At 51.6% G+C, this 70531-nt stretch overlaps 1 protein-coding gene across 1 annotated transcript; it reads left to right on the top strand.

Moving 5' to 3' along the window:
• Window positions 1-24685: 24685 nt before the first annotated feature.
• On the top strand, window positions 24686-66713 carry Ptgis (prostaglandin I2 synthase). Its single transcript, XM_028868565.2, has 10 exons — window positions 24686-24950; window positions 40598-40721; window positions 42950-43128; window positions 44352-44495; window positions 47041-47192; window positions 53863-54044; window positions 60710-60878; window positions 62059-62240; window positions 62515-62666; window positions 66176-66713. Exons 1-10 carry the CDS (start codon window positions 24874-24876, stop codon window positions 66318-66320), a joined length of 1506 nt encoding a protein of 501 aa, XP_028724398.1. The 5' UTR covers window positions 24686-24873; the 3' UTR covers window positions 66321-66713.
• The last annotated feature ends 3818 nt before the right edge of the window (window positions 66714-70531 follow it).

Raw genomic sequence — 70531 nt, 5'->3', positions numbered from 1 at the left:
CCCCAAGTAGATGAAGATGGTGGGTGCTTCAGAATCCCTTGAGAGGATGCAGTGCAAACAGCAGGTCCCAGAAATGTGTGCTATGAGCCCTGCTGTGGTTCCTGATGCTGGTGGTGTGTGGTTCAGACTTGGACACAGACTCCAGGGGCCCCGTTGATCTCTCTGAAGCCCCCCTCCCCAACGAGCCGGAGCCTGGATATAGCACCTCTCTCTAGTATGCAGAGGGCCAGGTTTCTATCGCCCCGGGTTTGCACTCCGCACTCTTGTGTGTAACGCCCTTGGGCCTTCCCCAATGTGCTCCTTGGGCCTGTAGGCGCCCGGCTGGGGCCTAGCATCGGGGTGTGGCTTTGGCTAGCAGAGCATGGCATAACCTTGCTCCACTCTCCTCTGGGCCTCTGTTTCTCCTGGGTTTTTTGTTTGTTTGATTGTTTGTTTGTTTGTTTGGTTGGTTGGTTGGTTGGTTTTGAGTCCTGGTTGGACTGGGCCTCCCTGTGTAGCCCAGGCTGGCCTCATGTCACAGGAATCTGTCTGGTTCTGCCTCCCAAGTGTGGGAATTAAAGATTCATGCCACCCACACCCCACTTCCTCATTTTGTTTTTAAACCAAGAACTTAATCTTTTTATTTATTTTGCATTTGATTTATGTTAGTGTGGGCGGATGAGCACCTGTGTGTAAGAGGTCAGAGGTGCATGGAGCAGTCAGAGGACAACTTGAGGAAGTCAGTTCTCTCCTTTCATCATGTGGGTCCCGGGACGAAACTCAGACCATCATGCTGTCCCCACAGGCATAGCTCAGCCTTGGCCTTGAATGTGGGTTCTTCGGGATATCAGGGTGTTATGTGCCACCACAGCCCACTATTTCCTTCCTGGTCCATGAGAATTTGACTAGCCCCAGGCTCCCGGAGCAGGGCTGGCCACTGCAGCTGGTGCTGACTGAGTCAGGTGTCTGGGCCACTCCCCTTGAAACTGGGTCACTAGCTTGGCTTTAGGTCAGCGACTGCATCCCCGGCAGGCACTGAAATCTAACCATCCTGCTGAGAAGTTCCCGGCAAGTGAGTGTCTTAGTCGGGAACTTCTCAGCCTTCCCCATGCACCTTATCTCCAGCTTTCCCCACGCACCTTATCTGGACCCAGCTCCCTCCTAATAGTCAGACATCCAGCCCCCGCCTGGGAAGTGTCATGACTCAGAGCACTTCAGTGATGCTCTGAGCCCTGAGCTCTCACCCCACCCTTCTGGAGAGAGGAGAGAGAGGTCCCACCAGCACCTCTTCCTGGAGGAGACAGAAATGCCAAAGAAGAATAGCACTCACCATCACCATCGAGATTCTGAGTTCCTACCATGTGCGGGTCCCACAGCAGGGGCCAGGAGGCAGGGGAAAGGGCTCTGGGCGAAGTGTTTGTAAGGAAAACGTGAGGATGGAGATTCGGTCCCCAGCCAACACGATGGTCCTCCTTCTAGGTGAGGGTTCATGACCTCGGGCCGGGCTGGACAGAGCTGCAGCAGCGCCTTCTGTGAAATTTCCTCTAGACCAGGCTGTGGTCTATCTGCTCCTACCCCACTCCCTCCAGGCCCAGAGAGGTCGGGTCACTGACACGAGCCTGCAGTTAGTGCCAGAGCCGAGATGTGAACCCAGGTCCTCGGGCTCCGACCAGTTCCTGTGCTAGTTTCTGCAGGGGATCTTTGGTGGCGGGACTGAACTTGGGGACTCTGCTACCCAAGCCCGCCCCCCCCCCCTCAGCAAAACTGTGTAAAGAGGGCCTTCATTTTTGTGTGCAGAAAGAAACATTCCAGGGCTTATGAACCAGCAATGCCTGGGCCGCCTCCAGGTCTGGGCATATTTAGTTTGGTTAGCACTGTGTGTACGTGTTGAAAAAATGCACTTTGGAATACAGGCATTGCCCCTGGCCACAGTTTCTTTAGAAAACTGTAGGGCTGGGCTGAGGGCTTTAAGGGAGTCAGTTTACCACTGGGGCCCCAGCTGGGATGAGGCCACTCTGAGGCAGTTTCCTGTGCCCTGCCCGGAGGCCTCTTCTGGGCAGACAGGATCCTGCGGGGAGGATGAAGTGTCTTATTCCACCATTGTCTGTGAAGGACGACCAGGCCTCTGCTCACACCACAGATCTCACATCCCAGCTCTCTGGCCACCTTGTCAAGGCCTGTGCTTCTCTGGGCTCCATGTTCCTCATCTGTGAAATGGGCATGCACCCTGCTGATCCTCTTCCTTGTTTTTGGCAGTCCATCAGGGTTAATGGGTGTGTCATACAATCCAAGATCAGTTAACCAGATTCTCTTGGGAGACTTAGTCCTCCAGGAGAGCTGATGGGAACAAAGCAAACAGTTGAGCTAGAAGAGTTTGGGGAGCAGGGTGGGAGTCGGGGGTGGGTGTCTTGCTCTGTTCCTCCCTGCCCTGGAGTGGCAGTTCCTGCGTTTTCTAAGTCCTCTGGTTGGCTTTTCCTTCCAGTGAGTCAGTGTTGGTGTCTGCTGCTTGTCCAAGCCCGTGTGCCATCTTGCCACCAGGGTGACAGTCTGGTTAAAGCTGGTGTGAGTGTCAAATGGCCTGGGCTGTGTAGACGGTGACGATGTTGGGGTCACCCAGGCACTGGCCCAGTTTGCTCAGCTGGAAGGTGGAGTGACGGCTGGGCTCAGGACTGGTGGTGGGGTTTGGGAGGCTCCTTTCCAAGGTTGTGAGGAAGGCCTCCCTCCTGTTAGGACGGCCTGCTGTGTTGTTTTGATTTTTGTGAAGCAGGTTCTGATGTAGCCCCACCTCAAACCTGCTACCAGCTGAAGTTGACCTTGAACTCCTGGCCTCCTGCCTCTGCCTCCTGGGTCCTGTGGTGACTGGTGCATGCCATTGTACATGGCTCTGGAAGGCTTTTTTTTTTTTTTTTTTTTTTTTTTTCCAGAGCTGAGGACCAAACCCAGGGCCTTGCGCTTGCTAGGCAAACTTACTCTACCACTGAGCTAAATCCCCAACCCCGAAGGCTTTTTTTTCTTTTTTCTTTTCTTTTTTTTTTTTTTTAAGTGCATTGGTGTTTTGCCATGGGTGTTGGGTCCCTGGAACTGGAACTACACAGACAGCTGTGAGCTGCCATGTGAGTGCTGGGAATTGAACCCAGGTCCTCTGGAAGCAGTCAGTGCTCTTAATCACTGAACCATCTCTCCAGCCCTAGGGAGGCTTTTGTTATTATTTGCTATTGTTTATTGTTTTGTTTCTTTGAGACAGATTTTTATTATGTAGCCCTGGCTGTCCTAGAACTCTCTATGTAGACCAGGCTGGATCTAAACCCACAGAGATCCACCTGCCTCTGCCTCCCAAGTGCTGGGATTAAAGGTGTCTGCCACCATGCCTGGCACTTTTCTTTTTATTCTGACATTAATCTAGTCTAATATAATCCAATTTAATTTATTTATTGAGATAAGGTCTTGTTATGTAGTCCAGGCTAGCTTCAAGGTAAGTAGCAATCTACCTGCCTCAACTTCATAAAGGCTGTGCTCATAGGCATGGCCACACCCCAGCTGCCCTAGTTCCCATCTACCTAGTCCCTGACAGTAGTCCCTAAATCTCACCATCCTGGAAACTAACCAGGGTTTCTCTGTGTACCCCTGGCTGATCTGGAACTGACTCTGTAAATCAGGCTAGCCTTGAACTCAGAGATGTGCCAGCCTCTGCCTCCCGAGTGCTGGGATTAAAGGCGTGTGCCACCACCGCCGGCTTTACGCCATTCTTTCAGTCTCCTCATTGGAGAAACTTGCTTACCCAGAGGCCCTGCCGCCTTCCCAGATCAGCCGGCCCTCCCCACGCTTTACCACTCTCCTTCGTTCAGACTCGATCACAACAGTTGTGAAGGACTGTGGGTTGAACCCCAGCCAAAGGGGAAAAGACGTCGCCACCCATGCTAGAACAGAAGCCAAGTGACCGTCCTGCCCCAGCCTGCCTGCTGGCTGGTTTGGGTCATGGAGCTGTACCTTTTTTGCAAAAAAGAAATTGCCTTACTGGGTTATTTCTGCTTTGTTCCTGTGTGTCTTCGTGGGACTCCGAGAATGTGTGTTTCCAACACAAGTGTGAAACATGCGCAATTGTTTTACACAGTCTCTCAGCTGCCCAACACCACTTACAGAATAGCACATCTTTTCACCGGGGGTTTCGATGTTAACTGTTCTATTACATCACCTGCACATACCTACCCCCCCAACATATACATGTAATTAAAATAAAGTAAATCTTAGAAACACAGACACAATCATTGTAAAAAAAAAACACATTGATTTTTTTTACTGTATACTAATTTCTGAATGGATTTGGTTTTATTCCTAGGATATTCACCTCCTTCACTGACCTGTTAATACACCAATGTAAAAACATCAAATGATCAACTTTACAATTCCTGACGGAGCCCATGGAGTTCACTGGGACTCTTGTTCTCCTCCTTCTGGGGAATTTTCTGGATATTTCTGCTCATGAATTTTTCATTATTACTTTAAAATTACATTTGAAGGACTGTTGGTACTGTTAGCAACGTGACCTTCTGAATCACCCTGGGGGTGATAGACATTGCGTAGCTATGAGCCTTCCTGTCCATGATCATGGTATACCCCTCCATTTCTTCAAGTGTCCCTCAGGGGTCAGGTCAAATCCTCTCTAGGCAAGTCTGTTACATCTCTTGTTCCTGGAGAATTATTCTAAATTTTTTTTTGGGGGGGGCAGTTGTGTTGCATCTTGTGATACACCTGCCTCCCAAAGCCCAACTTGAACCAATGAGCTTATTGGGCTTACTTCCAGGAGTGTGGGTGAGGGGTTACTGTTACGGGGACAATTCAAAGGCCACTGCATCGCCAAAAAACCCATCTCAACACAGGTGATAGTTCACAGAAATTACAGCCCTGGCCTCAAACAGCTCCATAGGGAGCATCTCCTTCAGGGCTTCATCCATGCCTGGGAGAGGGGCTGTGAGCCAGGCAAGCCTCCCTCCAAGATGGAATGTTCCAACTCAGCTATACAGGGAGCTGCCCCGAGACTTGATGTCCATGGCAGGTGACTTCTGTCCCTCCGTCCTTCTGTCCCTCCGTCCCTCCATCCCTCCTCTCTCTCTCTCTCTCTCTCTCTCTCTCTCTCTCTCTCTCTCTCTCTCTCTCTGCCTTCCTTTCTTTTTTGAGAGAGGTCTCTCTGTGCAGCCCTGGCTGTCCTGGAACTCACTATATAGCTCTGACTGGACTCAAACTCACAGGGATCCCCCTGTATTAAAGGCGTGAGCCACCACACCCAGCCAGGTGCCTTCCTAATCTCTCACTGAGTCTGAGTGCTAACTGAACCCCTGGGATAGGCCTGTCTCTGCTCCGAGGGTGTGGGGGGAGAGGGGGGAGGGTCTACTGGAACAGACCCCCACAGCTGGCTTTTTACACCGAAGCCGGGAACTGAACGTAGATCTTCATGTTTGCTCAGCAGACCTTGTACCCACTAGCTCTCTCCCAACCCCTGATCTTTTTGTTTGTTTGTTTGGTTGGTTTTTTGAGTCTGGGTTTCTCTGTGTAGCCCCGGCTACTGGAACTTCCTTTGTAGACCAGGCTGGCCTGGAACTCACAGAGATCCACCTGCCCCTGCGCCCTGCCCCCCGCTGGGAGAAAGGCATGCGCCCCACTGCCCAGCTTGATCGTCTCTTCATCTTATTTAGACAGAGTGCTGGGACGGCGTGTGTGCTCACTGCGTGCCCTGAACATTTGCTCTCTCTCCAGCTGTGCATCTGTTGCCTCATCCTGCCCCGTTCCGTTCCGGTGCTTGCCATTCTCCTGGTCTGGCTAATGCTCTCTTACCTCTAACTACTTACTTTCTTTTCCCATTCCCATGTCTGTTTCCATCACTGTGTTTCCTGTGGTGCCAATTGATGCTCCTTCCAAGTTTGTCTTTTGTTTGTTTGAGACAAGGTCTCACTCTATAGCCCAGGTTGGTCGGGAACTCATCGTGTACCTCAGGTTAGCCTCAAACTCACAGCAATCCTCCTGCATCAACTCCTGAATGCTGTGGTTGCAGCATGAGCCACCACACTCCGATTTGTCTTAATTCCTCTCAGGTTCCCTCCCCTGTCCTTTCCAGTGTGTGATTGTATCCAGGGCCCTCACTGCCTGTCAACTCAGAGGCCGATGCATCGTAGCGGCATGGATTGAGTCTTCAAGCTGTTCTGACTCACAGAGCCAGCACTCGGAGAAGGCAGCAGGTCAACACCCTAAAAACCACCCCGTCTCATCTCCAGCCAGCTGGCTTTATGGAGAAAGGAAGGACAGAGGCGGTCAGCCATTCCTGTGCTCAGGTCACGTGGCCAGCCTCGTGGCTGAGACTTGTGACGTCTGTCTGTGCCTCTCTCGACCATCTCTTGCACTCTGCCCCGTTCTCTGGATGTCTGGATTCAGACTTTTTTTTTTTAAATAATATCGGGCCACACTCGGGATGCAGAGGCAGTTGGATCTCTGAGTTTGAGGCCAGCCTGGTCTACAGAGTGACCAGGACAACCAGAGATACTTGGAGAAATCCTGTCTCAAAATACAACAACAAAAGATAATAACTATTTTGTGTGTGTGTGTGTGCCTGTGTGTGTGTGCCTGTGTGTGTGTGTGTGTGTGTGTGTGTGTGTGTGTGTGTGTGTGCCTGTGTGTGTGTCTATGTACCACATGCATGCAGATGCCTGCAGAGGCCAGAAAAGGGCATCAGATGCCTTGGAGCTGGGGTTCCAGGTAGTTGTGAGCCACCCTATGTGGGTCCTGGGAAGGGACCCTGGGTCTTCTGCAGGAGCAGTCCAGGCTCTTAACCTCTGAGCCATCTCTCCAGCCCCTCAGGCACTTCCTAAACACTGAGTCTGGTTAGTTTCTGCCATAGCAACCCCTCCGGGGCCGTCAGGCCAGTGAGCACACGCTGAGCTGCAGTTACAACCCATGCTGTCTCCTTTCCTCAATTTGGAGTGTGTCTCTGAAATGCGGGACCCACGAGTGCATCCTCCGTCCCTCCCGTCCTAGCGTGCCCGCCTCGTGGCCATTTGACCTTTCCATTATCAAGTTCCTTCCTGTCCCCTCGGGAACTTCTGCTTCACAGTGTTCCTTCACAGACACAGCTGCCCTTTGATTCTTCTTCAATGTTTTTAAACCTTCAAATTTTGTTTTCTGGCTAGGCATGGTGGTTCCAGTACTGGGGAGACTGAGGCAGGAGGATCCCCACCCCCCCACTTCTCCAAAGTTGAGGCCAACCTAGAATACATAGACATATCCTGTTTCCATACGACAACAACACACATTTCACAGCAATGTGATTGGGAAACTGTTCCGTTTTGTTTGTTTGAGACACCGTCTTGCTTGCCATGTAACACAGGTTGACCTTAAACTCACAATCTTCCTTCCTCAGCCTCCCCAGTACTGGAATGATAGGCACTCACCACTATCCTGACTCCCCTCCATCTGTAGCAGGAGGGAATGCAACTTCCCAGGAAGTGTTTTATTTTGTTTTGAGACAGGCTCTCACTATGGAGACCAGGCTGGCCTGGAACTTGCTGTGTAGACCCGGCTGAGCTCAGATTCTCAGAGATCCAGCTGCCTCTGCCTCCTGAGTGCTGGGAATAAAGGTGTGCATCTGCCCCTAGCAAATGTTTTGCTAAAGCTTCCCAGGGTGTCACCACTGACTCCCCACTCCCCATGTGACTCCTCCTCTCTCAGCTGCTTTGGGGAAATGTCACCCCCACACTGAGGTCCATGGACCCCCTTCTCTGCTGGTTTTGTTTGCTTGCTTCTCTGTTCTTCAAGATGCGTTGGTACAGAAGAAGGGAAAGTGTTGCTGGGCAGCCCAGTCCCTGTACCCCACCATTTTATTTGGTCCCTCTAGCAATTCTAGACACAGGCAGAACAGCCATGATTGGTCCCCATTTTCCACAGAGAAAGGCAGGTTCCCAGGCTGGGGCTGGGGAGGCCTTCAAAGTGGCAGGAGAGTGAGCCAGCTCTGGGGTGTGTGGGGAACAGAGTGATGGAGCAATAGCACCTCTTCTCTGTCCTCCCTGCCAGGCTGGCCCTTGGCCATCACAGCAGGAGTGAAGGAGGCTGAGGGCTGACTGCTTTAAGTTTCTACTCCAGACAGCTGAGGTGGTTGGTCAGGAGCCACGCAGCTGCCTGTCCCCCAGTCCTGGGCACTCCGAGGTGGAAGACAACCTGTGTGAGAGGTGACATAGTGAATGCCAGCTCCCAGCCCCAGCCGGGGCCCAGGTGGAATTAGCCTGGCAAAGAACAGAGGCCACCAGCCAGCCCTGTGTTCATCTAGGCTGCCCTGGGCCCCAGAATCTGTTCTGACTACATTCTCCACCTATTCCCGGCTCTCCCTGGGGAGTCTGCAGCAGCTGGGAACGGAAAGGCCTGGCCTTTGGGGGAGAGCCATTTTTTGCTTTGGCTCCTGAACCAGACACACTTCATCTACTGCACAGAAACTTGAAGTGAGGTGGCTTCGACTTTTCTCCTTTAAAACTCCCAACAGAGAGGCTGGCACGGTGCTAGAGACTTAAGTACCTGACATGGGTACTTATGAATTATTATTATACTTTGTCCTTTCTATTTATTTGGAGTGTGTGTGTGTGTGTGTGTGTGTGTGTGTGTGTGTGTGTGTTGCTTGCGCATCCCCCACATGGTCACGTGGGGGTCAGAAGACAACTTTGGGAGTCAGTTTTCTCCTTCGGCCATGAGATCCAGGGCTTGAACTCAGGCCGCCAGGCTTGTACACACAGGCTTAACCTGCCGAGCCACCTGACCGGCAAGCAGAAGCTTGACTAAATCCTGGGGTCATTGCCACCCGAGTCCTGACCTCTGTGACTGAGCCCGAGTGACCCTTGCTTTTTGTGGTTTCTCAGCAAATTGCAAGGAAAAGCCAGGGAGGGAGAGAGAGAGCGCGCCACCTTGATCACCAGGTCACTTGGTTGCTGTTGCTAAGTGTCCCTAACTGAGGTCCCGTGGGTCTCACCTTGCCTTCCTGGGTCTGTCTGCCTCTCTCTTTGGCCTTACAGAACCGTGGGGCTGGTTCTCACACAGACAACTACAGATTGTTTCAAAGCACAGGCCCTTGGCACGGCTAGCCTCCGGGGATCAAATGAGGAGACAGATATATGTTGTTGGCTGTCCTGTGTTTTGAAATAATTTGAACTTCTATTTCTGGCTCAGGAGACCTGGCCGTGAGGGCCTGTCTCTCTACCCAGCTGTACTGGCTGGAACTGAGAGGCTGGGTCATTTGGGATGGGACATCACCATCCAGTTTTCCATGGTCCCCACCCTCCCCTGTGGCATGCAGACTTGCACATTCATTAGTGACATTTGCTGGGAGACAGCTGCCCCTTTCTCTTCAGGAGTAGAAACGGCAGAGATCTGTAGTCGGGGGTCTCCGTTTTTTTTCTTCATTGTTTAACCTTGTGAGTGGGGGGTGCCACCTTTGCGCGGAGGAGATAAGAGGGGCACTGGGCGCAGCTCCCAAGGGCTTCTCAGGGCTCCCTAGTTGGGGCCTTATGCACAGAGACATGGCTCCTCTCCGCCATGTTTCCGGGTGCTCAGTGAGGGAGGTGGGAGTCCTCGGGCTTCCTGGAACCCCCTGCAGCCCCCCACCCTTCTCCTCCTTCCTTCTGCCCTCCCCTCCCCTCCCTTCCTTCCTTCCCTCTTTCTCCACTCTCTCCCCCTTCTCCCAGTCTCCTCTGGCTTCCTCTCAAGTGCATTCCATCCTAGTTTGGAGGTGAAGTGTGCCACAAAGGCTTCTGCCCTGAAGGCGTGGTCCCCCACGCGGGGCTCGGAGGTGGGCTTTGGGAAGGTAGCCGGGTCCCGGAGCTCATCGATGGAGTCATCCACTGATGGACTCGTCAGTCAGTGGACCCCTTGGAAGTGGTGGGAGCTGGGAAGTGGGGTCTGGTTGGAGGAGGTGGGCCTCTGTGATCCCCAGCCTCCCACCCCTGTGCTTCTCGGGTGCTGTGAGCAGACCCCTTCCGTCATAAGCCCCCATCACAGTGTTCCGCTCGCCACAGACGCGTTGTCACAAAAGCTAACTCTGAGGCAGCAAGAACCCTTCCTGCCAGTCTCTCAAGGGTTTGGTCGCAGCTGTGAGAAGCTGGAAGCACACTGTCTTAATATGTCCTCGGGGCACGGCACCCTCTTCCTGTTCTGACTGATGGAGACTGATCCAACACCTGCCCCACAGCTGGTGTATATTACCCACAAAAAATGGAAGAGAAGGCATCCAGGTGGCCAACAGCACAAACCAGGGATGCAGGTCGGAGGCCTCTGTGTTCTTAGCAAAGCCAAGGGCATGTACACTCCAAGAGGACAACACACTTCCATACTCCAGCCTAGCACAGGAAAGTGCTGTGTGGCCTTGGGCAAGTTGCTGACCCTCTCTGAAGTTTGAGTACACCGTCTAAAGATTGGGGAGAATGACAGTACCCATTTTACAGGGTCCGTGTGGGAATTAAGTGAGCTATGAAAAAGATCCAGATGCCCTAAGTTACCAGCTGAAGCCAGGGCTTCTCTGATGGGCCAGTTTTCAGTGTTGAAGAGAACTATGCATGGTGTTTCCTTTCCTGGACAGTTTGTAGTCTTTCGGCCACAGACACAAAGCAGACAGGATCAGTGAGGAGCCAGGGCCGTGTGTTCCCGGGCAGAGCCCCCTGTTCCGAGGCTGTGTCCCGACACCGTCCTCTGACCGTGTGGCCTCAGGGAGGAGAGCAGAGGCTGAGTGGAGATTCGCCCAGCTGTCAGCCTGCTGCAGACAGGGGACATCTGGATGCAGGGGCTCCTCCAGAGCGAGGGCTGTTAACCACTGGATGCCTGCAGGATGCAGGGCTTCAAACCCAGAGGGGGCTCCCATGCTGGGCGGCAGGCTTTATTTTTTAAATTATTGGATTTCGTTTATTTATCGTGTGTTGGTGTTTGTGGGTGCACACCCCTCGGTCACCGTCAGGGAACACGTGGAAGCCAGTCCTCACCTTCCGCCATGTGAGTTCTGAGGACTGACCTTGGGTCTTCGGGCTTGGTGGCACCAAGCAGCCCCACTTGCCCCAGGCCGGGGTTAGAACTTTGCTGACATTTCCTTCTGTTCCCCAGTCCCAGCCACACTCCTGGTCAGGGCAGCTGAGGTCAGGGCAGCTGAGGTCAGGGGTCACTGAACCTGGCTCTTGGAGTCTTCTATTCCACCCTGGCCACCCTGATACCACAGGCCTGAGGTCACCTTCTGGGCAGCTCTCGCTCTTCTTCCTGTTTGAGGCAATAGCAGCCCATCCCTCAGGCCCTCAGCAGACTCCTTTTAACTAATCCTCAGCGGGGTAAGAGGCTGGGGAGTGAGGGGTGTCAGTGTGAGGGGTGTGGGGTGAGGGGATGGAGTGAGGGGTGTGGGGGTGAGGGGGTAGGGGTGTGGGGTGTGGGGTGAGGGGTGTGGGGTGAGGGGATGGGGTGAGGGGTGTGGAGTGAGGGGTTAGGGGTGAGGGGTGTGGAATGAGGGGTTAGGGGATAGGGTGAGGGGTGAGGGGGTAAGGGGTGTGGGGTTGAGGGGGTAGGGGTGTGGGGTTGAGGGGTAGGGGTGTGGGGTTCAGAGGGTAGGGGTGTGGGGTTGAGGGGGTAGGGGTGTGGGGTTGAGGGGGTAGGGGTGTGGGGTTGAGGGGTAGGGGTGAGGGGTGAGGGGGTAGGGGTGTGGGGTTGAGGAGGTAGGGGTGTGGGGTTGAGAGGGTAGGGGTGTGGGGTTGAGGGGGTAGGGGTGTGGGGTTGAGGGGGTAGGGGTGTGGAGTGAGGGGTGTGGGGTGAGGGGTGAGGGGTGAGGGAGTAGGGGTGTGGAGTGAGGGGTGTGGGGTTGAGGGGGTAGGGGTGTGGGGTTGAGGGGGTAGGGGTGTGGGGTTGAGGGGGTAGGGGTGTGGGGTTGAGGGGGTAGGGGTGTGGAGTGAGGGGTGAGGGGATGGGGTAGGGGTGTGGGGTTGAGGGGTAGGGATGTGGGGTTGAGGGGGTAGGGGTGTGGGGTTGAGGGGTAGGGGTGTGGGGTTGAGGGGTAGGGGTGTGGGATAGGAATTTTGAGAGGCAGGGAGAATTTGGTTTTCTGAGTGTTTTAAATTTTTACTTTATTTTGTTTCACGTATTTTATTGTATGTGTGGTAGTGTTTTACCTGCACACACATATGTGTACCAATGCATTCCTGGTGCCAATGGAGGCCAGAAGAGGGTATTGGATCCCCAGGCACTGGAGTTATAGATGATTGTGAGCCGTAATGGGTGTGGGGAATGGAACCCAAGTCTTCTTCAAGAACAACGAAGGCTTTTAACTGATGAGTCATCTCTTTAGCCCTGAGACAGACTCTTAAGTAGTTCAGGCTAGCCTCAAACCCACAATGTAGCCGAGGATGGCTTCAGAATCCCTGTCCTCTGAAGTGCTGGCATTACAGACATGTGCTACCATGCACGCCTTGGATACTCTTCCAAGTTTCCCCAACTGGAGTCCGAGGAGTTTCCACACCCTCTCATCAGGTGATGCACCACAGTCCTGCTGTGGCAAAAATGAGGTAACCAGCTAGATGGTGGTGGGCACTCCTTTAATCCCAGCACTCGGGAGGCAGAGGCAGGTGGATCTCTGTGAGTTAGAGGCCAGCCTGGTCTACAGAGTGAGATCCAGGATAGCCAGGGCTACACAGAGAAACCCTGTCTCGAGAAACCAAAATAAACAAACAAACAAATAAACAACCCCAAATGAGCCACTAGCCAGGCAGTGGCTCCGAGCTCTCCTTGGTAAGCACCCTGAGTGGTTTCTCATGCCTCAGTGAGCCTCCCTGTTTTCAGGGAAGGTTCCTCAGACATGCATGCCTGCAGTGTGGACAGAATGACCTGGTGTCTTTTCACTAGCAGCAGCTTACTGCGCTGAACTGAAGGACAAGGAGGCAGAGAAGATGGAAGACAACTTCATTCCCAGAAGCCCCAACAGGCATCCAGAAGGATCCAGCCTCTGGACTAAGCTCCCGCAATGAGGGGTTCCCATACTTCCTGGGAAGGGTCAAACAGGGCCCCAGTTCACGCAGTTCCACCAAGGGAGGGGAGCCGGAAGTGAACACATGCCCTCTCTCTTAGTTCTTTTCTATTGTCATGACAACACACCATGACCAAGGCAACTTGTAAAAGAAAGCATCTAATTTGGGGGCTCATGTTTCCGGAGGGTTAGAGGCCATGGCCATCACGTAAGGAACATGACAGCAGGCAGGCATGGCACTGGAGAAGTGACTGAGAGCTTTCATGTGATTCAGTGATTCACAAGCAGGAGGCAGGGAGGGGGGTGGGGAGAGAGAGAGGGGAGAGAGAAAGAGAAGAGGGAGGGAGGGAGGGAGAGAGGGGGAGAGAGAGAGAGGAGGGGGAGGAAGAGAGAGAGGGGAGGGAGGGAGGGAGGAAGGGAGAGAGAGGGGAGGGAGGAAGGAAGGGAGAGAGAGAGGGAAGGGAGGGAGGAAGGGAGAGAGGGGAGGGAGGGAGGGAGGGAGGGAGGAAGGGAGAGAGGGGGGAGAGAGAGATTGAGAATGGAATTGAGCTTTTAAAGCTCAAAGCCCCTCTATGCAAGTGACACACCTCCTCCAACAAGGCCACACCTCCTAAACCTTCCCAAATAGTTCCACCAAAGGAGGACTAAGCATTCAAACATGTGAGCCTATGGGGCCGTTCTCCTTGGAACCACGGCACCCACACCCATGGTGTGTGAGCAGGGGCTCTTTTTCTGAGGTGAGAGAGAAGAAAGCTCTTGGGAGGGATTCAGGCTGAGTCCCAAACTAACATTTACTGAGCACGGAGAGTGAACCTAGCCTTGGGCTGGCGGATTGCATCCTCTGTCCTCTAGTCCACAGAGATGTGGGAGGAAGGGCAGAGATGTCCCATTGCTCAGATGAGAAAACTGAACCCTGATCCAGACCCCGAGGGGCTCAGCTGGAATAAGTGGAAACCATAGTTGACTGGCATGGATGCTCGCTCTGTGTCAGGGACTCTGGGTGTCTTTGCTTCAACTGCAGTCTCCTGAGGGTCCCTCTCCGTTCTCCCCAGCTTGAGCATGCAGGGCGACTGACTGCCTGGGGACTGGGAACTGCTGAGCAGGCTGTGACCCCTGCGGCCATTGTTGAGTCCCGAGGAGCATTGTGGGGACTCTTGGCTTCACCAGCTGACATGCGGCATTCATAAACAAGAGGTTCTGGAAACTTCTCTTGCTGTTCTGAATCTTTTGAGTTCACTCAAGATCCATGTGGCTGTCTTGAAGGCCAACATGAAGCAGGCAGGCAAATGAGTCCCTAATATGACAGAGTTTGGGACACAGGGCCCCAGAAGTCGCCACACAGAAGTGCTGGGTGACAGTGTCAGATTAACGTCGCTGTGACAGTTGCTTTTAAATGTCAACTTGACACAGTCTAGAATCAGCTGGGAAGAAAGTCTCAGTGAGGAATTGTCTAGATCAGGCTGGTCTGTGCCTGTGGGGTGGGGGGGGGTGGGGTGGGGTGGGGTGGGGGTGTGCCTTGATGGCCTTAACCGGTGCAGGAAGAGCTATATTCGAAGTAGGAGGCAGCATTCCCCACCCATGGCGTCTCGGACTGTATGAGTAGAGGAAGGTGAGCAGCGAGCATGCATGTGCGTGCGTGCGCGCGTGCGCGTGCGTGCGTGCGTGCGTGCGTGCGTGCGTGTGTGTGTGTGTGTGTGTGTGTGTGTGTGTGTGTGTGTTCATTTCTCTCTGCTCGTGACCGTGGATGGGATGCCACCAGAGGCTTCAAGCTCCTGCCTTGACTTCCTGCTGTAATAGAGTTGTGAGCTGAAAGAGACCCTTCTCTCTGACTGACTTTTTTCAGGCTGAGTTTTGGTTTTTTGTTTTGAGCTAGGGTCTCCCTGGCTGTCCTGGAACTTTCTCTGTAGACCAGGCTGGACTTGAACTCACAGAGATCTGCCTGCTAAAGGCTTCTTATGTTTTTTTTTTTTCTTTTTGTCACAGTAACAGAATGAACGAGGAGGAGGGGACAGCTGGGCAGAGACATGGAGACACGAGCCTAGGAGAGAGCTGTGAACGTCTCTCACGGAGGGAGCAGCAAGCAAAGGCCCCGGGGTCAGTGTGAGATTGTAAAGTACAACAGATTCTTGGTGCTGCCACATGGCTCCATGAAGGAAAGCTGGGTGAATCCCACACATACCGAGGACCAACCTGACAGTGCCTGTCTTAGTTAGGAGTTCTATTGCTGTGACAAAACACCGGTTGACCAAAGGGCAAGCTGGAGAGGAAAGGGTTAATTTGGCTTCCACCTTGCTGCTCACCACTGAAGGAAGTCAGGACAGGAACTAAAACAGGGCAGGAACCTGGAGGCAGGAGCTGATGCAGAGGCCACAGAGAGGAGCTGCTTACTGGCTTGCTCAGCCTGCTTTTTTTTTTATAGAACCCAGGACCACCAGCCTAGGGATGGCACCACCCACCATGGGCTGGGCCCTCCATCATTGATCACTAATTAAGAAAATACTTCACAGCTGGATCTCATCGAGACATTTCCTCAACTGTAGCTGGAAGTTTCTCGGTCCCACCCAGTCCTGTGGTCTCACGGGTACTTATAAAATAATCACTCAGAGGCTTATATTTATTACAAACTGTATGGCCTATGGCTTCAGCTTCTTGCTAGCTAGCTCTTTCATCTTAAATTAACCCATTCCTCTTAATCTATATGTTGCCTTGTGGTGGTGGCGTTACTGGTCTGCTGGCATCTTGCTGCTCCTTTGGTGCGGGGCTGGCGTCTCTCCCAATTCCGCCTTGCCTTTCTTCTCTCTGTATCTCTGCTTGGATTTTCTGCCTGGCTGTAAGCTTTCTTGCTGTAGGCCAAAACAGTTTTCTTTATCATCCAATGGAAGCTACACATATTCACAGCATACAGAAAGACATCCCACAGCACTCAGCTGAGGCTCCTTCCTCCCTGATGATGCTGGCGTGTGTCAAGTTGACACACAAAACCAGCCAGTACGGTGTCACAGCTAAATCTACACAGCTTCTGGCCTTTTTCTTAGGGGTTTCTGTAGGTTATAAGATTGCCATGGGCACAATGGAGAGAAAGTAACTTCTTAAATCCTTTTATGTTTCCTGATTTCTGCTGGAACACGGGGAAACTGAGGCAGCAGGTTGTGGCCCTCAGTGTCTGGTAATAGTTTTGCTTCACCCAACCCAGAGGAAAGTGGCTAAGTAAGCCCTAGAGTTCAGCGGCATGGCGGTAAGAGCTGGCGGTAAGAGCTGCCGAGTGTGTCTCTTTCAAGAGACCCTGGGTGCTGCACCTGTGACATCGGACGGGACTTTGGATCCTGGTCTTATTTTGGAAGCACACTGATCGCTGTTATGATCTGGAATGTCCCTGGTAAATGCCCGGGGTCAGGACCTGGTTTTGTTTTGTCTTGGCAGGGTTTTGTAAAGATGTTTTGAAACAAGCCAGGGGCCTTGGAGACGCCTGTCACTGGGGCCTGGGCCACAGACTTGCTTGGCTACGAGACAAGGGAGCTCAGGTTTTGTTTGTAAGAGGTTTCACTGGGTCTGTGGGGACATCTGTGGACACATCTGGTTTACTCATCCACAGTGCATCTGTCTGTCCAGATTGTAAGTTACTTATTTTTTTATTTTGTTTGAACTTATTTCTCCTCCCTGCTTTGGAGACAGTCTCGCTATGTAGCCCTGGCTATCCTGGGGCTCTCGTGTAGACCAGGCTAACCCTGAACTCATAGAGATCGGACTGCCTCTGCCTCCTGAATGCTGGGATAAAGGGTGTGCGCCACCACACCCAGCTTCGATTCTGTTTTAATCTTTAATTCCACATTTGAGGAAGGAGACGGTTTGGACACCTCACTGCATCAGCTTTCTGGGGTGCGAGTGGTAATGTTGCTTAGTTTTGGGTACCACTGTTGTTCGATGAAGATCCAGAAAGCCAAAATTTCAGCAAACCTGTCTATTTGCATTTAAATTTGAACACCACTTTAAAATGATTTGTCTTGTATGGGAATTCACATGCCACTGAGCACATGAAGAGGTCAGAAGACAACTTGTAGGCGTTCTCAGCTTCCACCACATAGACTGCGGGGATTGAACTCTGGACATCAGTCTTGACGACAGCACCTTTACCAGCTGGGCCATCCCACCCGCAACATAAAAGTTCTAAGTTGAAAATTTTCATATTGGCTATAAAAATTTTGATTAGGATTTCTTCTAAACTAGATTCCGAAAAGGAAATTAAATTTACATTTATTTTCTTACTGAGTAGCCAAGGAACACAAAAAATCAAGAGGCTACAAAAATATTTTATGCTAATCAAAATATATTATTTGAATACATTGGAGGAATCCAAATGTAATTGCCTTATGACATTTTCTTCATGTATGGAGGCTGCCATGCATAAGCTTGCTGAGACTTATAAATAGCTCGATGCATAATTATGGAGATGAGATCAAAATCCCTCTAAGTGATGTTCATCAACATTTTTATTATGTTATTGCTGTGGGCTTGTCTTACAGGATTGTAATTGTTAAATAGGAGATTTTAGGAAGGAAGGATTACATGTAAGATCACAGGTGGTTTGGGCTGGCAAAATGACTCATCAGGTTAAGATGCTTGTCCCTAATTATGAGGACCTGAGTTCAATTCCAGGGACCCACATGGCTGAAGGGGAGAACCAACTCCTGCAAGTTGTCCTCTGAGCTGCATATGCATGCTATAATTTAAAAGAAAAGAACGTTGGGCAAAAGATGTGGCTTAGTGGTTAAGACAGACTGAAGCTCTTGCAGGTGACCCAAGTTGGGTTCCACATGGGACTCTGTAACTCCAGCTCCAGAGGATATGATGCCCTCTTCTGGCCTCTGTGGGCACTGCACTCATAGGCAAAGACACATAGACACATGAATAAGAAAAAAGATCATAGATGTATTGTAGCTAGAGTTTTCCTGCCTTGCCCACAGTCAGGACAAATCTCTGTTACCCGCCAATTCCACAGCCGCTCAGATCCAACCAAGTAAACACAGAGACTTATATTGCTTACAGATTGTATGGCCGTGGCAGGCTTCTTGCTAACTGTTCTTATAGCTTAAATTAATCCATTTCCATAAATCTATAGCTTGCCATGTGGCTCGTGGCTTACCGGCGTCTTCACATGCTGCTTGTCATGGTGGCAGCTGGCAGTGTCTCTCTCTGCCTTCCTGTTCCAATTCTCCTCTGTGTTAGTCCCGCCTATACTTCCTGCCTGGCCACTGGCCAATCAGTGTTTTATTTATCGACCAATCAGAGCAATTTAACATACAGACCATCCCACAGCAATGTATATGTTTGTTCTTTTTATTAAATACTTTTATTTTTGTGCATATGATGTGTGTATGCATTTGTGTGTAAGTGAGAGATGGCTTAGTGGTTAAGAGTATGTACTGTTTTTGCAAAGAGGTTCTGGGCACCCACTTCAGGTGGCTTACAACTGCCTGTAACACCTCCAGGAGATCTAGTGTTCTCTTCTGGCCATCTTGGGTGCTGCACTCATGTGCAAAATTCATACACTCTCTCACACACACCCAAAATTAAAAATAAAAATAAAATCTTAAAAAAAAAAAAAAAAAAAGCTGGCCTTGGTGGCATGCTTATAATCCCAGCTAGAGAGGTGGAGACAGGTCCCTGGGATTTACTGGCCAGGCAGCTGAGACTACTTGACAAGTTCCAGGCAAGTGAGAGACTGTGTGAAATTACAAGCAGATGTTGTCTAAGGAATGACACATGATGTTGTCCTCTGGCCTCCACATGTGCATGAATACGCACATACATTCACACAAAAAAGATTCAGAGACAGAAAACAACAACAATGAAATAACAAAAGCAAAACAAACCAAATAAACCCTTAGACTTTTCCTGTGCCAGACAGTCTGTCAGGAGTAAGAATGTGAGCCCCCCACACACATTAATCAGCCAAGTAATATCTGTGAAGCTGTCGAGGAGGCCACTTGCTAAGTTTAGCTGTGAGGCGATATTCAAAAAAGTTTTGTGATTGTTTTTGAACATAACACCAGAAGTCACCATTTTTTTAATTTGTATCTTATCAATTACTAGTATACATGGGAGGTGTGCATGCTGGTGCACATGGGTCACGGTGTCATGAGGTGTGCATGCTGGTGCACATGGGTCACGGTGTCATGAGGAGTGCATGCTGGTGCATGTGTGTCACGGTGTCATGAGGTGTGCCTGATGGTGCACGTGTGCCATGGTGTCATGAGGAGTGCCTGCTGGTACATGTGTGCCATGGTGTCATGATGTGTGCATGCTGGTGCATGTGTGCCACGGTGTCACGAAGAGTGCCTGCTGGTGCATGTGTGCCACGGTGTCACGAAGAGTGCCTGCTGGTGCGTGTGCCACGGTGTCATGAGGTGTGCATGCTGGTGCACGTGTGCCATGGTGTCATGAGGAGTGCAGAGAATAACTCACAGAGTTGCTTCTCTCCTTTCCTTTCCAAGTGGACCCTGGGGATTGAACTCAGCTCATCAGACTTAGCCACAAGTGCCTTTAGCAGCCGAGCCAACTTGCTGGCCCAAATATCAGCATTCTTAGGCTCAAAAGATCTAATTCTGCCAGGCAGTGATGCACACCTTTAATCCCAGTGCTCAGGAGGCAGATACGGGTGAATCTCTGCATTCAAGGTCAGCCTGGTCTGCAGAGTGAGTTCTGGGACAGCCAGGGCTACACAGAGAAACTCTGTCTCAAAAAACAAAACAAAACATTTAACTCTATTCGGTCTTATTCTGAGTCAAATTTTTGAAAAAGAAAAACCAATGAGTTACAGAGTAACAGCACAGATATGGTGAGATGGCTAACACTGACCGTCAGCTTGACAGACTGTAGACTCACCTGGGGGATGAGTGTGTGGGCATTTGTCTCAGTGGCATTAATTGAAGTGGGAAGACCCGCCCACTGTGGGTGGCACCATTTCCCCTCTGGAACCCGGACTCTATAGTGGATGTAAGTGGAGTGGGGAACTGAGTGGCAGTATGCATTCACCACTCTGTCCTGATTGTGGGTGATAATGTGGCCAGCGGCTTTGAGCTTCTGCTGTCTTGACCACCATGATGGACTGCACTCTTGAACTGTAAGTCAGAGTGACATCCCTAAGCTGTTTTGGTTGGGGGCGTTTTTTATCACAACAACAGAAAAATAATCTAAAACATCCAGGGCTTCAGATTTCTGGGATAATACCCTCTTCTGGCAATGTAAAGAATACGCTGTTTAGAACGCTAGAGGAATTTCAAAGGTTTACATCAATGGTTCTCAACCGTCCTGCGACCCTTTAACATGGCTCCTCAAGCTGTGCTGACCCTCAGCCATAAAATTAAGTTTCGAGAAACTTAAATGTGTGTATGTGTATGTGTGTGCATGTGTGTATGAGTATGTATGTGTGTGCATGTGTGTATGTGTATGTATGTGTGTGCATGTGTGTATGTGTATGTGTGTGTATGTATGTATGTCTGTGTATGTGTGTGTGTATATGTGTCTGTGTGTGCATGTGTGTGTATGTGTGTGTGCATGTGTGTGTGCACGTGTGTGTGTATGTGTGTATATCTGTGTGTGTATGTGTGTGTGCATGTGTGTATGTCTCTGTGTGTGTGCATGTGTGTATGTCTGTGTGTGTGTATGTGTGTGTGCATGTGTGTGTGTATGTGTGTGTGTGCATGTGTGTGTGTGTGTGTGTGTGTGTGTGTGAAGGTCAGAGGACAATTTGCACAAGTTTGCTTCTCCCTCTCCATCACGTGCATCTTGCTGGCCCATCATCTTCAGTTTTTGGGTTTGTTTTTTGAGACAAGGTCTCTCTGTGTAGCCCTGGCTGGCCTGGAACTCTCTGTAGACCAGGCTGGCCTCGAACTCAGAGAGATCCACTTGTTTCTGACTCTCCAGTGCTGAGATTAAAGGCGGGCATCACCATGTAAGGCCATCATCTTCGTTTCTGAGCACCGATAAATTAGACGTGCGGAAGTACTCACATCCCAAGCATGTCGTTCTAATAGCTTAAAGGTTTACACTCTTTTTTTGAAACTTTGTATCTGTTGATACAAACTTCAAACCTTGGTCAATTACAGAGTGTCATGGTTACTCTGTCAATTTGCTCAACCTGGAAGAGACTCAATGAAGGGCATCTATATTGAGTTAGCCTGTGGCTGTGTCTATGAGATTGACTTAATTAACTGATGTGGGAAGACCCAGACATCATTCCCCAGGCAGGGGAGTCCTGAACTATGTAAGAATGGTGTGGTGGTTTGAATGGAAATGCTCCCCCCACTGGCTTATAGGGAGTGGCATTATTTTAAAGGATTAGGACATGTGGCCTTGTTGGACTAGTTGTGACCTTGTTGGAGGAAGTGTGTCATTGGGGTGGGCTTTGAGCTTTCAGAAGCCCAAGCCAGACCCAGTGGCTCACTCTCTCTTCCTGATGCCTGCCGATCTGGATGGAGAACTCTCAGTTCCTTCTCCAGCACCATGTCTGCCAGCAGCAGGCTTCCCCCCACGATGACAATGGACTGAACCTCTTAGCTGTTAGCGAGCCCCAATTAAATGTTTTCCTCTACGAGAATTGCATCATCACAGCATCTCTTCATATCACTGAAACTCTATGACAAAGGGAGAAACAGAACTGAGCACAAACAAACAAGCATGCTGGGCTGGAGGGATGGCTCAGTGGTTAAGAGCACTGACTGCTCTTTCAGACACACCCGGGTTCAAATCCCAATCCACATGACAGTGCACAACTGTCTGTAACTCCACTTCCAGGGGACCCGACACCCATGGCAAGAACACCAATTAAAAAAAAAAAAAAAAGCAAGCAGGTGAGCATGTATGAATTTTTTCTCTCCGCTCTTGACTGTGGATATATTGTGACCAGCTGTTCCAAGTTCCTTTCCTGACTTCCCCACTATAATGAACTGTGCCTGGAACTATAAATGGAGGTAAGCCCCCTTCTCCCATAAGTGGCTTTTTTTTTTTTTTTTTTTTTTTTTTTTTTTTTTTTTTTTTTATTGGCGAGAGTATTTTATCCCAGCAGCAGAAATTAATCTAGATCAGAAGTTTGGTCTGTCAGCTTGCCACCATGGGAAACCCAACTTAAAGGTGACCTCAGAGAGACAAACAGGGAGAGGCTTCTACTGGATAACTTGTCAAAGAAGGAGCCTGGGTGGGCCTTGAGACAGAGCTCTGGCCAGGGCAGAATGCAGAAGTAGAAAGGGATTCTTTTCACCCAAGACTCAGTGTTCTTAAAACATAAGAATTTAGGCTGGCTCAGGGGTTAGGAGAGCATACTGCTCTTGAGAGACCAAAGTTCATTTCCCAGCATCCACTCAAGATAGCTCACAACCACCTATAACTCCAGCTCCTGTGGATATATGATGCCCTCTTCTGGCCTCCACAGGCACTGCACTCATGTGCACATACCCATACACAGAAACATACATATATACATTTTTATTTTTGTTCTTTGGGACAGGGTTTCTCTGTGTAGCTTTGGGGCCTGTCCTAGAACTTGATCTGTAGACCAGGCTGGCCTCAAACTCACAGAAATCTGCCTGCTTCTGCCTCCTCAGTGCTGGGATTAAAGGCATATGCCACCACTGCCCAGCTCATATACACATTTTTTTTTTTTTCCGAGACAGGGTTTCTCTGTGTAGCTTTGCACCTTTCCTGAAACTCACTTGGTAGTCCAGGCTGGCGTCAAACTTACAGAGATCTGTCCTCCTGGCTCTGCCTCCTGAGTGCTGGGATTAAAGGTGTGCGCCACTACCGCCCGGCATACACATTTTTTTTTTTTTAAGTAAGAATAGATTCCAAGTAAACAGCTTAAGATCTACTAGGTCTTCTAGACTCCTCAGGTGCTTAATTTTGATCAAGAAAGTCGGCTTTGGGCACTGGTCCATGCCCGCCACTCTTTCCTCCTTGTAATATCAGATCAGACCAAGTGAAAAGTCCTTACAAAGAGGGGCAATCAAGCAGCACTGTGTTCAGAAACTGCACCAAGACAAGGGAGGAAACTGAAAACCAAAAGGATACAGGGTGAGAGGCCAAACCAGCCTGGACCACAGAGTCCTCAGCAAAGAGCAGGCTGGACCTTCCCAACACACTGCAGCTGGGGACTGAGGCAGAGGCGGCTCTCTTCCCACGTGCTCAGCTGCCTGTTTCCTCCAAGCACTCGGCTCCTGGCAGTTCTTTCCGACGGGGACAGAAATGCTCTCCCCGGTCCAATAGATGACAGGGCCTCTCACATCCTTCAAGACTGAGGACAAGGCAAAGTTGGTGGGGGCTGTCAGCCTGACCTGTGGATGTATAGCAGACTCCCATGCTGACAGCCCGGGTGATGGAGAACCTGTGACCCTAGTTACCCTCCTGAGAACCACGCCAGGGAGGGACTGACAGAACTCCAGCCCAATCTACCCCTCTCCTTACCTTCTGACCTCTGTCTCATGGGTGTCTATAAATTTTAAGACTGCCGAAGCCGTGGTGAGAGAGATGGGTCTTACCCTAGTTTGGCCAAACCATACATAGATCCATTCTCCTTGGTCAATCTCTTTTTCCCGATTTCTCCTGGAATACAGAGAAACCAAGGTAGTGGGCTTTGGACCGAGTGTCAGGTAATGAGCTTGGCTCTTCGGGGCAGGGACAAGGATACCAGTGTGACCAGAGCAGAGGACAAGGTCTAGGAGTGAGGGTGGGCTCAGCAGATATGCTTGAGCTTGATATGCTCATATGCTTGATATGCTCAGCAGATATCCCCAGGTAGGGATGTGGCTGTGTTCTGAGAGACAAGGAGCCAGGGTGGGCTCTAGGCACGTGCAGGGAAGGTTCTGCAGAAGGTTCTGGTAGGGTGTGGGCGTGCGTGTTCCGTGCATGTGCATGTGTGACTGGGTTTTATGAAGCTCAGACCGGTTTCCAACTTACTGTGTGGCCAAGGCTAGCCTTGAACTCCTGATCCTCCTGCCTCTACCTTACAAGTGCTGGGGCTGCAGGCCTGGTAGCAGGCTCAGCTCTGGTAGGACCCTGCTGATACTGTGGGGAAGACGACAGGAAATGAGTGTGGAAGCCAGAAGGCCAGCTGGGGTAACGACTTTGGGGATGGTAAGGGCAAATGGGGAGGTCCAGGGAACAAGTGCCAGGACTGGGGGGGGGGGTCCAGCTCCACCTGGTCCCTTTCATGACACCTGGGAGAAAGTCTCAGTCTTCCTTCTTGACAGACACATCAGCTGCTCTCAGGTAAGCAGAGTCCTGACCATTGGTCTTGGAAAGAAACTGCCCTCGAAGCTAAGCCTGGAGCCTAGTCCTCCTAGAGAGCGTGTGTGTGTGTGTGTGTGTGTGTGTGTGTGTGTGTGTGTGTGTGTGTGTAAAACAGGCTAGGGGGCTGATTCTCTAGTGTACTGCGACCACAGGATCCTGAGGCCCTCCTGCGATCCCCACCACAATCAGGACTGTGGGCTTGGGGCAGTCCTGAGTGGCCCCAGTTCCTGGCGGGGTGGACAGTTCCACAGCTCAGACCACAGGGACGGAAACACAGGTCTGGGCGGGCGGGGGGCTGGGCTGGGAAGTGTGGTTTGCAGGAAAAGTGTCGGGAAGCCCCCCCCTGGTGGCTCTGGTTGAGTCTCCTCCTCTCTGCCCCCTCCCATCACCTCCGGGAGCCCGCCTCCTCAATCCCCTCTCCTTCCCTCTGCTGCAGCCCTGGCAAGCCCTCCCTTCCCGCTCCACCCTCTCCATCCCACGTTTTCCAGCCGGGCCCTTTGAGTGGGGGCCTCTGGGGCTGGCTGGACTGGCGCTCCTCCTGTGGTCCCGCGTTGGTGGCGGTGACCTGTTGCCACCCTACCGCCGCCGCACACCCTCGAGCCATGTCCTGGGCCGCTCTGCTCGGTCTCCTGCTCGCGCTTCTGCTGCTGCTGCTGCTGCTGAGCCGCCGGCGCGCTCGGTGAGTGTCCCCGGGACCCGCCACGGTGGGGAAGAGACGCCAGGTGAGGCCGAAGGTTGGAGGTGTGCGGCGGGGACAGAGTTGCCGTTACCCACGCTGCAGCCTCTCCCCGCGGTGTTCCGCGCGCACCTACTTTAGACTCGCTGTGGCTCGATCCCGCCCGGGTGGGAATGCTGAGGCTGGACTCGAGGCCCAGCTAGGGACACACACTGACCCTGAGGGATTCTCCCTCGTGGATGACGGTCCCATGATCCACGAGACGCCCACTGGAGGAGAAACTGAGGTCCACCAGTCCCACAGACTGGGTAAGGTCGAACCAGATTCATGGTCCTTAAAAAGTGTCTTTGGAGACTCTGCCATTTTGGAGAAACTTCTCTTTATGGTGGGAGTCCAGCTGGCAGTAGGTCTTTATGTAAGGTATTTTAAAGTTACTTTGAATTGCACAGGACCAGAAGATATTTGACTTAAACCAAGTACCCTCTCATCCTGAGTCTCCTCCCTTCTCCAGGCCTTTCCTGTTGCTCAGTTTGGGAGGAACTTTCCAGATTTAAAAGAAAAAGCAAAAAACAAAACAAACAGAACCCAGACACACACACACACTATTTCAGACTGGTCCGAAAGCTCCAGAGAAGAGGCAAGTGTTAGGAACTTCCCTCCGGCTCCGCAGCTCTGCGGCTCCCATCCGACATTCTTGTGGGATGTTTGTTTCATCTACAAGCCAGCCCTGGTCCAGGGCTGGTAGCTGAATTTCAGACTGTGGACTGTGCCCATCAGTCTCCTCCGTTAACTTTCCAGGGTCTGTCTGCACCCCTCTAGAGTTGTGCAACCCAACATGTCCCAGTGTTTCAGCGGCAGCCCCCTTACACAGACTCAGCTCTGGTATTACAGGGCCGCTCTGGTGTGTGTTTACATTACAGCGCCTTAAAATCCCAGAAACACTGAGAACCTTACATTTTAAACAGCGTGTGAGTTGAGTTTTCCAACAGTCAGCTCATTCCAGGCACTTTTCCAGGTGAAAGTTAAAACTATGTGTTTGCTTATCTGGCCCCAAAGGAGGGAAGGAAAATTCAAAAGCCATTCTTGTGAGGCATAGATGGGTGTCCGCTCTCTCTGCACCAGGTCTGGTTTCAGCTTCCAGAATTTCTTTTCTCACACCAGATGCTAGATGTGACATCTGTTCATGCTTCCGTCCAGGTCACTTGGGTGCCTCCTTAGCTTTTCTGTCCATGTTTTTGTCCATGGACTTTTTGGTTGTTGTGGGAGCTTTCTTTTTAGACAAATTTTACTTATTTATTTGTGTGTGTGTGTGTGTGTGTGTGCACTGTGGCACACATGTGGAGGTCGGAGGACAACTTGCAGGCATCTGCTCTCTCACCATGTGGGTCCTAAGGACCCAACTCAGGACCTTAGACTTGGTGGCAAAGACCTTTACCCACTGAATCATTTTTGCCGGCTCTGTTTCCATGGCTTTCTGTCTCAATATGGTGCTCTGGTTGCCTGCAGGGGTCTGTGACCTGTGCTGTGCCCTGGAGCAGGTAGGATAGCCAGGAAGTGGGTGGATTTTGTGAGGCAGGACATCTTGGCTCGGGCCATTCTCCCAGCAGGAAGGTTCCGGCCTGTGAGGCAAGTTAGTGTCCTCTGCCCCAGTTTAAAGTGATGGTGATGATGACGACGATGACGATAGTGTCCTGGGGTGGACACACACCTCTCAGCAGTGCAGTTTGGTCTGATTCTTGTCTGACAATCTGAGAGTGCCTTTATTTTGGGATGGAACTGTGGTTTTTGTATCTCTGGGTGTTAGAGAAGATTCTTAGTGTGGTACAAAGACACATGGGAACAATGCAGAAGCATCCCAGCAGGGTTCCTGTTCCAGAAAGGGCTGCACCAGGACCTAAGCCAGGCTAGCACCTGAGCATCTGTCTGTCTTCTGGTTCTCACCGTCTGAACATTTCAGGACACAGCTCTGGGGTGCTGTCAATTCACACGAGCCTCCCAGGTCTGGCCACCTCAGTCATTTCTCAATGATGTTTGGCTAGTGCACATGGCTGGGAAAGCCTAGGTCCCCTCTAAAAACCAGTGAAAAACATCATACAAAGCGATATGTCAACCATCAAAAAGTCCACCATGGTGAACTGGTATTACTTCCTTAGTTTGATATAAAAATGCGTTGACCTTTCTCACTGGCGGTGGAGGCTCCCATTTCCATGACCGCATTAGACATCCAGCAAGGTGCAGAGGCAAAACCAGAGAAGGACGGGGGCCTGAGGCAGAAAGCCTGAGGTACAGGAAATTCTAGGGCTGCAGTGATCCTCCAAGGACTCAGCGATACCAGGAAGCTTTAGGGGTGCCGCCATCTTGGCTCATGCCATGTGGTTGGTTAATGTCACCAGTCAAGATGCCAACTAAGTCACACTGTTGCCTCCATTTTGATGAGGTCACCAGACAAGATGGCAACAAGCCTCGGGGTTACTTTTTGTTTACTATGGACTTAGGTCTGGGAGGAGTGAGCCCACCCACATCGGGATACAGGTTGCTGTGGGATCCGTGCATTTCATAGGCTCAGCACAGACTCACCCCTTTTATTTTTTTCAAATGAGCATCTGAGTCAGATTAGCTTTAGGATAGAGCAGCAGAGTTACCCCCAATGTGTGGACCTAGACTTGCAAACTGAAGAAACGAGGAAGGAATTCTGTGGTTTCCAGCCCGAGGCAGGGAGTCCTTACCTTGCCTCACCACAAATTATAACTGGGAGTCAAACAATAGCATCTGGGTGTTTTGATGTCCCCTGGGTTCCTCGGTACATGCTGTTGCTGGGCTGGGAGTTCATGAAGGAAATGGAACACCCAGGAGGTGTGCCCAGTGCCTGTAGGGGGCACCATTTCTCTGGAAGGCTATGAAGAGACTGGGCTGGGAAAAGTGATCTTGGTGTTGTTCTATCACACCTGAGTGTGGCACTGCCTGGGACTGCTCTGTGACCTTCTTCACACTGGCAGAGATTTTTTTCTTTTTAGTTTTTATTTTATGTGTATGTGTGTCTTCCCTGAATGTATGTCTGTATACCATGTATGTGCCTGGTGCCTATAGAGGCCAGAAGAGGACATCGGATCTCCTGGAACCACAGTTACAGGTGGTTGTGAGCCATCCTGTGGGTGCTGTGAACTGAACCTGGGTCCTTTGAAAGCAACAAGTGTACAGTCCTTGAGCTGTCTCTCTAGCCGGCATTGGCAGGAATTAAGTCCTTGAGAAACCAACTTGTTAAAATAGTTAATCCCGATTTAAAATATTGGGAGCTGTGTGTGGTGTTTTTATTAGTCAAAAAAGCAGCTGCCTGGGACCATGTGGTCCAAGACAGTGTTGGACCTAACCACACTAAATGGATATCTCTTCTCCCTTTCCCCAAACCTGATCCAGAGTCTCCCGGATTCTCTGAGGAACAGGTTGAAAAAGGAAACAAGAAAGAATCCCACACCCAGAAAGGGGAGAATGGAAGTTACACTTAGAGTTTTGAGGTCTCTTGCATTGTTCAGTCCCTCCTTTGGTGGGCAAGGAAGGGATGTTGAATGGGAACCCCTGGGCTGGCCAGAGGCGTTGTCCCCTCCCATCTAGGGGAATCTATTTCCTTTCCTTTTTCTTTCTTTTTTTCTTTCGTCTGATTATTTTACATTCCAATCCTTAAAGATCAATCCCCCATTCTTGTATTGAAATACAGAGTCCATTCACTATAATATTTTCCTGGGCCCTTCCCTAAATTGCTGAGAAACTTTTCATTCTGGTATTGTTACTGATCTGAAAGAGTATCATTTGCCCCAGACCCTGTGGGCCCCAGCAATGGGCCATGGGATGTGTCTTCCCCAAGGGAAAGGATCCAAACTCTCTCCCAGATGGATCTGAAATCTAGGATGAAGCTTAAAATAGTTGGAAGAGAATAATCTTGACATCGCACAAAGAAACATACACACCGTGAAAGTAACTCGGCAAGGGACTCTCTTTTTTGTGAAAAGCGTGTGCCATGACCCAAACTGAGCTAGCGAGCGTGCCAGGGCAAGGCCACTTAGTGTTTATTTTAGTGCAAGTCGTGACTATGTCTTTCTCCAGTGGCTGGGGTCCGACCTTGCAGTCTTTTACAGTTGTCTAGTTTTAATCAATGCAAAGGAAATGAGGGAATGATCAGGTTCTGGGAGTGATGTAGTCTCGACCAGGGGAGGAGATGTCAAAGAGTTCCCTAAAAGTTGTACAAAGTGGCGGAGATTTATGGAATATTGGCCCTTGGTGGGCTAGCCAACTTCTTTTTTGTTTGTTTGTTTGAGACAGGGTTTTTCCTTGTAGTTTTGGTGCCTGTCCTGGATCTCACTATGTGGACCAGGCTGGCCTCGAATTCACAGAGATCCGCCTGGTTCTGCCTCCCAAGTGCTGGGATTAAAGGCATGCACCACCGCTGCCCGGCCTATCCAACTTCTTATAGAAAAACAAAACCAAAAACATTTCTCACATGGGCACCTGGGAAAGTAAGTGAGAAGGCTTGGGGTGACGTGGGTATGGGAGATCCTGGCCACTGGGGTGGCGGTAGGACCCCCTCACCTGCCTAAAGGCATTCTGGTTACTCCCATTGAAATGTTTTTGGCTTTTTTTAATTTTATATGTGTGAGTTTGTTGCCTGAATGTATATCTGTAAATCGTAAATCAGCAGAGGGTGTCAGATCCCCCGGAACTGGAGTTACAGATGACCGTGAGCCATTCAATGTGGGTGCTGGGAATCTGGGTCCTCTGGAAGGGTAACCAGTGCTCTCAACCACTGAGCCGTCTCTCCAGCTTTGGTTACCCTCTTTGTAGGGGAGGAAGCAGAGGCTCGGAGAGGCCCCATAACTTGCCCAAGTTCTGCCCTGGTTAAGACTCTGGGCTACAGGCATTTTCCATCCCGGAACGATGAGTCTTTTCCTTTTCCCTCTGTTGCTTCGCTGATCTGAGCACTCAAAAATCCCAGACGATAAGATCCACGGCTCTGAACCAAACAACCCCATGGAAGGAAAAGACAGACAGGCTTTGGAAGGCGAGCGCATAGGCGGGACCCAGAGTTTGGGTGGAAACGCGCAAGGCTCTCCTCCACCCTGCCTCATTCCTTTCTCCTGACCAAACCTGGGGGTGACTTCTACCACCCCATCACACCACTGAGGTTTGACGGGCCACACAGAAAGTACATGACATATCTATCCCTTCCGTACCCCAAGTTCCTGCTTGTCCCAGCAAAACTAGACTACACAGTGGGTGGGGGGGACGGTGTCCACCCTCCAGCATTTACAAAAAAAAAAAACCCAAAAAAACACAAACCTTCAATTTTGTTTTTAAATAAGAACTTTGTTTTCAGAATATGAGACTTACTACCCAGCACAAAGGAAGCAGGTCATAATTACAGTCATTTAGCAGGGTGTGATTCCGTACCTGTCATCTAAGACTGCCTTTGCCCTGGAGTCCTTATTAGCAACGAGGACAAAGACCAAGCACAGCCACCTCTTTCCTGGGACTCTTACGTTCTCGCGTGTTTTGCGATGTTCTTTCAAGTATAAATAAGCAAAACTCGGCCATAGGAAAGACGGCAGACGTGAACTGGGGTTCTCTCACGCCCCATGTGAGTCCCCAGAGCGCCACACCATGTTAAACATCATAAACTTGGTACACACAGAGGATTCAGCTGTGCCTAAGATGAATGATCCAAGAACCCCCTTCACCCCTTATTTGTCTAGAATATTACAGCTGTTATGATGTTTTGCTCCTAAATGTTCCAGAACATGTATCAAAAAGGGAGAGTCTTAATTCCACGATCCTGTCTGAGTGAAAAACAGTTCTTACTAACTTGCAGGTCCCCGTCCAGACGCAGATTTCTGTAACTGTGACAAGACTTTAAAGCCTTATTTAATGTGTGACTGTTCTCTCTGGGGACAGTGTGGACGACCTGGGGTTGGGGAGGTGGAGTTAGGAATCTCCTGTGCGGGGTGGGGTGAGGGGGAAGGTGGGGACGTGGAGGGTGGTTATTGAGTCCAATCACTTGTCAAGTAGTTACCAGTAACTTTTTCTTTTTGCTTTCCGGGACTCAGTTTCTCCACTGGTACTGTGAGGTATCTTGCAGAGGCTCCTGTGTGCTCAGTCCCTAGCCACTTACCTAGCTGAGTGGGGGCTGGCTGTGGTGGGAGCATTGAGAGAGGTCTCATGAGTGGGATCCTTGGCTGGGAGATTAGATGGGGTCCTCTGTGTTATTGAGGAAGGTGTGGCCTGGGCTGGGTAGGAGGCAGGATTTCTATGCAGAAATGGATGTCGTTTTAACAAGCATAAAACGGAGGTCACTAAATGGCTCTACTGTGTAGAGTTAGTTCTTCCCGGTACCGAGTGGGGGTGGGATGGCGGTGGGTGGAGGGCTTCATACACAGAAATCTAGTCTTTCCGCTTCACATGGACGTGAGAAAACAGCCACGCTTTCCTGGACTTGGTTGTCTAGCTCTCTCTAAGCCTCACCACAGCCCCTGCCTCCTACGGTTGCGCACAGCTGGTCTATCCATCACAGGTTCCTCTGCTGTGTTGTGGGGGAGCCACATGTAATAAAAAACTTGACTCTTTGTCCATTTCAAAAGCAAAGTCCAAACTAAGAACCCGCTTCGGGAAGGCTGTGCGCTGCTGCCAATGCTTTCTCTGAGGATTTGTTTACATGCGTGTATTTGTGCTTGCGTGTGCATGTGTGTGGGTATGTGTGCTGTGGGCACATGTGTGGAGGTCGGAGGACAACTTGGGGCGGGGGGTTGCTTCTTACCTTCCACAGTGGGTTCTGGGCAGTGAATTCGGGTTGCAGGTTTGCGACTTTACCCGCTGACCATCTCACTGGCCCTTTCTTGTGTGGGCACATGTTTGTGTGTGCTGTGCTTGTGTGATGTGGCAGATGTGGCCAGAGGTAGATACATGCTGTTGTCCTCAATGGCTCTCTACCTTATTTTATGAGACAATCTTTCACAGAGCCTGCAGCTCAAAAAGTAGTTATGTTTGGCTTTTTTTTTTTTTTTTTGGTGGATGATCTAAAAACCCTCTTCTTTTTCTCTTTTTGGGACAGAGTCTCGAGTATCTCAGGCTTGCCCTGAGTATGACCTTGAACTCCTGATCCTCCTGCCCCACCTCCTGTGTGCTGGGGTCCCTGGGGTTTACATCCACACCCAGTTTATTCGTGCTGACGATGAATCCAGGGCTTCATGCATGCTTGGCAAGCACTGTGCCTACAGAGCCTCAGCCACTCGCTGCAAGCTGCTTTTTCTAAGAGGCAATGAAGGAGGGGAGCGACACGGAATACTTTTCGGGGAGCCTGTGTCAGTGGCAGATAGGAATCCCCGGAGGCCTGTGGGCGCACTCTGGAGGGAGGCTGGGCTAAGTAGGTTAAGAGAACTTAAGAGAAATTCAGCTCCCCAACCGGCGGAGGAAAACGGAGCCCTGCTCCATTTCCCAGGAAATTCTCCCAGGGTTCTCTCGGCTCTGAATTGAAGTTTGTACAGGAAGGCAGGGCAGCCTACCGGCGTTGCACAGCTGATCTCGAGCTGGGCATTCCAGAACCCGGATTGCATGCCAGGCACTTCACCTGCCTTAATTTCCTGACGCTCTCAGCAACTCTGGGAGGCAAGCCTGCTCACTGAGTCTGACTAGGTGCACAGTATTTTCATGTGATGTATATTCTTTCAGTGCTTACTACGTTCCAGGCACAGTTTCCAGAATTCGAGTGAACTCTGGGTCCCCTGCTCTCTTGAAATATACCACCCAGTGAATACACCACCCTCAAGTGGGGGTTACCTTAGAGGGAGTGACAGCCACCACAGACTCCCTTCCCTGTCTCTCAAAGGCTGTGGCAGATCTGGCTCTGGGGTCTGTGAGTGAGGACCCATCAGAGTCTAGAGGTCCCTACCTGGTGAGATCAACACTCCAGGAGAGGCCAAAGGAGTGTCTTAGTATCTGGATGTGGAACTCAGGAGGGAGGGTCAAGCCTCAAGTACTTCCCTCCCCCAACTTCTGGCCTGGCAGCGCCTCAGAAGAGTAAGAGTGTCAATTAGCCTTGGGAGACCACAAGCTCTGAAATAGAACCTCCTTAGTCCCAGCTGTCCACAGGCTGAGTCACTCTGGAATGTGGCCTGGGCTCAGATTGGCTTGGGGTCCGGTGCAGGGGAGCTGCGGTCTGCCTGAGGGGCTGGGCGCCCAGGCTCTGGCTTCCTGCCTTTGTCTGTGCCTTCTCGGGTTTCTCTGTGGGAAGAAGGGCATGGCCAGAACAAACACCTGGTTCACTGCTCTGTCGCCACTGTGGAAGAAGCAGCCCCTCTGGCCCAGGCACAATCACGGGCGACTCTTTCCTCATCTGTAAAGTGGGCATACAAATGCTCACTGGGGTGACCACATGGAAACCCAGCACTCTCATGGGGAACCTCCAGGCTAGGGCCTCAGTCTCCCCACGCTTCAGTTTTCTCCACTGTAAAATGGACCCTGTGGTCCTCCTAGTGTTGGGAGAGGAGCCACTGAGTGTCGGGAGGAGCCACTGAGTTCTGGGCTCTGAACACCAGCTGCTACTACCCACAAGGCAACACTGGCTGATGTTCTGGGTGGTAGCTCAAGTGGAGCCATGGCTCAGTGAAGGACACTCAGGAGGCTTCTGGGTCCTTTTCCCAGATGCTCCTGGCTGCCAGGTGTCGGGTGCTCTGCTAGACACCCCTTTTACCCTTGTCGGATGGACAATGTTCATAATGCAGCTCTCCCCATTTTATAGACCAGGAAACTGAGGCAGAGAACAGCTAAGTCATAAGCTGGCAGGAAGTACAGCTGGGATTTGAAGCCAGGAAGTATGGCGTCCAAGTCTGGGCGGTAACCACTGGCTTTCCGGCTTCCATTGCACAACCCACTTCTCTGGGTATTGATCCCAGACTTGGGCCTGGCCTGGTAGGGTCAGGTCAGGTGCACACTGGCTACTGGCCTGTTCCCCTGTGTGACAGAAGAGCCTCCTAGCCCCGGGCTTCAAAGGGATTGGGAAGGAAGAAGGCTCCTGGCAGCCCCCGGGGCCCCTGGCAGTGGAGACATGCTGCCTTTGTTGGTCTCCCCTGAGCCCAGAGAGGCTGGGCTTTCCAGTGACTCAGAAGCAGTCCGGTGCAGGGCTGTGGGGCTGGAGGGCAAGGCACTTCCTGTGCCCCCCAACATCATCTCTGGGTCTGCTTCAGTCTTCTCCAGCCTTGGCCATCTGCCCCCCGCCCCACGCTCTCTGGGGACAGCCCGATGGAGGTGCGGAAGGCAGAGGGGGAAGGGTGGGGGAAGCCTGTGCTCCCCTGAATTGCTGGACGTGACCCAAAGCCCCTCACTCTGGAAGTGGGGCAGCTGATGCCAGGCCTTCCCTCCTGGACAGTCATCAACCTCTCCTGCCCTATATAAAAAGAGTCAGGTCACCAAGAGACTCCTGCTTCAACCCCTCCCGGGATCCTCAGTGTGTTTGGAGTAGAAGCCAGACTGTTTCCTTGACCTTCAGGCCCTCGAGGCCTTCAAGGTCATCTCTAACATCCTCACTCACATAACATCTACACATTCTCTACTTGGACCACACCACTCTTGAAAACCCCATCCAGCACGCTACCACCCCAAATGTTTGTTTGTTTTTTCCACTCTTTGGGGTCTACCACCCAGCTCCCAAATAAATACACAGAGACTTATTCTTATTTATGAATTCCTGGCCTTAGCTTGACTTGTTTCTAGCCAGCTTTTCTAACTTAAATTACCCTATTTCTCTTTAACTACATTTTCCTCTGGGATTTTACCTTCCTTTATTCTATTTATCTTTTTTCCTTCTCACTCCCTGCATGGCAGTGTGGCAGTGTGGCAGTGTGGCTGTGTGGCTGTGTGTGTGTGTGGCTGTGTGGCTGTGTGTGTGGCTGTGGCTGTGTGGCTGTGTGGCTGTGTAGCAGTGTGGCAGTGTGGCAGTGTGGCTGTGTAGCAGTGTGGCAGTGTGGCTGTGTGGCTGTGTGGCTGTGTGACTGTGTGGCTGTGTGTGTGGCTGTGTGGCTGTGTATGTGGCTGTGGCTGTGGCTGTGTGGCTGTGTAGCTGGCCCTGGTGTCCTTTCCTCCTTTTCTTGCTCTTTCCTCCTTCCTCTCTTCCCTAGATTCCTCCTCCTATTTATTCTGTCTGCCTGCCAGCCCTGCGTATCCATCTCCTGCCTTGCTATTGACTGTTCAGCTCTTTATTAGACCATCAGGTCTTTTAGACAGGCACAGTAACACAGCTTCACAGAGTTAAACAAATGCAACATAAAAGAATGCAGCACATCTTTGCATCATTAAACAAATGTTCCACAGCATAAACGAATGTAACACATCTTAAAATAATATTCCACAACACCCAGGGCCTTTGCACCTGCCATTCCCGCTGCTAGTAGGTTCTTCTCCCTCCTTCCAGAGTTTTCTACCCTTCAAGCCCTTCCCTGGGGACATCCCCCATCATTTTCTTCCACCCAGTCTTCTACTATCCTGGTCATTGTTGTATCCTTTTTATTTAATGAGATGTAATTCACATATCATAAAATTCACCGCTTACAGCTGTAACACAAGGGGTTTAGTATAGTTGTGGAGCTGGACAGCCGTCACTGCTAATTCCAGAACCTTCTCTCCCCGAACAGAAACCCTGAACCTGTTGGCAGCCATTCTTCTCCTTGTTCCCCAGGCAACCTCCAGTCACACCTAGCCCAGGGGGTCTCCCGACTCTTGGGTCTGGTTTCTTCTTAGCACCGTGCCTTTGTGGTTCATCATTGCTCCATCCTCTTCAAGGCTGACTAATACTCTGCAGCATGGACAAACCACATTTAGTTGTCTCATGCAGAGTCGTTTCTGCTCCATGGCTGTTATGAGCAGTGCTGCTGTGAGCCACGGTGTGCCTGCTTATGTGAGAACATGTTTCTATTTCTTGGGGCTAAGTTGCTTCATAGTGTAGTATGCTTAACTGCTAAGGAACTGCCAGGCTGGTTTCTAAAGCAGCGGCGTCCCGGTACATCCGTGTGTTCCAGTTTCTTATTTGTTTGTCTGTCTGTCCATCCGTCCATCCATCTATTATTTTTATTTTATTTTATTTTTTGGTTTTTCATTATTTTTTTATTTTACAATACCATTCAGTTCTACATATCAGCCACGGGTTCCCCTATTCTCCCCCCCTCCTACCCCTTCCCCTTACCCCCAGGCTACCCCCCATTCCCACCTCCTCCAGGGCAAATCCTCCCCCCCCCCAGGACTGCGATCAACCTGGTGGACTCAGTCCAGGCAGGTCCAGTCCCCTCCTCCCAGACTGAGCCAAGTGTCCCTGCATAAGCTCCAGGTTTCAAACAGCCAACTCATGCAATGAGCACAGGACTTGGTCCCACTGCCTAGTTGCCTCCCAAACTGATCAAGCCAATCAACTGTCTCACCTATTCAGAGGGCCTGATCCAGCTGGGACCCCTCAGCCTTTGGTTCATAGTTCATGTGTTTCCATTCATTTGGCTATTTTTTTTCAATAATTGAGTAGAACTGAAATTTATTATAAGCCACAGTCGTCCTAGGGACCTCCATGCTATATATATAGCCTCTATGGTTCTATGGGTTGTGGTCTGATTGTTCTTTATTTTATATCTAGAATCCACTTATGAGTGAGTACATACCATGACTGTCTTTCTGGGTTTGGGTTACCTCACTCAGGATGATTTTTTCTAGTTCCATCCATTTGCCTGCAAATTTCATGCTTTCATTGTTTTTCTCTGCTGAGTAGTACTCCATTGTGTATATGTACCACATTTTTTCCATCCATTCTTCTGTTGATAAGCATCTAGGTTGTTTCCAGGTTCTGGCTATTACAAATAGTGCTGCTATGAACATAGCTGAGCATGTATCTTTATGGTATGAATCAGCATTCCTTGGGTATATGCCCAAGAGTGGGATGGCTGGATCTTGAGGTAGTTCGATTCCTAATTTTCTGAGAAACTGCCATACTGATTTCCACAGTGGTTGTACAAGTTTACATTCCCACCAACAGTGGAGGAGTGTTCCCTTTGCTCCACATCCTCTCCAACATTGGCTGTCATTGGTGTTTTTGATCGTAGCCATATTTTTTGTTTTTTTGAGACAGGGTTTCTCTGTGTAGTCTTGGCTATTCTGGAACTCACTCTGTAGACCAGGCTGGCCTTGAACTCACAGAGATCCAGAGTGCTGGGATTAAAGGTGTGCGCCACCACTGCCCGGCATGTTTCAGTTTCTACACATCCTTGCAAACTCTTGTTTTCTGTTTAACTTAAAAAAAAAATACTGCAGCCATTAAAGTGGGTACAAAATAGTTTCTTGTTGTGTTTATCTGGTAACCAGGGAAATGCCCACTGATCATTTTGGCATCTTCTTTGAGGGGAACATCCCATTCAAATCCTTTGTACATTTGAATACTTGTTGGTTTTTTGTTTTGTTTTGTTTTTTTTTTTTAAATAGAGTCTTCATCAAAGCTGGTCTCAAACTCATGATTCTTCTGTCTCAGCCTTTAGAATGCTGGAATTCCAGGCCTGGGCACCATGTCTGGCTCATTTTTAAATATATATATTTATCTGCAGTGTTGGGGACTGAACCTACAGCTCCGCGAGTGATAGGCATACACTGCGCCACTGAGCCACGTGCCCAGCCTTTGTTTATTTGAGACTGTTTCCTTCTGTAGCCCAGGCTGGCTTTGAACTCACAGAGACCTGCCTGTCTCCGCCTCCCGGGTGCTGGGATTCCAGGTGTGCACCACCACTGCCTGGGCTTCACCTCGTGCATCTTTTAACTTAGGCAGTTTATTCTCTGTGGCCGAATCCCTGATGGGTTTGGGGGCCGTCTGCCCAGTTCTCTGCTGTGTCTCCAATACCCAGGGCAGTGTCTGCCCTGAAGTCATTGTTTGGTGAGTGAGAGAATGACCTATAGTGAGAGGGTAGTTAAGACAATACACTCATCGACTTTCATTCACTGACTGAATCACTCTCACTCATTCATACACCGGTCACTCATTGACTCACTCATTCACTCACCCATTTCCTCATGTTCTTATTCACTGGAATCTGAGGGAAAAGAATCTAAGTACACCGGGTTCTTTTGTCTGTTTACTTTGTTCCTCTGAGATTAAATTCTATCTACACGGCTTTATTTTTATTCTTTTTTTTTTTAAGATTTATTTATTTATTATGTATATAGAAGAGGGCGCCAGATCTCATTACAGATGGTTGTGAGTCACCATGTGGTTGCTGGGAATTGAACTCAGGATCTCTGGAAGAGCAGTCGGTGCTCTTAACCTTGGAGCCATCTCTCCAGCCCCCTATTTTTATTCTTATACATTGCTCCTCTCTGTTCCTTCTCTTCCTGAGTTCTCTCTCTACATGGCTTCAGTTCTGTTCTCACACTCAGCTTCTCCCTGTCCCTTCTCCTCCTGTCCTCTCGTAGCCCTAACTAAGCTCTTCCGCTATCAATCTCGTCTTTGTCTTCAGTTCCATGCTTCTTTCTTCCTTTCCTACTCTCCTGACCCGACCCAATCCCTACCGTCTGCAAAAACTCTGCCTCATGCTTTCTTCTCTGCCCACGGGACTCTGATCTGAGCTAGGAATTCTGCCTTAATCCTCCTTTACCAGGTATGCAAAAAAAAAAAAAAAAAAAAAAAACAACTTTTTTTTTTTTTTTTCCTGTCCTGAGTCAATTGCTCTGGAATGCCATTTGGCCTGAGCGGGGAAGGAGGGTCTGAACTTCATTTGCATAAGAAACAAAGCTATACATTTACATATCCACTTGTCTCTTAGGCCTAGGAGACAGGCCTGTAGGGATGTTACCTAGTTAAGATCAGCAGGAGGTCTGAGAACCTTACTCTGTTTGCTGTTATGGCCTAGGAGTATGTGAGCACACAAAAAATTGATAGCAGGAAACAGCTGATATATTAAAAGCTGAATAACATCACGGATTTCTTGTATTTGACTTCTCCTCCAGAAGGATTCCTTGATCCTTCTAGGTATAGCTTTACCATATACAGCTGAATCTCTGTTTCGTATTCCTGTGGCCTGCAGCATACTCACTCACTCACTCACTCATTAGGGCATGCACTCCATCACTCATTCATTATTTAGCAGGTAGGTATCTGGGCTTTCTGCATCCTGTGGTTCTGGACCTTCCAGGGACTTGGGGACTTCCCAGGGGCCTCCTTAGCTCACAATGCCTCCCATAGGAGGCAGCAGATGAGACGTGACTTCCCATGGAAGCCGAACATGAGGCCTGGGAGTCTGTGTGGTAGTTAGTTATTGTAGATTTGAAGCCAGTAGCTGGTCCTGAGCACACAGCGGTTGGGGTGGGGATAGGCAGAGCCCATGTGGAGGACAGAGACTCCTGTGTCCCTGTCTACTCTGTCTTTTTTTCTTTTTAAGCTAAAAGGAAGCTGTCCACAGAGACTGACCCTTGTATCCTTTCCTGATTTAATCTCTTTGCCCGGAGAAGCCCCATCTCCCCCTTAGGACTGGCTCATTAGGGAGAAAGCTTGTTTTAAAGACTGCTCCCTGGCGCTAGAGAGATGGCTCACCCATTAGGTGCTGCTCTTACGCGGACCTCGTCAGGGTCGCAGCACCCATATTGGACTGCTCACAACTGCCTGTAACTCCAGTTCCCGGGGATGTGATACATTCTTCTGGCCTCTCCAGGCCTCACGCATGTACACACACACACACACACACACACACACACACACACACACGCACGCACACGCACACGCACACAACACGTACACACACATGTACACTCACACACACACACATACTCCAAGGCGGGGTCAAACACAGTGTGGCTGCCATGGGCTGTGGTAGGATCCTGCCTTTCTCAGGGGTCTGCAAGCATCTTACATTTGTTCTTTGCCAGGGAACCCTGACTTTGGATAGCACAGACATAACCTTTGTGGGCAGGTGAGGCGGCCTACATCCTTGGCCTTCCCCTGGCCATGGGCCTGGCTCTTGCCACGGAGGACTCTCGGGTTTGGATCCATCGAGGGGAGGGATGAAGCCTGTGTCCTGCCAACCTGTCACCGACACTGCTCTCTTCCTGTGGGCAGGAGAGGAAATGTGACATGACCTAAGCCCAGACTGACTCAGAGAACTCTGCCCTTCTGCTGGGTGCTGGAAGCTTCCTGGCACAGGGAATCTCCCACGCAGTAGACCCTGCCTGGACCCCAGCCTCCTCCCTCCCCTTTGTCCATTCTCTGCACAGAGGCTGATGGGTTTACAGAATTTCACCAGGCCGGTCATCCTCGGCACACACCCGCTCAGGAGCCCCACCTCAGACAGAGACAAAGCCACAGTCCTACTACCCACCTGACCATAGGCTCTCACCCAGGACCTCTCTGGCTCTGGCTACAGCTGCGAATACTTGTCCTTACTCTGTTGGCCCACGCACACCCGCCCCCATACTGTTCTTTGAGGCCACAACACCAACCCCAGGGCCTTTGCTCATGCTGTTCCTCTTGCTGGGAAGCTTTTCTCTTGGAAGAAAACCTCCAGCTGTCTGTCGAGTGCCTCCTCTGACTTCCCCATGGCCGCGACTCTCTGTCCCTCTCTTGCTTTATCACGTGGTGCTAAGTGCTGTGGTTTCTGCAGGCGACCTGGCGAGCCTCCCTTGGACCTGGGCAGCATCCCCTGGCTGGGCCATGCCTTGGAGTTTGGGAGAGATGCTGCCAGCTTCCTTACCAGGATGAAGGAGAAGCATGGCGACATATTTACTGTGAGTATCTCTAGGAGGGAAGGGGTGAGTGGCTGGCTCATCACTGGGGCTGCTGACTCCTACAAATGACCCATCCATCTGTCATCGGGGAGGCTGACTGTCTGTCTGTCTGTCCAATACACACCATGTATTGTCATCAGCAGAGTGCTGTGCTCTAAGGCTTTCTAGAACCACCCTCACAGGCACCCCCAGGGATGGGCTTCTGTTTAAGCTGCTTCTCAATGCAACCAGATTGGAAATTAAGATTAAATATTACACTTCCACCCATCCATTTATCCATCTCTCTGAATACCCACCCAATATGTCTGTCTGTTATCTCTCATCTACCTGTCTATCTAGTCTATCTTTTTCAGATTAATTTTTATTTAGGTATACATCTGCGTGCGTGTGCGTGTGCGTGTGTGTGTGTGCGTGCGTGCGTGCGTGCGTGCATGTGTGTGTGTGTGTGTGTTTATGACGTCTGTTTGGATGACTGCAAAGACCAGAGGAAAGTGTCGGATCTTCTGGAGCTGGAGTTACAGATGGTTGTGAGCCACCATGTGGGTTCTGGGATTTGAACTCAGGTCCTCTGTAAGAGCAGCCAGTGCTCTTAACTGCTCTCCAGCCTCTGTCTACCTATCAGAATTCACCCACCATCCTTCCACTCATTCACCAACACCCACCCAGCGTCCATCTCTAGATCCCATTTCCACTGCCTTCTCTCTGTTCATCTCCCCACCTTTCTCTCCATCAACCACAGCCCGCCCAGTGCTCACCATCTATCTGTTCAGCACCTGACTCTGGTCTACTCTCTGCACATGTACTTTTGTGTTTCATGCATCCATCCACCCACCTACCTACCTGCCCACCTACTCACCCACTCATCCATCTGTCTACCTACATCCACCCATCCATGCATCCACCATCCTTGCATCCCTATATCTACCTACCCACTATCCACCCATGCAGGTATTCACCATCCATGCATCCCTATATCTACCTACCCACCATCCACCTATGCATCGATCCACCCACCTACCCACCCATTCATCTATCTACCCTTCCACCCATCTATGCATCCATGCATCCACCCATCCACTCATCCACCCATCCATGCACCCACCCATCCACCCATCTATGCATCCATATATCCACCCATCCACTCATCCACCCACCCACCCACCCACCCACCCATCCACCCACCTGTGCATCCATATATCTACCCATTCACCTACCCGCTCATTCATCATCTGTCTTTTCAAACACCTCTCATCCTCGAATGCATCCACCTCTTGGTCCTCCAGCATTCATCCTTCAGGCTTTTGTTTGTTCTACTTAGCATCTTGTCACCCATGTCCCCAACATTCTAACACGCAGCCATCCACCTAACAGATTTGTCAATCTGTCCTGTTCCCCACTGTCCTGACTGTTCTCCACCTAACACCCCCTTTCTTACCTTCCTCTTGCATTCCTGTTTTTCATCTACCCATCCTTTTTTTTCTTCAGTTCATTTCTCCCTCCTCTCTATCGGCCCAGCTCATCTACAGCCACCACTAGCGCTTACCCATCCACCTACCCACATTTGCATTCACCTGCTCACTAGCCACCCACCCACCCACTCGTCTACAGTGAGTCTGCTGGCATTTACCCAGCAATGTCCATCCATCCACTCCCCCTTTCCCCCTCTGTGGTCCTGGGGGTTGAACTCAGGACCTCATGCATGCTAGGCAAATACCATGCCATTTTTCATTTTCATCCCACAGCCTCCTTCTCCCTCCTCATTTGGAAACAGGGTCTTACAGTTACCTGGGTTGGACTTAAACTCACCCAATCCAGTCAGGCCTTGAACTTGGGATCCTCCTGCCTCAGCCTCTTGAGTAGCTGTGATTATGGGCCTGACTACAACCTCTGCTTTTGGAAGGCTTTGGCTGATCTTAGCTCTGCTGCTTTTCAGCGTCGAGATCTTGGGCATGGTGTCCCTTCTCCCAGCCTAGATGGGGGAGTGGCAGTCCCCAGCTCACAGGATTGGTGGGACAAGCAAGAGTGCTGCTGCCCAGTGCCTGTCGGCCGGTGCCTGCCCACAGATTCCTGACTGCAGGGTGCTGCTGCCCGGTGCCTGTCGGCTGGTGCTTGCCCACAGATGCCTGAATGCAGAATGCTGCTGCCCGGTGCCTGTCGGCTGGTGCTTGCCCACAGATGCCTGAATGCAGAATGCTGCCATCATTCCCATCCACCCACTCCTCCAACAGGTGCTGGTGGGAGGCAGGTACGTCACTGTCCTCCTGGACCCACACTCCTATGACACGGTGGTCTGGGAGCAGCGCACACGGCTGGACTTCCACCCCTATGCCATCTTCCTCATGGAGAGGATTTTTGATCTGCAGCTTCCAAATTTCAACCCCAGCGAGGAGAAGGCCAGGATGAAGCCGTGAGTAGAGCTGGGCCTGTGGGCGGGCCTGGGCGGGGCTTCAACCCCACCCCTCAGGTGGGTTGTGCTTGGCCCCTGTCTTAGCCAGGGTCGATATCGCTGTGATGAAGCATCATGACCGAAGCAGCCTGGGGAGGAAAGGGTTTATTTGGCTTACCCTTACACATCATAGTCTCCACATCGTAGTTCATCACTGAGGGAGGTCAGGACAGGAACTCAGACAAGGCAGGAGCCTGGAGACTGGAGCTGATGCAGAGGCCATGGAGGGGAGCTGCTTACTGTCTTGCTCCTCATGGCTAGCTCAGCCTGATTTCTTATAGAACCCAGGACCATCAGCCCAGGGATGGCACCACCCACGATGGGCTGGGCCCTCCCCCATCAGTCACTAATTAAGAAAATGTCCTACAGGCTTGCCTACAGTCAGATCGTATGGAGGCATTTTCTCAAGTGAGGCCCCTCCTCTCAAATAACTCTAGCTGGTGTCAAGTTGATATAAAACCAGCCGCACAGCCCTGAAGCCAGCCTAGGAGAGACAGTTGAGAACAAAGGCAGCTGGAGTCACCATCTGGCCCGCACCTGCTGGTTCTTGTCACCACCGCTAGGTTCCACCCGCGGCACCACCCCCAGACCCTCCAATCACTGGCTGCCAGTTGTGGCTTAGATTGAACCTTCCATGTAGAGACCTCGCACCCTTGCTGTGGGCAGCAGCTCCCCGGGATCTGCTCAGCACGAAGGAGGCCCAATACCCCCCTCACTCCCGCTGCATGCTTCCCTAGACCGTGCCATTCAGGTTCACACGAGGAGACCAGGTCGGTAGCCCAGGCTCTCTGTGTCCCAGGCCCGTCCATCTGAAATTGTTGTAGTAGCAGCCTGTGCTGGATTTCACAGAGGAGGAGCTGGCTTCCTAGGCCCTCCTTGTCCAGAAGCCTGTGGGTCCCTTGTCCAAATTTGTGCACCAGGCAAGGACAGACTGCCCTGGCCAAGAGCTCGGAATGTGGAGTGGGCCGGCTAGGGTTTAGGCCTCGTTGTACCACCCACTGGCTGTGTGGCCTAGTCCAGATGCCGTCCTTCCTGCCTGAGTTTTTCCACTGTGAAACAGTGTCTCGGTGGTCGCTGCCATTCCTTTGACAGACACGCGCACACACACACACACACACACACACAAGAGTCTTTTTTCTGAGTACATGAAGTGGCGAGTAACTAACTTCTGTCACTGGTCTCAGCATGCTGATGCACAGAGACCTGCAGGCGCTCACAGAAGCCATGTATACCAACCTCCGCACAGTCCTGCTGGGCGACTCCACAGAGGCAGCCGGTGGCTGGCGCGAGACAGGCCTCCTCGATTTCGCCTACAGCTCCCTGCTCAGGTGAGCCCACAACCTTGTCACGGCCAAGGGAACTGGGGGGATCCTGTGGGCGAGGACACCATGGGAGATGCTCAAAGCAGAATGGAAGAGGGAGGTGGTTCAGGTGGGACCCCAAATTCACCTCACACAACCTGAGCTGTAAAGCAGACACTACCAGCTGCAGAAAGGTCTCCAGCGTCCCCTGGAGCAGGAGTCGCCCAGTCGGCCTTCACAGAGCCTCTGTGCTTGGGTTTAGACTCTGGCTGTCAGAGGCCAGCAGAGAGGATGCTTGGGGAACCCAGGGAGCTTGCCCTGAGGCCAGACCTCACGACTGTAGTCAAAACAGTGCAGCCAAGTTCAACTCCTTCAGCTGTGCTGGGTCCTCAGTGGTCCCACGGGACATAGCAGGGAACACAGCAGATGAGTTCCTTATGCCTGAGAAGGCGCAGATCCAAGGATAGGACATTGGGGGGGGATGTGCTTGCAGCCTCAATGATGAGGTCTAACTGTGGGGCTGAGGGGCGCCTGCTGTGCCAAGACCCTGGTGAGGAGACAGAGAGTGCAAAGGTCCAGAGGTGGGAAGAAGCTGGGCGAAGGGGCCAGCGCCAAGGGGCGGGGCCAGCGCCAGGGGGAGGGGCCAGCGCCAAGGGGAGGGGTGAGCACAAAGGGGGCAGTGCAAAGGGGAGGGGCCAGCGCAAAGTGGGGGCAGCGCCAAGGGGAGGGGCCAGCGCAAAGGGGGGCGAGCACAAAGGGGAGGGGCCAGCGCAAAGGGGAGGGGCCAGCGCAAAGGGAAGGGGCCAGCGCTAAGGGGGCAGGTGGCAGAGGGGAGAACAGGTGGAGATGTCTGCAGAAGCCGGTCTCACAGCCAGGAGGAAGGTTTGGGAATGGTGGCTCAGTCAGGTGGTGGCGGCGATCCTTTAGGGACTTAACAAAGGAACCCCGATGCTATCTCATTGATAAGCTTTATGCTCCCATGTAGGGGACATCTGTAGATGAGAACCAGGCAGAGGGACCCACTAAGATGTGTGGTCTCCTAGGTGGGTCGCAGTGGAATCCTGTAACTGCGAGAGGTCAAGAACACACAGTTAACAGGGCCTACTGAAGGCTTTTAACCGGTGGGGAGGGTTGAGGGACTGTGTATCTCAATGGTTGGCAGCACCATTAAAAAAACGACATTTTAATTATTCCCAGAAGTTCAGAGCAATGTGTGTGCGTTTTTGATTTTGCAGACTCCACTTGTTAGATGGGGAAACTGAGGCCTGGGGGCTCACCTAGAGTCCCCGCCGGGGTCATAGGCAGCTGCTCTCAGCCACACGTTCAGTGGGGCACTCTTCCCTTCTCCTGTGAGAGTGTGCACACAGCAGGGCTATACTGGCCTTTGTTGCTGGGGCTCCCTGTCTGGAGACTGCTGAACCTTGTCTCTGACTGTTTAGGGCACCGAGCGCCACCTAGTGGCGTTCTGGATCCACTTCCGCTTGTGAGGGAGCTGACTTACATTCTGGACTATGCCTTCCCCACATCTACCCAGAGTATAGTCAGGAAAGGGGAGGAAGAGAAACTTCTGGGCTGAGGCTGAGGTAGGGGAAGGTTGAGCTTGACGTCTGACCAGAAGTGGGCTTCTTGTTGGCCACTTGTCTCCAGGGACACAGATACTAGGCTGGGCTGGAAGTAGGGTGCATACGGGGATGTGATGGAGGCCTGGATGGTTCCTGTCAGACAGAATCATGATAACCTGTCACCAGAGACCTCAGGGGTGTGTTCTATTTATCTACCCATCTTTCTAGCCATCCTCCCACCACCCACCCACCAGCCACCCACATTCATCCATCCACTCACCCATTCACCTATCCATCCGTCTATTCACCTTCCTCCTCACCGTCCATCTACCCATGTATCCACTCACCCATCACCTCCACCCACCCACTCATCCATCTGTGTATCCACCCTCTCACTCACTCACCCACTCACCCATCAACCTATCTACCCCTGCCCCACTGACCCAACATTCATTGCGGCCTACTGCTGCGCACACGGTGTGGGTGAGGTGCAGGGTGGGGTTCTCTGTCCCACCCTCTCATTCCGGTTTCCACCATCTTCCTGCTTGGAAAATCCTCTTCTGGGAGACCCATGACTGGGGGAGCTCAGGAAGGTGGGGTGGTGTTCTGTTTCATTCTGCTGCTGTGGTAAAACATTCTGACTTGAAGCAACTTGGGGAAGAAAGAGTTTATTTCATCTTACATTTCCAGGTCACAGCCCAACACTGAGGGAAGTCAGGGCAGGAACTACAGACAGGAGCCTGGGGCAGGGCAGGAACTACAGACAGGAGCCTGGGGCAGGGCAGGAACTACAGACAGGAGCCTGGGGCAGGGCAGGAACTACAGACAGGAGCCTGGGCAGGCAGGAACTACAGACAGGAGCCTGGGGCAGGGCAGGAACTACAGACAGGAGCCTGGGGCAGGGCAGGAACTACAGTCAGGAGCCTGAGGCAGGGCAGGAACTAAAGACAGGAGCCTGGGGCAGGGCAGGAACTAAAGACAGGACTCTGACTTGTTGCTGTCACCCCAAGAGCCGGCTACCTGACCCTGTATGGAGTGGAGGCCTTGCCACGCACCAGTGAAAGCCAAGCCCAGGACCGTGTCCATTCAGCCGATGTCTTCCATACCTTCCGCCAGCTGGACCTGCTGCTCCCCAAACTGGCTCGAGGCTCCTTGTCAGTGGGTAAGCACCATGAGGTCCCGTCAGAAATGGGTGGTGGGTCCTGCCTTAGAGTCTCTATTGCTGTGAAGAGACACCATGACCACAGCAACTCTTATGGAGGAAAAACATTGGGGTAGCTTACATTTTCAGAGGTTTAGTCCATTATCATCATGGTGTGACATGGTGGCCTGCAGGCAGACCTGGTGCTGGAGAAGGAGCTGAGAGTCTTACATCTTACTTGCAGGAAGTGGTCTGTCTCACTGGGTGTGGCTTGAGCATATGTGAGACCTCTAACCCACCTCCAGTGACACCCTTCCTCCAACAAGGCCACACCTACTCCAACAAGGCCACACCTCCTCATAGTTTTCTTTCGAACCACCACAGGCCCCATGCATCGGCTGGATGGTATTTCCCTTAAGAAGCACCAAGAGCCAGGCATAGTAGCGCACGTCTTTCATCCCAGCACTTGGGAGGCAGAGGCAAGCACTTCTCTGAGTTTGAGGCCAGCCTGGTCTACATAGCAAGTTCTAGGACAGGCGAGGCTATATAGTCAGACCCTGTCTCAACAACCAAAATTTAAGCTAACTAATGAACTAACTAACTAACTAACTAGAAAGAAGCAGCGAGAACCTTGCTGTGATAAAGTATCCAGGGAAAACACTTTAAAGATGGAAAGATGCGGCCGGCGTTGGTGGCGCACGCCTTTAATCCCAGCACTCGGGAGGCAGAGCCAGGCGGATCTCTGTGAGTTCGAGGCCAGCCTGGGCTACTAAGTGAGCTCCAGGAAAGGTGCAAAGCTACACAGAGAAACCCTGTCTCAAAAAAAAAAAAAAAAAAAAAAAAAAAAAAAAAAACCCAAAAACCCCAAAAACTAAAGATGGAAAGATGCATTTGGCTCCGGGTTTCAAAGGCTTCAATCCACAGCCGCCTGGCTGCATCGCTCTTGGCCTGTGATGTGGCTGAACATGGTGGGCAGGAGCGCTTGGCAGAGGAGGCTGCTTGCCGCGGCGTGGCAGCCAGGAAGTGGAGAGAGCTGGAGAAAGGGCCTGGAGGAAAAGGCACATCCCTGTGACCTGCTGCCTCCAGGCCCCACTTCCCCTAGTCCTTTCTGGCTGTGAACTCCTCTGGGCATTAACCCACCCACGAGGCTAGTGTCTTCACAGTCCAGCTCTCTCTCCATAATGCCACCAGCTGGGGACCAAACCTTCAGTACATGAGCCTGTTGGGGACACATTTCATATCCAGACCGTAGTGGTCCACTTGGATTCGGAGCTCTGGAGGAGACCAAGCCAAGTGTACATGTGATGGGAGCCGTGAGGAGGCCAGGAACAGCCGTGTGTTCCGGCATCTCTGCTCCGCTGGCGGCTTGCAGATAACCACTTCCCTCTGCCCCCTGCTCTGGTGGCACAGTGCAGGAAAGGAGAGGAGAAGACAGACTCAGGGCTCCACCTCCCCATGTTTCTGTGGTCTCACTGTGTCAGATGGGAAGGATGGCGCCATCTTTGAAGGCGGTGTTTAGGGTTGGCCGAGGTCCTAGCAGCACTGCTTGCTGAGGACTTTTGTTCTGAGTGTGGTCACATCTGGGGTCCAGCTTAGTGTGTTTGTTTGTTTGTTGTTGTTTTGAGACAGGGTTTCTCTGCATAGCCCTGACTGTCTTGGAACTCATTCTGCAGACCAGGCTGGGCTCAAACTCACAGAGATCCGCCTGCCTCTGCCTCCTGAGTGCTGGGATTAAAGGTGTGTGCCACTACCTGGCTCATCTTTGTATTTTTAATGCTTTATTTCTGCTTCCTTTTGCTTTTTTGAAGCAGGGTCTCTCTGTAGACAAGGCTGGTCTTAAATTTAGGATCTCAGCCTCCCAAGAGCCAGAATTACAGGTGTGCACAGCCATGGAGCAGTTCACACCCCTCGGCTGAAAATGAGGCATCTGCCATACCCTAGGGCCGCCACCCGTCTTTCTGTTGGTTTGCCAGTCTGCTGGGTAGACACTGGTGGCTTTCTGTTGTCACTTGCATATCGTCACAGCATTGTCAGAAAGCTGTCATCGGTCTTTGAATTCTTGCCAGCCCGGAGGGCAGAAAAGGGCATCAACACCCTGCTCCTCTCCCCGCCTACCACGCTGAGGCATTGTCTGGCTTCTCTGGCCTCTGCATGCCTTCTCTGTGAGCTGGCCACACAATCATCTTTATAGAGATTGTTCATCGTCTCATGCAGTCCTGGGGGCTAACGTCACAGAAGCCCCTTTGCAGAGAGAAAAACTGAGGCTCACACAGATGCATGCTTTTGTCATTAGATGCAGCAGGTGGGTGGCACCCTTTGTCTGATTGCAAAATCCAGTGTGTTAAACACGTGTCCCATCCCAGCACCAGTTGCTTCTCCAGAAAACCTTGGCATTTTTTTCGTTGTCCCTCCCTCCATGGGAGCCTAGTCCATGACGAATCCATGAAAGGTTGCTTCCCAGTTTGAGCAGCAGGTGGCAGTGTTGGACAGTTGCCCTCAGGTGGAACCAAGTAGTTGACGACCATGTTAGTGGAGTGTACACAGATGACCCTCTGGACCAAGCCCACCAAAATATCAAATGTAGATCTTTTTCTCCTGTGCTCTCTCCCAGGAAATGATCCTCCAGAAATACACACATATGGTGGCAGAGAAAGAGACTCATGGCCACATTGCCTGGGACAGCAGGAGCTAGAACTCACCTGGGCCAGAGTAGGGGCTGATTAAATACATAAGGTATCACGTGAGAGCAGCCCCCAAATCTGTGAAATAGAAGGGGACGAAATCCGTGATAGTTGCTGACCAAGATGCAGGACGTTGGCCAGAACCTTCCACCTCGATCCAGATGTGGCAATGATGTGTTTGGATTTCTACCTTCAAGGATTTAGATAAGGAAGACAGAATGAATTTCTACAGCACAACCAGTGTGACCTCTTAGGTTGCTGCCTCCTCCTCTTCCTCCTCCTTTAAAAAAATACACACACACACACACAAATATATATATATATATATATATTCAGAATCTCTTGTAGGTTGGCCTCAAACTCCCCTGGTATCCAAGGATGACTTTGAACTTCCAATCCTCCTGCCTCCACTCCTGGGTGCCAGGATCACAGGTGTGCACCACACCGGGTTTGCTTTCTCTCAGCGTTCCCTGTATGTATGTGGAGTTCTCCATCTTTTCAAGTATCTTTCAAATATAAATATATCCACATTGGCAAAATCATACATGTTAAAGGGAAGTTGACCCTCCAGGGCCTCTAGTCTCGAGAGTCTTATGCAGTAACAAATAAGGGGGTGTATGTTTTACTTTAAATATTTTTTTTTTATGAAAAGGGGCTTTTAATAGCGGGGGAGGGGCTTGAGAGGTAACCTTGCTGTGTAGGACGGGACAGCTGGGAAATCCCTGTGTCGCCCAGGCTGGCCTCAAACTGGCGACCCTCTTGCCTCTGCCTCCCGAGTGCAGATGTGTGCCGTCACACTCAAGAAGAGTCATTCACAGAGTCATGGTGTGGTCAAGATTCTAAAGGCCCTGAGGTAACACACCAGGCACTCCCAGCTTGTCTCTGCCGGGCCATCTCTGAGCTGTGGTGTCCAGGAAAGACACTTGAGCTGCAAGGCTGAAGGCTTCTCTCTGTGGATAAGGAAGTGACTGAGTCCCAGAAATGGTTCAGGCCTCAGTCAGACCCACACGACACAGGCTTCTGCATCTCCCATCTGGGTCACCGCCTCTGTCCTTAGAACTGTTCTGGGCACAGGGACAGATGGGGCCAACCATCCTGAGGTGCTTTCTAGTTGTTATAAAAGTCCATAGCTGGAAAAGCCGGGCGGTGGTGGTGCACGCTTTTACCCCTACCTAGCATTCGGGAGGCAGAGGCAGGTGGATCTCTGTGAGTTCGAGGCCAGCCTGGTCTACAGAGCGAGATCCAGGACAGGCTCCAAAACTACACGGAGAAATCCTGTCTTGAAAAACAAAAAACAACAAACAAACAAAGAGTCCAGAGCTGGAAAAGTGACTCCTGGGTAAAGTGCTTGATGTCGGAGCATGAGGACCTGATTTGGAACCCCGTTACCTAAGTAAAGATTAAGTGTGGTGGCATTTGCCTGTAACCCCGGCACTGGGAGTGGGGGGGATCCACCAGGATCCTTTGGGGTTCGCTGGCCAGCCAATGTGGCTAGAAGGACAAGTTGTAGGTTTAGTACGAGATCCTTTCTCAAAAAGAAAAGGTAGAAGAAGGCAGTAGAGAAGTGGTTCTCAACCTGTGGGTCATGACCCCTTTATGTCAAATGACCTTTTCACAGGGATCACCAGAAAACACAGATTTTTACATTATGATTCATAACAGTAGCAAAATGACAGTCATGAAGTAGCAATGAAAATAATTTGATTGGGGGTCAGCACAACCTGAGGAACTGTGTTAAAGGATCGAAGCATTAGGGAGGTTGAGAACCAGGGCTGTAGAGAAAGGCTCCCAACAACCATCTCTGGTCTCTACATGCACACATCCACACAGCATACACATGTGCACATGTGTACACACACACACACACACACACACACACACACACACACACACACACGGCCACAGTGACTGCACAACAAGAGACTGACTGATGTTGTGAGATTGGCCCTCAGGGACAGCCAGACATTTCTGTGGCTGTGCGGAACCCTTGGCCTCTTTCCTGACTATCTGGTCAGGTGGCTCTGAGGACATCCGGAGCATTGCTGGGGTGATGCTGTCACCTCCTGTGTCCCTTGGTGGTTTTTTAAAAATCCCCCATGTTGATATCTCCCGGGGATTCACGGTCAGCCTGGCTGGAGTCTGGGCCCCCAGGACATGAGGAGCGCTCCAGAACCCCGTACAGAGGGAAACAGGAAGTTTGTGCTTCAGATGAGCCCATAGGCTCCCTACTTTAAATCTGAAATGTTGCACCACCCAAAATGGTACGGAGAAGTTGGGCCCATTGTCTGGAAATATTGCCAACCGACTCTAAAACCAGTGAACAGTGGGAGATGACTTGTCGGCAGAGTGTAGGCCACACACACGTGAGGACCCGAGTTCCGGTCCCAGGGCCCATGTAAAGTGGGGTGTGACAGCATGCCCACAGTCCCAGCACTGGGGTTTACTGCTTTTGAAGTCGGTTGGCGGCTTTTCAGTGGGATCCCCTGGCCAGTACACCAGATCCGAAAGCTCCAGGTTCAGTGACAGATACACAGTGTCTCTGAAAGAAGCTGGAGAGTGACTGATACTCAGCTTTAACTTCCTTATATACATGTATGCGTGCCCCTCAACATGTGCACACTTGTAAGCCTGTGCATGCAAGTCCCCCTCAACATGTGCACACTCCTAAGCCTGTGCATGCATGTGCCCTCAACATGTGCACACTCATAAGCCTGTGCATGCATGCATGCCCCCTCAACACGTGCACACTCCTAAGCCTGTGCTTAGCCACACGCTCCATTCACACAAGCTCCTGGGATTGAGGCTGCCAGGTCTCAGTCTGTTGGGCAGGTCACCTGACACAGTGAGAGAGCTTCTAGCAACCCCAGGTGGTGCCCAATTTCCCCAGGGGTAGCTTTGGAAACCAGTGAACCTCATGTTTGTGTGTGTGCTGTGAGGTGGGGTATAAAGATGAGACCAGTTCCTGGGAAAGCATTGCCAGACGATGCCACCCTGGTTCAGATGGGTAACCACTGTGGTGTCCCCGGGGGATGTGACAGGTGGGACAGCTCACTGGATAGCATTCACGTCAACAACCCAGCCTTGCCTTGTAGCTCACAGAGCACATACCAGCAGTGTTGTTCCGTGTAGACCCTCGGGGCCTGACTTTGTTCCAAGCACACTGCCCTGTGGGTCCTCTCCTATACCTGCTTCATGTCCAGGCTGGTGTCCTTGAGGCAAAGCTGAGCTTCAGATATTCTGAGGTGCTCTTATGGCCTTTGCCGGCTTCAATGCCAATGTTACAAATGGAGAAGGAGACTAGGGTGCGGCTCAGCATGTGCAAAGGCCTGAGTTCCAGCCCCAGCCCCAGGATCTATAGACAGACACACGTGAGTTTCTACAAGAGACCTGGATCACTGGCTTCTTTAGAAAGCACCGACTCTGCCTGGGTGGAGCCGTTTGCTCTGCCAGGCCGGGAGCGGGGGGGGGGGGGGGGGGGGGGGGGGGGGGGGGGGGGAGTGGGGGGGGTGTTGCAGCAGCCTGGAGGTCTCCCCATTCTTCAGGTCTACATGGCCTCCTCAGGGTCTCTTCCTTCGTCGACCTTACCTTTCTGCCCCAGATGAAGTTGAGTGGAGCCCCATATCTGTTTCCGCCAATGGCCAGTGCGGCTCCTCCTGCTGTGCTGAGCCCCTGGTCTTGTGTGCGTGGTCTGGCCTTGCTCTGGGCTAGGTCCCGAGGAGGGAGGCTCTGTTGTCTGGAGTGTGGTCCTCCTACCTGACCCTATAGAGCCCACACGTTTACCAGGTCTCAATTTGGTTTTTGCAAAGGAGAGTTCTCTCTTGCAGGGACAGGGCCTTATGCCTTTCTGCTAAGCGACATGGGTCCCAGGCAAGGTGACTCTTACAGAGCTTCACCCCAAGCTTTCCCACCAGTGACACCCAGAGCACTTATGGCTTTGTGCAAAGCTGAGGCTGGGCGGCCCCGGCCCTGGCAGAACTCAAACCTTTCTCCTCTGTGGTCTGTCCCTGCAGGGGATAAGGACCACGCATGCAGCGTCAAAGGCCGCCTGTGGAAGCTGCTGTCCCCAGCCCAACTGGCCACCAGGGCGAACCGGAGCAGCTGGCTGGAGAGTTACATGAGGCACCTGGAGGAGATGGGGGTGTCGGAGGACATGCAGGCCCGAGCACTGGTGCTGCAGCTCTGGGCCACACAGGTGGGCACGGGTGTGCAGGTGTGTGTGTGCTGGTGTGAGCGGATGAGGGTGTGAGCACAGCCTGCTGGCCGCGCCCACTCCTCGCTCTTTGTCCTGACCAGCAGTCTGTATGACAGGCATTGATTATTTAACATGTGGGGAAATGACAGACTGATAGAAAAGAGGGTCTCGTGGAGCCCAGGCTGGCCTCAATCTTGCTATGTAGCCAGGGATGACCTTGAACACGGTGATCCTCCTTCCCTCACCTCCTGAATGCTGGGATTATAGGTCTGTGCCACCATGCCTGGTTTATAATGTGCTGGGGTGGATGAGGCCTTGTGCATGCGGAAAGTTCACCCGCAGTTTAATGAACTCCTGGACCTGGGCCTCCAGCCCCTCACACCGCAGATCTCTCCCCCCCTTCTCCTGCTGTGATTTTGTCCCATTTGCGGCGAGTTGCAGAGAGCCCAGCTCTTCCCCTCTGCTTACGTCAGAACTTCCTCCCATGGAACCACAGCCTGATGCCAAACTAGGAGGCTTAGCCCAGCCCCGTGATCGTGGTCTAACCTTGTCTCACGATCATCCCAGCGATGCCTCTGTCTTCGTTACTTTCCTGTTGCTGTGATGAGACACTCCAACAAAAGCCAGTTCGGGAAGGGAGGCTGTGTCTTAATCACAGTTCCAGGTCACAGCCCATCACTGTGGGAAAGTCACAGCGGCAGGTGCCTGACATCTAGTCACTTGTGGTCAAAAAGCATAGAACAGAGAATATCGTCTATGCTCAGCTCCTCCGCCCCCGACACAGGGCAGGACGCAGCCCAGGACTGCAGCCGCCCAGGGAGTGGTTCCTGCCTCGGTTAAGGCAGGATTGTCCTCACAGGCATGCCGGAAGCCTTCTCCCCAGGGGTTCTTCTGAATCTCAGGCTGACAACTGAGAAGAGCTATTGCGGTCACTTAACGCTCATCCCGGCCCGGCCCTGCGTCAGCATCCTATGTGGCACTAAGCCCTTCTGCCTCTTCAGCTTCCGTTCTTCTGGTGTTCTCTGCTTCTCACTGTTTTCCATGACCTTGGCGGTTTTATTTGTTTTTGCTTTGAAGTGTGCAGACCAGTGATTCTGAGAATCACTGAAAAGCTCCTGTGAGTGCTTTCAGCAGGTCCTTCTGGGAATGCTTGCATTTCAGCTGGGCTGGGGCAGGAAGCTGAGATCCAGGAAACTGCTCAATGGCCAGGGAGGAGAATGTGTGGTAGGAAGCAGGGCTGCGGTTGGAGCTGACCGGGGTGTCACAGCTGGAGGCTCGGGGAGGCCCCTCCAGCAGAGATGTTTGAGCTGTGTCTAGATGTCAAGAAAGCTAGCCTCAGAGATCTGGGAATCTGGGAATATTTCAGGCAGGGGAGGCGGCAAGTGCAGTGTTGAAGCCTGCCAGGGCAACAGCAGAGACTTGAGTGTGGCAGAGGCCAGGTGAGTAAGCACACCGAAGGAAGAGCAATGGCGTGAATCTCCTCGCAAGGTGGGGGGGCAAGGGAGAGTTGCAGGGTTTTCCTTTTTTAAAGAAACTATTCATTTTGAAGATTTATTTAAGAGAGAGAGAGAGAGAGAGAGAGAGAGAGTGTGTGTGTGTGTGTGTGTGTGTGTGTGTGTGTATACCTGGTACCTAGGAGGCCAGTAGAGGGCAGCAGATCCCATGAAACTGGAGTTATAGAGCTGCCACGTGGATGCTGGGAATTGAACCCAGGTCCTCTGAAGGAACAGTGAATGCTCTTAACCTCTGAGCCATCCCCCCAGCCTTGATTTCTGGGATCTTAAGGTTCCCCTTACGGACAGGAACAGATCACCAGTGAGGAGGCTATGCTGGCCACTGAGATCTTGGAGCATCAGGTAGACAAAGGGAACTAAGATGTCAATCAGTGATGTTAGGCGTGGAGCAAATGTTGACCTGGGAGGAAAGCGCCATTGCTTGGATGCTGAGTCTGAGGCCTGGTCACTGCTCCCACCCCGCCCGGCCCCTTGCCTTTTCTAGGCCCCACTTGGCAGTGACTGTGGGACAGGCTGGTCTCCCTGGGTGATTCCTCTCCATCGACTGGCAACTTATTTTTAGTTGTCCTCAGAGCTATTAACTGTCCTGCAGGCAAAGGCTGGCAGCGGCAGGCCAGGGCTTAATCAGCAGTTGGCCCTACGCATGCCTGATAACATATTTATGGGCCAAAAGGACAGGGTGCTCCAGAGTGTCCTCAGGGCCCCCTGTGGAAGTGACCTCTGTCCACAGAGTAGGGAGTTGGCCAGGCACTTGAGAGCCAGATCCCAGGGAATGGCCTCCAGCAAGGCTTGGCGGGCGTGGGGACAGGTCCTCCCAGCAGAGGGGCCTGGAGGACTGAGTCATGACATCCGGGCAGAAGGCTGTATGGTCCAACAACTCTGGACACCAGCTGTGGGGTCTGCCTGGATATCAGGTGGCTTTCATTTTCTAGCAAGTCAGTCACCACACCCTGCAGTGCCTCAGTTTACCCACCCATACAATAGCTGTGCAGCTCCTTCCTCAGGGTATGGTGGGACAGTGAAAGGAGCTTTTGACCTGCACCCAGCAGGTGGCAAAGGCTTCCCAGGTGTTTCAACAGAGATCTGTAGAACCAGGCCGGTGGCATACACCTGCCATCCCGGCACTTGGGAGGTGGAGGCAGGAGGCCACAAGTTCAAGGTTACACTCTTCTATGGTGAGTTTGAGGCTAGCCTGGGATACATGAGACCTTGTTTCCAAAAACCAACCAAATGAAACATCAGCAACAGAAATGTATTCAGCCTCCATGCGCATGTGTACGTACGTGGCTTCATTCTAGAAACTGGGTATCGAGTAGTGGGCAGGGCAGATGAAAGTTCTCGTCTACAGAGCAAGCTTCCAGCAAGGGAGAGCACGGTTAATGCATGGGTGAGTCTGTGAGGTCACAGGAGAGGATAGTAGAGAGGCACCAGTGGACAGGTGACTTCCGAGCAGAGACTTGGCGTGAAGGGTGAGCCACCACGGGGGTCTCTGGAATGAGAGTTCCAGGCAGAGAGAATAGGTGCAAAGGCCGTGAAGTTGGTGTGAGGGTGATGTATGGAGAGGTAGCAATCTGAGAGCCCCCCAGACCCCCCAGACCCCTCCAATGAGGGAGCTTCATTCCAAGCAGCAGATGTGGCCTGTTGTGCTTTAGAGGAGAAATGGAGGCCAGGAAAGCACAGTCTCTAGGTCAGAGAATGTGGGGTGGAGAGGGCAGGGGAGAGGTGGCAGGTCCTGGAGTCCTCCATGGTAGGCGCAAGGCTGGGAGCCAGTGTCAGCAAGTATCCAGTCAGCTTTGGTGGAGCCCAGGAGGGGGAGAGGCTGTTAACAGCGGGGGGTGGGGGGGGCGAGGAGGGGCAATCAAGGCGGAAGCTCGGGGCTTGGTCGCATGAGATGCAGATGATGGTCTAGAGCTCAGGGTAAGGATGTAGGCCAGAGAAAACCTGTGGGACCAACAGTGGACAGACGGCAGTTAATGCCATTGCACTGGGTATGGGGGTGGGAAGCAGAGAGCCAGCCAAGGAGGCATGCGGGGCAGTGCCGAGGTGGGACACCCACACAGACAGTGTTTGGGGGGCATGCAGGGCAGTGCCGAGGTGGGGACACCCACACAGACAGTGTTTGGGGGGCATGCGGGGAAGTGCCGAGGTGGGACACCCACACAGACAGTGTTTGGGGGGCATGCGGGGCAGTGCCGAGGTGGGACACCCACACAGACAGTGTTTGGGGGGCAGGTTGAGGAGCCGGAAGAAGCTGCCGAAGTCGAGGAACTGTGCCTGTGATGGCTATTGCATATTGGAGACCGTGAGTCACAAGTAATAACTCCGAGTGATATTGAGCTGTCCTGTGGGCCAGCCGTCCCATTGAGTGCTCTACAAACATCGTCTGGATCTTCTCCAAGCTGCCTGAAACTGGGGGCCGAGGGCCAGGAGGAGACTGATGGGGAGGTAGCATCCCAAGACCTGGGAGGAGGCAGCTCCTGAAGAACGAGATCTAAGGTCCAGGCTGGGGTGTGTTGAGGGTGGAGGAAGGTGTCTGGAGCTGGGACAGGCTGGCTCCAGTCTTGGGCAACCACTGCCCTGGGGACTCTGGTGATAGGGAGCTGACTAGCTTCTCCACCTCAGGCCAGCCACCTTTCCACATCATCTTCCTGTTCCACTACTGCCTCTGCCTTCAGCCTGACCGTGAAACAAGGTTAGACCAGAAAAATTAGACCATAAGCTAGCTGAGGCTAGCCACCATGGGGGAAATCCAGGGTGCACATATGTGTGTACACACACACCGTGCAGTTGGCCGAAAGATGCTAAGGCCATTCACTTGTCTAAATCCAGCTTTCTATTTGATTTCATATCATAACATGGACAATCCTCACAACATGACAGACCACCATGAAAACCACGCAGGACACTCCTGCAGTACACCCGTTAAAAGCGGAACATCCCGTAGGAAATCCAATCGGGCCCAGATGTGGTGGCACACACCTTTGAATGCCAGCACTCTGAGGGTAAAGACAGGTGCATCTGTAGACCAGCTTTGAAATTAGAACCAGAGTATCGAGTTCTAAGTTAGTCAGGGCCACATAGAGAGACCCTACTTTGAAAAACAAAAAACCAAAACAAAACAAAACAAAAAAAATGAAAGAAAGGGAAAAAAAGGTCATGGATTTAAAAGAGAGCAAGGAGTGTATGAAAAGAAAGGTTTTGAGGGAGGAAAGAGAAGGGAAGAAATGATATCATTATAGTATAAGCTCAAAAAATAAAAGAAAATTAAAAACAACAAAAGAAATTGAAACAGGTTGAATGGGTATGTGAATGCAAAGAACGTCTGTCTGGGGCTGGGGACATGGCGGGGAGATGAGCTGTTTGTCACGGGCTTGCCGTGTACACACGAAGACCCGAGAACATTCCCAGAACCCATTTACAAAGAACAACAAGCCAAGCGTGAAGGCACACGTCTGTGATCGCAGCACTGGGGGGACGAGACGGCCAGACCCCCGCAGCTCGCTAGCCTAGCCTACCTGTCTTAAAACAAGGCGGGTGTCACCTGAGGAACGACAGCAGAGGTTGCCCTCTGACCTCCACATGTGAACACACCCCCATACTCACCCCCACCCAAACAGGAAGTCAGTCTGTCCCCTCAGCCTCCCAGCCCCCAGCCTCTGTCCCACAGGGTCCTGTGTCTCCTAGTCTTGTTCCCTCACATGACCCCTCTTCAAACACACAGCAGCTCCGACGAGCCCTGCCCCATACCTTGCAGCCTTCTGCTCACTCCTGTGGGTCTTTCAGACCCAAAGGAACTGGGATTTTGTTGTTTGTTTTGTTTTTAGAGACAGGGTTTCTCTGTGTAGTTTTGGAGCCTGTCCTGGTTCTTGCTCTGTAGCCCAGGCTGTCCTCAAACTCACAGAGATCTGCCTGGCTCTGCCTCCCGAGTGCTGGGATTAAAGGAGTGCACCACTACTGATTGGCTAGAACCGGGATTTTTAATTTTTTTTTTTAAACAATTTACCACATGATAGGCCATCACTCTCCTCTCTGGTGTCAGCTTGTTTCCGATTCCGGGGTTCTGTATTAGGACTGCAGTTCATGTCCTCTGCCCAATGCAATTATGTTTGTAAGACCGTATTGGGAAAGATGATGTCTAATGATGCTGTTTGAGTCTGTGACTACAGTCACTTTTAGGATAGACAAAACCTCCCTGCAGGTTGAGGTTGCTCGGGATCCGTGTTCGAATCTGTGAAAGGTGCGGAGGAGCCCAGTGAAGATGTTTAGGCAGGTCTGACCTGGTCTTGGAGCACACCATGTCATTGATTTTCCTAGGTGATCTTTTGGGAAGTTTCAATGAATTTTTGTTAAAAAACTAACAATCTTTATTTAAATGCTTCTCTGCCCATCCTTCGAGAGATTAACCGTAACACAAGAAGCATTAAGGAAACTTGGTCTTCTAAACTATAAATAGCTATTGTTATCAGCTAGTTAAACCCGGCAGCCTGTGTTGATAGACATGTGCTCACAGGTCTGTGGATCTGGCTGGGTCTAAACTGACCCAGCTGGGGCAATTTAGCTGTGCCCTGTGTGTCTTTCATCCTGGATCCAAAGGCCCAGTCAAAGCGGGGACGTAAACAAGGTCTCTGAAGGCCAGAGATCTACTATTCATTAATTCCACTTCATGTTATTTGTTAGTCAAAGCAAGTCCATGACTGAGCCCAAGTTCAAGGGCAGGGAGACGTCGTCTGCTTCTTCTGTGGAAACTGTAGAGGAACACGGGAAGCCCCAGGCTTAGCCACCCTCAGACATTCCCAGTGTTCTGCCTCTAGGGCTTGCTCCTCTTTTACACTTGTTTGGATGAGTTACGGAGGCTTCCCTGCGTGACCCCAGACCAGGGGCTTCACATCAGTTACGGAGGCTTCCCTGGGCGACCCCAGACCAGGGGCTTCACTCGACGTCAAGACGGCAGGAGTGGCCTTCATGCAGGTACCAGGCTGAACCAAACAAAGCTCCAAGAACACTTTGGCCACAGTCTGGGGCTGAAGATAACTGACGACGTCTGGGTGATGGGCCAGCGTGGGGACCAGGCATGCTGAGCGCTGCACTGTAGCTCAGCCTGAGGAGACCTCTTGTTTCATTTGGTGAGTGACAGGCTTCTCCTTGTTGCAGGGGAATATGGGTCCCACGGCCTTCTGGCTCCTCCTCTTTCTCCTCAAGAATCCTGAGGCCCTGGAGGCTGTCCACGAAGAACTGAAGCGTGTTGTCTGGCAAGCAGAGCAGCCTGTGTCACAGATGCCCACCCTCCCACAGAAGGTTCTCGACAGCATGCCTGTGCTAGGTAGGATGGTCAAACCTGCTAACCTGGCTACCTCCAAGGGTCCCTCCGTGTCCTCCATGCCCAGTATCACGACCCAAGTCCCCTGGTCTCAAGGGATTCTTGAGTGTCAAGTGTTTCTGAAACACCTGTAATGGAAAAGGGACTCAATCCGAGTCGTGCAACTGGAAGTCTCTAGCTTCAGGCTCAGGTGGACCCAGGAGCTTGAACGGTGTTGTCAGGGCTAAGTCTCTCCCCGTCCTTCAGCCTCATTTTCTCCTGGGGTGCCCCTGGTCTGTGGAGGCCAGCAGCTGCCGGCAGCTGGAGGCGGGGCCTCTCATCCAGCATTCCTATCTAAAGTCCCAGGAATGTGTTCATTGGCTTTTTGGGTTATATGCCTGCCATCCAGAACCAAACACAGGGCTCAGGGGGCTGAGCTGAGCCCATGAAAGCTCAGACCCGCCAGCTAAGAGTAGGTCAACTGTCCAATTTCTGGACACAGGGGTGTGGTTCCTAGAGGAACGTCAGGGGACTATTTCCAGAATGGAATGTACACTGTAGGTAGAAGCAGACACCTGTCCCGGCCAGTGGGATCTTCAGCAGAGACGCTAGGAGGGGGAATGGCGAATGAAAGGGACAAGAGACACAAAGAATTGACAGCAAGACAGTATTCTGATCAAGATGCAAAATTTTATTTTTCTCAGGTGGGTTTTATAGTAAGCAGAGCAGGAAGCTTTCATTGGGAAAAGATCAGGGGACTGTTGGGTTGCCAAGCAACCCAACCAAGCAACCCAACCACAAAACATTGTTACTAATGGTCACTGTAGCAGAAAGATAAGGAAATGTTATTTTCTAATAACTCAGGACTTGTCCAGGCATGTCAAAAGTTTCTGGTTAGTGGCTCAATACTGGACAACAGAAACTTAACTCAGGCAGGCAATATGGCATGGCTCTTGAAATTGTCCTCGGCGGACACCGAGGCCCTAAACTCCCCCTCAGCTCTCTGATATCCCTATGGCTCCCACTTTCCCATGTCCCCTCACATCCAAGCATTTCTCAGGGACCACAGAGCGCACATTTCGTTATCTGGCTCTTCCCACCTTGCTGTGTGACTGTGTGCAAGGTGTGCAGCCTCTGGCCACTGCTCTGTTTGTCCAGAGGGTGAGAGGGCAGCTGGCTAATGCTTCCCGCCTGGTTCTTGCAGACAGTGTGCTAAATGAGACCCTCCGGCTTACGGCTGCCCCCTTCATCACTCGTGAGGTCATGGCAGACCTGGCTTTGCCTATGGCAGATGGGAGGGAATTCTCTCTTCGACGTGGTGACCGCCTCCTCCTCTTTCCTTTCCTGAGTCCCCAAAAGGACCCAGAAATCTACACAGAGCCAGAGGTCAGTATCGGGGGCAGGACTGATCATCTCAGGGACTGTGGGTGTGGGGGAAACGAGCGAGCGAGCGGCTGAGGGATCAGCTGAGTGGCAGCCTGCTGTGATCCTTGCTCCCTCTGCAGCCTGGGAATCGGCCTCTCCACAGTCCCTCAAAGCCGGCCCCTGTCTGGTCACTTCCCATTATGCTCAGTTATGACAAGTCTGCACGAGATTCCCAGTCCTTTGTTCTGGTGCAGGCTTGTGTGGAGTGACGTCACACCTCACCCTCTTGTTTCAGGTGTTTAAATACAACCGATTCTTGAACCCAGATGGGTCAGAGAAGAAGGATTTTTACAAAGATGGGAAACGGCTGAAGAATTACAACATGCCATGGGGAGCAGGGCACAATCAGTGCCTGGGGAAGAGCTATGCCATCAACAGTATCAAACAGTGAGTCCTCAGGGGGCAGTGCCCACGTGGGGGCAGCATGCATGGCCCAGCAGGGAAGGGGCCCACTGGTGGGGTGTGGCCAGGGCAGGACTTGGATGTGGTACAGGATGTAGCCAAGGTGCAGTGACACTTGATACCTTTACTACTCTGACTGATGGCCTCAGGCTGATTCCAAACCTGCAGAGACTCAACTCCTGTCCGCAAATCTGTTTGTGTTTTTAAAAATCAGAAGAGTTCTTGGGGAAAAAACAAAAAGCCATGTTTCTGATTTCTTACACAATGGTCAGATCTGGCAGGAGTGTTCTCCCTGTGAGGGTGGCGTGGGAACACCAAACGCTGGCTGCTGGGTCCAGCTGGCCATGGCTGTCCATCTGTAGCTGCCCCCATCTGCAGCAGGTTCACACCTTTGTGGCAGAAACTGGCTGAACTCCAGGGTCCCCCTCTTGGCTACTGTAACTCCCGAGAGAGCTGAGAAGCTCTGATGTGCTCCTCCTGGGATTCCCCTGACCCTCAGTTTCCAGGGTCACAGACTGCTTGGACCAGGGACTGTGCTATCTGCCCACTGCTCCATCCTGGAACCTTCTGAGCCTGTCTCCTCAACTATAGAATGTGGGTGCTGATTGCAGCTCCAAATGGATCAGCATGGAGCTTTCTAAGTGCCCATCCCACCACGTGACTCATCACAGGCTTTGAGAAATGTTAGCTAGTGTCTGTATCATTCACATCATTAACATGCAGGCGCCATGCCAGGGGACAGTAAGTCATGTTAACCTTTTGATCACTTTCCTCAGAGTAAAGTGGAAATAACATGGAGTCACTTCTGCCCTAATGCTTAATGTGCCTTCCTCCAAACCGCCTTGTCATGCATAGTCAGGCAGTGAAAACAGTGGGTGCCAGGCTTAGGAGCACTTAGAGTGCCAGCCATGGGGTAGGCTGAGGCAGGCGGATGGCGAGTTCAAAGCCTGCTTTGGCCACTTCATGAGCTCTTATCTCAAAAGCAAGAATAACAAGATGATTGAGGTTGGGTCTTGATGTGGGACGCTGGCTAGCACACACGAGGCATGAGGCTCCATCCTCAGCATCACAAAATAAACACCCCAAAATAAAACCACAGGTTATAGGCAAAGGGAGCCTGAAGCCTAGCATCTGAAAATGTCATCGGTGACACCTGAGGAAGATTAGAGCCAAATGGAAGGTGGTCATGCAGTTTTACACATGCTTAAAGAATGCACAAAGGGTGGAGAGCGGGCTCAGAAATGAAGAGTGACTGAGCTACTGCAGAGCACCTGAGTTTAGTTCCCAACACCCTGGTAGGGCAGCTCACAACTGCCTGTAACTCTTGCTGCAGGGGATCTGATGCCCTCTTCTGGCCTCTTCGGGTACTGCACTCATGTGCACATACATCTCTCCCCACACACACACCTCCCACATGCACATAATAAAAAATAAAACTTTTTAAAAGGACACAAAGTCTGATGAACGGGGCGGTCAGCTGATGCTCATGCATGCATGCTTGGCTAGTGCAGGCTCTGCATTCACCGCTGCATCTGGAACGTGAAACAGCATGTGAGCAAATGTGAGGTCACCTCTGCTCATGTTTGTGCCCTAGCCTATCAGTCACACCAGGAAAGATTCTCTCATTCAGATTAATAACTATGACAGAGCTTTGCTGTTCCTGCTTCATCCGGTTAAGGGACAGGCAAAAGAGGTGTTGGGTTTTATGTGTTTAGCATGGTACCTTGTAGCATGAATCTTAAAAGTTCTTATTAATAAAATCAAACTCGAGGCCAGTTATTGGGGTCCATGCTGGTAAATCAGAGAGACAGAATAAGCCACAGCTATCTCACCTTGCCAATTCCTTAGCTGGTCTTGTCTCCTCAGACTGGAGGCCTCTGAGTCCTCATCCCAATGGCTCTCAGCTGAACTGCTGCTCGAAAGCCTGAAGCTTAACCAGCCAAATGCCTAACCAGCCAAAATGCTTCTAGTTTCTCACCCTCACGCCTTATATATCTTCCTGCTTTCTACCACCACTCCCTGGGATTAAAGGCTGGCTTTCTGGGATTAAAGGCGTGCCACCATGCTTGGCTATTTCCAATGTGGCCTTGAACTCACAGAGATCCAGAGGGATTTCTATCTCTGGGATGCTAGGATTAAAGGTGTGAGTGCCACCATTTTCTAGCCTTTGTATCTAGTGGCTGTCTGTTCTCTGACCCCAGATATTTTTATTAGAGTACACAATATTTTGGGGAACACAATACCACCACATCTCCTCTCTTTTTGTCTAAAATTAAAGAAAGCTTATAACTAATACAAGAAAACTATCTAATAAGTATATACAATATATACAGACAGAAATTACATTAATGATGTCTAGTCCATTAACATTTGACAGATTCAGATAAAAACTCCATTATATATATTAACAATGTCCAGTCCAGTAACATCTGATAAACTCAGACCAAAAAAATTTCATTACTTTTCTTATTTAAAACAAGGAGTTCCTTTTTAAAAGTAGATTCCATAATCTCCCCTTTTATCTTATCTGACTCATGGCACCTCAACAAATGAGAGGATGTGTTGTGACCTCGGTCATTGTGAGCTCCCTGATAGGAAGCTCTCAGCCAATGGCAGCTGTGCTAGCTCTGACCGTTGGGGACACAGGTCGTAAGACCTATCTCAGATAAACTCTCTTTCCAGAGCTGGAAGAGCCAGCTTGCCCTTACTCCCTTTGACCCCCCAGGAAAACCAAGCCCCCAAGTGGGAACAGACCCCGGGGAGGGTCACTTCTCCTTAAGTCTAGTGGGCCAGTTTCCCGCGGCTCATCCACTTGCCAGCTCCTCTTGCAGTGAGAAGAGAAAGTCCTGGCTGTGTGCTCTGCCTGGCTTTGGGCCCCTGAGTTGAGGTGGGGGACGGTGATGAGGCACGGGACAACTAGGATCACATGGACAATAGTGAGTCACAAGGCAGAGCTTGTCATTGTCACTGAGGCACTGATGGCATCCTAGACATGACGGCTTTATGTGTCTCCAGAAGGTGGTGGCAGAGCGTGCCGCCTTGCAAAGGTGGTCCCTGGTGACAGTTGCGTCACTTGTAAGAAGTCTTAAGGGAGTGGTGCCGGCTTTAATTTCACAGGCACTCCTGGTGGGTGTGGCCCTGGCCGGGGCTGACTGTGAGATTGCTAAGCTTAGGGAAAGGGGACACAGGCTTGTAGAGAGGCTGGAAGACACAGTCTTGTCACCACGCGCATTGTGATGCATCTGGGACTCAGGACTACCCAGGTGCGTGGGTGTGGGGTTGCAGAGACGTGGCTGGGGCCCTCCCTCTGGCCGCTCCATTATCTGCACATGATGCTGCAGGCAGGAGAGCTGGGGAACCACACTCTGGCTCTTAGGGCTGCGATGTAGAAATGACAGCCATGGGCACAGCCACTCAGCTCGGAGCTGTCCTCGCCTTACCAGGCTCTGCCAAGCCCAGAGAAGCACACAGGCTGACACCCTCTCTCCCTACAGATTTGTGGTCCTCCTACTGAGTCACTTCGAGCTGCAGCTGGGCAGCGAGGACACAGAGATCCCCGAGTTTGACCTCAGCAGATACGGCTTCGGTCTGATGCAGCCCGAGGAGGACGTGCCCATCCGGTACCGTGTCAGGCTGTGACCTGTGGAGCAGACACGACACTCACCTGGGGTCTCCTGACTTCCCGTGCCTTCCTCACTGGCTCTCTTGTTCTAGAATGCTGTATCTAACGGAGGGGACATAGAGGACATGGAGAGCCAATAAAAGCTCTGTATCCCGCTGTGAAGACTTGCTTCCAAATCAGGCTGCCTGCGCTCCAGGTTCCCCAATGCCTCCTGTCCCGTGGTACCAGCAGTCCCCACCACCATGCCCCCGACTCCCAGAGCCGTCGCTGTCCCCACCTTTAACAGCTGGTGTAGTCCAGGCCTTGGCCAGAGTGGCAGATGTGGGTCATGGAGGACCCGTAAGGATTAGTCAGTGTGTTTTAAGTTCTGTCCCCAGATTATTAAAGAGACATGGCCCTCCCTTTCTTCACGTGGATGCCTGTCCTCTGTCCTTGATTCACAGACAGTGGGTAGTAGGGCTTTCCTTGTGTTAAGACTGGGATGCAGTGTGACCCGGAAAGGCCTGGCCCCGTGAGATGTTTGGAGAGTCAGTCTAGGGAGTCTGTCCCTGCATCCCAGCATACAAACCCCTGCTACAGTGTACACAGGCCGGCAGAACAGCTTTGTTCAGCCTGTACTTCAAAAATCAACATAGCCAGGCATGGTGTCTCATGCCTTTAGTCCTTACGAGGCAGAGGCAAGCAGACCTACATGAGTTCCAGGACAGCCAGGGCTACACAGAGAAACCCTGTCTCAAAAAACCAAAAACAACAAAATCAACGTAGTAGCCAGGTGTGGTGGCGCACACCTCTAATCTCAGCACTCGGGAGGCAGAGGCAGGAGGATCTCTGTGAGTTCTAGGCCAGCCTGGTCTACAGAGCTTTGTCCAGGACAGCCAGGGCTACATAGAAAGATCCGGATAAACAACACAGTATAGATCATATTATCTGTGGAGGATTCCTGTGGATGCCCTGGCCACATGGGGCCGACGGTCCCAAGAGTAGCTCTGCTTGGGGTCCCCAGCATTCCTTCCTTGAATGAGGTTTTAGCCGAGTCAGCATTGGCACCCCTAGTCCCTTCTGGTCCCGAAAGCACTGGAGTCTGGCCCCTGTTCTGACTCTTGGGGGCACTGGTAGATGAAGTGAAGGAACCAGCCAGCTTGTCCTCTGGCCTCGCTGCTCACCTGACTCTGGTCACCACAGCCTTTGCCCAAGTCAGTGGTGAAAACTCACCTTTGTGTCCATTTCAGACTGACTTCAAGGGCACCGTGGCTTGCAAACCTCCCTGTGACCGCAAACGTGCTCACTGCTATTAGGCCTTGTTTCCCAAGTGTCTTTATTCTTTTTATTTTTATTTTATTTTATTTTTGAGGCAGGATCTCTCGGGATCTTACTATGTAGACCAGGCTGACCTTGATCTCAGAGATCCACCTGCCTCTGCCTCTCAAGTTCTGGGATAAAAGTGTGCGCCACCATACCCAGCATTCCAAGTGCCTTTAAGTGCTGAGATGGGCACAGCAGACCTCTATTTCCATTCTGCACAGCATCCTGAAGAAGATATGGTGTTATGCCAGCTTTCCAGATGAGAAAGCCAGCTCAGAGAGGTTAAGTGACTTGCCTGGGGTCACACAGCTCTTGGCAGTAGAGCTCAGCCCACACACCTCTCCTAGAAGCAGATGTTGGGTGGACAGTCTGTTCTTCATGCCTAGGGCTCCAGGGGTAGCGGTGGGACACTTCTGTTTGGCATTAGAGAGCTGGCAGCCAGGAACACCCAAACATGGTGCAGCTTATGAGAGACAGGCACATCTGTGATGAGGTCCTTTTAACTAACCGGAAAGACAGAAGAGGCCCTGCGCCCATGTGTTCCAGGGGCTCACCCCTCAGAGCAGAGCCAGGTCTGGGAGGCTTCCCTGGCCCTGGGTCTCCAGGCACCCTCGGGATTCCCGGATAGACAGTGTGATTGGCAGGAGTCTGGGCATCCCCAGGGAAACCCATCTCCATGCTTGGGTGACCCCCCACTGCTGCCTGCTTCTTCTTATCTTTGCAGGAAATCAGAGCTGGCAAACCTCCTGTGGGAGGATGAGCCCGTTTCCATGGCAACCCCCAGTTGCCTCCTCGCGGCTGGAAGGGGAGGAAGAAAGCGGCAGAAATAGCTGCTGAAGGTCTCACAGGCTTCAGTCCTGGTGAGCGAGAGGGAAGCCCTTCAGAGCCCCATCCTAACTGAATCAGACGAGACTGTCCCCAAGATGCTCACCTCTGCTCAGCCACGGGCTGAGTTCCCTTGAAAGGTGGCGCCTCCTCAGCCACAATCAGGAGGGGATCGAGTATGGGGAAGATGGTGAAGACCAGGCAGCCCCAGCGGGGACCCGAGGAGCTGAAGCAGTGTCACGCATGCCCCCATTTAAATTCCTCCCCCTTTCCATGTCTTTCCTTCTTTGTAACAGGCTGGGAATTTAGCCCGTCGAGAGGTTAGCTAGCATGCACAAAGTCCCGAGTTCATCTCCAGTTGTGCAGAAATTGGGTTATGGTGGTGCACGCCCGGAATCCCAGCAAGGTAGAGGCAGGAGGATCAGGGGTTCAAAAGTCACACTTGGCTACATAGTGAGTTTGAGGTCAGCTTAGGATACACAAGACTGTCTGGAGAAAGAGGAAGGGCCGGAGGAGCTGGCAGCTTAGAGAGGAGAGATGAATTGGCCGCCTGCACGGGCAGATCGCACCTCTCCATTCCGGGCTGTACCCAGGGTGGCAAGACGTGCTACCATTTCCCGTTTGATCAGATGAGGTGTTCCCTGGCCTTCTCACTGTACTTCTGCTGTTCTTTGCTGTTCATCAAATGTTCTCCTTTAAGCAGATTCGCTAGTTTTTCCAGGGCTGGCAGGAGTGGGCCTATTATCATCCACGCCCCGTAGAACTGTGAAGAGTAAACCGGCCCTGGACAGTGGAGGTCAAGACTCTGGGCCCCAGAGCCTGTGCTCTTGGGTTAGATGAGCCAGTGTGCTGGCTGGCTGAGGCCTCGCCCATGTCTCTCCTCAGGTTTCTCATTGGTGGACCCACTGTGGGCGAGGGGTCCAAAAGAGGGGTGAAGTGCTTATGGCAGGGGGTGGGTGGTAGCCCAGTCTCCGGATAGAGGAGCCTACACTGAACATCTATCCCAGGCGTCATCAGTCTGGATGCTTTTGTGATTTTTAATAAACACAGCGTCACAGTGTGTTTCATGAGCGGCATAGTGGCTCGGCCTTGCCGTTTCAACACAGCGCTCAAACTCTGTGTCATGCTGTCAGATGGACACGCGCTTATTAAAGTGGCCTTGCTCATGAACTGCCTCTGTGTGATTCTGAAGAGGGAGCTCCTGGGTCTGGAGGGGAGGTCGGCTGCTGGGAGGCGGCGGTGAAGAGGAGGTCCTGTCCCACCAGGTCTCACCCTGGGAGCTTGTTCCTTATTGTGAACAGCTGGAGTGAAGGGCTTAAATGGGGGGCTGGGGGCTTAAATGGGGGGCTGGGAGGGAGGGTTAAGAAGAGAGATGGGGGGGGGAGGACAGCAGGGAGCACTAGCCAAGGACAGCAGAGAGGAGAGGAGAGGAGGCAGGAGAAGCCCCAGGCCTGAAGGACACGGAAGTTGAGCTCTCACCAAAATATACCAGGAGCATCCGCTTGCTAGCCCTTGATCCCTGCGGCTTTGGTTTCTCCTTTTGCTGACTCCTCTTGTGTGTCTTGGAGTTCCCTGGCTCCTTCGAAAGGAAGAGAGATTAGCTTACCTTTAATTGCTCTGCTGGAAGCCTGCGCCTTGCTTGTTGCAGTATTTCATCATCTTTTGGCCCCACACCCTGGAAGTCAATGGCTTTCAAAGTCCTGGCCACAGAGAGGCTCCCTCTGTGGGGACTTTCTGGTGGCACTCATATTTCTTCCCCGGAAGAGACCCCAGGAGACCTTGCTGGGGGGTCTTACAGAGCACAGTGTGCACAAAGCATTATAATGCACAAAGCCCTAGGCTGTTGTTAGGTGGTGGGTGGGAAGGTTCAAGGATGGATTGGGGTGTGGTGAATGGGTGGATGGATGGATGAATGGAATGATACATGAGTATCTGGAGTGGATGTGTGGTTGATGAGTGGATTCATAGGTGGATAACTACATTGTGTGTGTGTGTTGGGGAGAGGATGGATGGATGGATGGATGGATAAATGGTGGAAGAGTGTGAAATGGGTGCATAGGTAGACGGAAGGATAGATGGGTGGGTGAATGACAGAGGGACA

The sequence above is a fragment of the Peromyscus leucopus genome, chromosome 4, assembly GCF_004664715.2.
Source record: "Peromyscus leucopus breed LL Stock chromosome 4, UCI_PerLeu_2.1, whole genome shotgun sequence".
Taxonomy (NCBI): domain Eukaryota; kingdom Metazoa; phylum Chordata; class Mammalia; order Rodentia; family Cricetidae; genus Peromyscus; species Peromyscus leucopus.
Note: the sequence above shows the minus strand (reverse complement) of the source record. Positions and strands in the feature narration are given on the sequence as shown.

What these genes read in the sequence shown, in the direction of transcription:
- Ptgis (XM_028868565.2), top strand. Translation starts at nt 24,874, where the DNA reads ATGTCCTGGGCCGCTCTGCTCGGTCTCCTGCTCGCGCTTCTGCTGCTG. An exon ending in TCGAGGCTCCTTGTCAGTGG is followed by an intron (nt 47,193 to 53,862) that starts GTAAGCACCATG and finishes CTGTCCCTGCAG; the next exon opens with GGGATAAGGACCACGCATGC. An exon ending in AAATCTACACAGAGCCAGAG is followed by an intron (nt 62,241 to 62,514) that starts GTCAGTATCGGG and finishes CTCTTGTTTCAG; the next exon opens with GTGTTTAAATACAACCGATT.